Source organism: Sphaeramia orbicularis, chromosome 2, assembly GCF_902148855.1.
Source record: "Sphaeramia orbicularis chromosome 2, fSphaOr1.1, whole genome shotgun sequence".
NCBI lineage: Eukaryota > Metazoa > Chordata > Actinopteri > Kurtiformes > Apogonidae > Sphaeramia > Sphaeramia orbicularis.
In genome coordinates, this window is record NC_043958.1 from 15,539,436 (window position 1) to 15,593,141 (window position 53,706).

Genomic DNA, 53,706 nt, shown 5'->3' on the forward strand with positions numbered 1-53,706 from the left:
ATGTTTCTTTTAAAAGTCTTCTTCTTCGCTTGTTGTAACATCTGTCAACATCTGTTTTTTTTTTGTTTTTTTTTTTACCTCTGCCAAGTAATAGTGGAGGTTATGTTTTCATCGGGGTTTGTCTGTCTGTCTGTCTGTTAGCAAGATAACTCCAAAAATTATGGAAGGATTTTAATGAAATTTTCAGGAAATGTTGATACTGACACAAGGAACAAATTATTACATTTTGGTGGTGATGGGGGGACTGATCTGTCTTGGCAGAGGTCTGCGCTCTCCAAGTGCTTTTCTAGTTTATTCATGTGACTCTAGTTTGCGGAAAAAGGTGCAGTTTTGCATGATATACCAATTTCGCTATGCCCGAAAAACCACCTCTTGCCTGTGCAAAAACTTTTCATCAGAAAATGAGAGTTTTGGCAAAATTGTTGTTTTTCTATTAGGCAAATTTTATATTTGTGCAATTTGAGGGTCAATGGAAAAGCGACTAGGGCTACACAGTGCTGCATTCACATTCAAACACATATAGTAACAAAACACACTCAGTCACAAGATTTTGGAGTCAGTATAATCACAATAATCTATATATTGGAGCTTCCTCTCCAAGGTAAAAAATAAATAGAGTAAATAGAATTACGTCAACTTATTAGTGTATTATTGAATTTATCATTGCTGTTCAATATCATGACAGACTAAAACCTCTGCACCAGCTATGTGAAGGGATGCAGTGTTTAAAGTCCAACACATAGAATGGTTTGTCTGAACATTTATGTGGGTTTGTAGTTGTTTTAGCATTGCACCAGGAGTAGGTATTTATTAAAATAAAAAAATGTGGAGACAGATTTTTTTTTTTCAGAAATGAAGAGGGAGATAACTGTTTAGAAAAACATCCATATAAGTGCGGACTGGGCATGAATTGGTCTAACCTTAGAACATCAAACTCACACTGAGAAACCAGTGAAGACTGGGGTGGTGGGAGAACTGTTTTGCTCTGAGAGGTAAAAATTATTGTTTTTGCCACATGAGGAGTTTTGAAGAGAGTTTTGACCTGGCAACCCAGCAGTGAGCAGCAACAGCACAAAAAATGTCACCCCTTCTGTTAATAACAAGTGTTCTTTTTAATTTTACAAATTATACCCTGTACACAGATGTCCTCTGCTTGTTATTGAGGCTTCCTTTATTCATAGTGTTTCATGCCATGATTAAATTTCATAAAAAGAAAATCAAGAAATAATTGAATATATTGTGCGTTCTAAAATATTTTCTATTTCCTTAAAGATTCAGTTTGTAATATTTGTATACACTTACATGGATTTTGTCTGTTTTGTGTTCTTATTTTTACTTTTGGTAATTTTAAGGTAAGCCTTGGTCACCAAAAATCTTCTCCTCACCCCTGAGTTCTTTAATGCCTCTCTCCTCTCCTTTATATTTACATTGCCAACAGTTTGTAAGACTTTTATTGTAATACGGAGAGAAATCAAGTCACTGTCCCCATCAGGTAGCTGTTTTTAGGAGGTCACCAGAGGATAAGGCTGAAACCCAAAATAATGAGATAGCCTTCACCTCCCTGGATAGCTCATAGAAGAGTTCTCCTGCACTGGAATTCCCAACTTCCCCTGTCTTCTGTCTCTTGGTTTAGTGAGTTGATATAATTCCTGAAATGGGAAAAAAAAATCAGATTTTCCCTGAGAGGCTCTTCGGATCGATCCTAATCTCACTGGTGACCATTGCTTAACTACTTTGAGGGACTGTCTGCTAATTAAATCTCTAAAGTGCTGGTGCTTTCCTGTCTGTCTGCTGTCCAATCCCCCCCTCTGATAGATGACACATACTGTATACTGTATTGCCAAAAGTATTTGCTCACCTACCTTGACTCGCATATGAATTTCACTGACATCCCATTCCTAGTCTATGGGGTTCAATATGACGTGGGTCCACCCTTTGCAGCTATAACAGCTTCAACTCTTCTGGGAAGGCTGTCCACAAGATTTAGGAGTGTGTTCATGGGAATTTTTGACCATTCTTCCAGAAGCGCATTTGTGAGGTCACACACTGATGTTGGACAGAAGGCCTGGCTCTCAGTCTCCGCTCTAATTCATCCCAAAGGTGTTCTGTGGGGTTGAGGTCAGGACTCTGTGCAGGCCAGTCCAGTTCATCCACACCAGACTCTGTCATTCATGTCATCTTGCTTTGTGCACTGGTGCACAGTCATGTTGGAAGAGGAAGGGGCCAGCTCCAAACTGTTCCCACAAAGTTGGGAGCATGGAATTGTCCAAAATGTCTTGGTATGCTGAAGCATTCACAGTTCCTTTCACTGGAACTAAGGGGCCAAGCCCAGCTCCTGAAAAACAACCCCACACCATAATCCCCCCTCCACCAAACTTTACACTTGGCACAATGTGTTCCGACAAGTATCGTTCTCCTGGCGACCGCCAAACCCAGACCCATCCATCAGATTGCCAGATGGAGAAGCTTGATTGGTCACTCCAGAGAACGCACCTCCACTGCTCTAGAGTCCAGTGGCGGCGTGCTTTACACCACTGCATCCGGTACTTTGCATTGCACTTGGTGATGTATAGCTTGGATGCAGCTGCTCAGCCATGAAAACCCATTCCATGAAGCTCTCTGCGCACTCTTCTTGAGCTAATCTGAAGGCCACATGAAGTTTGGAGGTCTGTAGCGATTGACTCTGCAGAAAGTTGGCGACCTCTTCGCACTATGCGCCTCAGCATCCACTGACCCCGCTCCGTCAGTTTACGTGGCCTACCACTTCGTGGCTGAGTTGCTGTCGTTCCCAAACAATTCCACTTTCTTATAATACAGCTGACAGTTGACTGTGGAATATTTAGGAGCGAGGAAATTTCATGACTGGATTTGTTGCACAGGTGGCATCCTATCACAGTTCCACGCTGGAATTCACTGAGCTCCTGAGAGCGACCCATTCTGTCACAAATGTTTGTAAAAGCAGTCTGCATGCCTAGGTGCTTGATTTTATACACCTGTGGCCATGGAAGTGATTGGAACACCTGATTCTGATTATTTGGACGGGTGAGCGAATACTTTTGGCAATATAGTGTATGTATGTATTGAGGATGTAGGGTCTTATATCCTAGGTTATTTCAAGTGTTTTGTTGATGTCCTGACTTAGGACCTGATACAGAATGGTCACTCACACAGTGCTGCAGTGATATATTTACTGTCACTATAGAGACGTTTCCAGAAAATTTTATTCCCAGGAATATATTTACCTGGGTAGAAGAATTCCTGGTAATTCTGCATGGTAATTCAAACCAGGCAAATACATTCAATGATATCCAGGCTGTTTTGGGCATATTTGCAGAATACGCTCTTTAGTGTATTTGGATAGACAGATTCTAATGCAGTTGTAGGAGTGAGAGGAATACACTCCAAAGCTTTTGCTTGATTTTCCACATGATCAAAACACAAATGAAGAGAAGCTTGTAGAAATGGGAAAAAATGAGTGTGTTCCACCAAAGTGTTCTTCAGCACACAGCCCTGCCCCTCAAGAATTCCATGGAACATGAAAAGTCCTACCCCCTACTAGTTTGGAGTTGAGGGAAAGTTTCTTACACAGGTAATTTAGATGAAAACATGCCAAAGTTCTTCAAACTTTTGGGGTAAAGTTCAAGTTAAAGTGGGAAAGGGGCTTATCCATGGGTAATGTCATACCTGATTAACCAGTTTGTCTGATACACTTTCATATACTCTTTCTTTCTTTCTTTCTTTCTTTCTTTCTTTCTTTCTTTCTTTCTTTCTTTCTTTCTTTGTATCCATTTAAAAATGCCAACTGTGAAATAAACGGAACATCAAAAGAAACTTATCACCACTTCTTTGTTATATGTCATAAATTTCAGTAGGACAGAATGTTTTTCATTTACAACTCAGACCTAGTAACTTTATTTTTCTTGTATCTTTCTCACTCTTGCATGCTTCATTTGTGAAAATTCCAATGCCTCGTCTAACATCAGAGCAACGCCTTTGTGATATTGGCATGCTGGAAGCTGGTTTGAGTCAACGTGAGGTTTCTCGACACATTGGATGTACTCAACCAGCTGTTTCTAATCTTGCTAGGCGCTATGCTAATACCAGAACAGTGAATGATCGTCCAAGGTCTGGAAGGCCATGAGTAACAACTGCTGGCCAAGACAGGCATATCATTCTTCAACACCTCCGTGAACTTTGTTGAACTACCCTTTGTCGTATTTTACATTATCCTTTGGATACTCATCCACTGTTTTGTTGTTTGTTGTATTTTGTTTGTTAATTAAATGTTTTTTTAAGAACAAGAAAGAATTTGTTTTCATATTTAATAAAATGGTGTGAAACAGCATCACATAGAATATGTGATAAGTTTCTTTTGATGTTCAGTTTATGTATAATCTGCTGAACCAACTCAGTTTTCTTAAAAAATAAAATAAAAATCATGTCAGCTAACACTAACAAATGACCAACGTCTATCACACCACAGTGTTAGCAGAAGTGTGCCCAAATCTTACACATTACACCTTTAACCCATAAAGACTACTTTTGTATATTTTTGTATTTTTCAGTGTAAATCACGTATTTTCTTAAATCTAACGTACTGATCATGTAGATGTTCATTATAACTCAGAGTAAAGAATATAGTGAATTAATGTTGTTGAAGATGACGGTGTTTCCATGGAAACTATGGAGCCTCTGAACGTCCAAATGGGTCATATCTGATGACCATGAAAAGACGACAAACTGTATTTTACACCAATTATTTCCATGTATTGATAGGATCAGTGGATCAACAGGTATTAAACAGTTTGCATAAGTAGATGTTTTGGTCGATGGTGGATTTTTGGGTCTTTATGTGTAAAACATATGTGAATCACAGTTTTAAACAAACATTTTTTTTAACTTTTGCAATTAGTTTGTGTGGGATTATTTTCAGCTGTAGGTGGATACACATTTAGAGCTGATGATGATATACTATATGCAAAATTATAAATACCAGGGGGATATTGTGATTTATTTGTCTGGTTTTGGACGGCACTGGGGCTCCATGGTGCAGTAGTTGGAACAGTTCAATTCATATTTCTTTTTAGTCAGATAAATTTGTTATTTTTGGCTGACTTTATTTAATGTAAACAGTACGATGATGAAGAAGAAGTCGAGTAGAAGAAATACTAATAATGGTGTTTAAAATTCAGAATGCTGGATTATATGATGACGAACTGTAGCACTCTGTCTAACCTTGGGTGTTTAATTTGAAGTGCAAGAAACAAATGGTCGATATTACCTCTAATTAATATTTTTCTCTATGAGGCTGCTTCTTTTCCCACTGGTTCAGTGTTGTGACGACTCAGCTCAATAATGTGTCTTTCAACAAGGATCTCTAATCAAGCCTGAAGGTCTCCTTTTGAATCTTGTCACATTCCAAGCCTCATTTCCATTTGCCGTCCCTCAAGGCAAGGTAAAACAGTCCCAAGGTATATGAGCAAAGGCTCTGTACTTTGTACCACGGCCCTCACCTGCAGCCCGGTCACTTGATATGGAAATGACTGGAGCTCAAGTTTCTTCAGACTGAAGCAAAATAATGGAGCTTACACTAAACAAAAGTTGAGACAAAAACAATAACAAGAGTGACAATGATGACTGTGGCAAAAATGACACCGTGGCCAATTCAACTGTCAGCTTTATTTGCACTTTTCAGAAAGAAGGCTGCACGAGTCATCAAGTATGTAGAACAGAGGGACATCAAAAAGTAAAAAAAAAAAAAAAACCCTGTTGTATGAAGTCCAGCTGTGAGTAAAAAAACACCATTTAAAGGTCCAGTGTGTATGAGTTAGAGGGATTTAGCAGGATAATTGCAGAAATATTCATAATTATGTTTTCATTAGCATATAAATCATGATGTTTTCGTTAGTTTAGAATGAGATGTTTTTCTCCACAGAAGGAGTGGATTCTCTTTGTGCAGGACGGTAGGTCTGATCAGATACTTTCTTCTCTTCTTTCCTGCTTTACAGCAGATTACATCTGGTATTGAGCTGCATTTCATTAAGTGCTGAACAGAGTTATTGTCCCTTAAGTAAACAGATCAGAATGGACTACAGTGCAGTGTCCAGTGTAGAAGTACCTGGAAGCTGTGATATTGGCGGTCCATCTATAATCATTACCTCTGTTAACCAGATTTCAGAAATAGACAGTTTTGATCTCTGTTGTGTCAGACTTTTATTGACAGGTCTGTATGTGCATTTATTCGCCTGCTGCGTCACATTTTGGAATTACCCTGTTAAACCCTGAGCCATTTGTTTCCAGTGGGAATCATTTCAATGTAACACAAAACAATGGAGTCGCTGACAGCAGAAGCTTCATTTATGTAAATTTAAGTCATGATCAGGTAAGAGAAAAGTCATCATCATTGCTTCATACCTGTATTTTCACTTTTCTTTGTCTCGTTCAGTGAGTTTTATCAGTAGAGAAATAATCGTTGTACTGTTGGATCTGTTTAGTGTTAGCTTAGCGCTGCAAAGTTTGTGTATTTGGTCTGTAGTTTTACTAAATTATTCAAAACATACGCAGGCGTCAGACTGTTAGTTTATTTTAGATATTTGCCCACTTAAATGCTTGTTGTTTGAGTTATGTTCTGTTTTCCAAAAATGTATTTATTTATTTATTTATTATTTTTAGCTGACACTTTTTTTCACTGACTTTGTTGCACAATGCATCATGAGGTTCACCGTTTTACTGGATCTGTAAGTTTGTGCTTATCATTAACTCACCTCTGACTCCTCAGGCTCCAGTAGTTCCACCTCTTTTTTCCAAATATGGTCAGTTCTGGTTCCAAACATCCAACCAAAGCCGTTTAAAGAGAGTTACGACACGTCTTGATGTCGCCACTCAGGTGATCACATGGTTCATGTAAGCCTGTGTAGTTCCAAATGAACCCAACGCTGCCATGTTCTTCTATGGGACAGACAGCAGTGAGTGCGTTATTGCATGGTAAATCTCAAAATAAACCACACACAACCGTTGCTGCACTACTGTATGTATTGTTGTGTATGTTATGCTTTTGAGTAGTGGGTTTGACCAGTGAAAGGACTACATTTATTACTTTGAAAACTTAAATTTTGGAGGGAAAGGTTTGTGCTACCTTGGGTAGGCTACTTACGTGAGTGGTGTAAACTTTACAAGTTCAGTCATTCTGAAATTGTTCTGTACTCATCAGGAGATAGACAGTTTACCATTTTAAAGTTTTACTATAATAGGATTGTGGTACAAGCAGAAAACAATGGTTAGCTGTGTGAACACTGTGTGCCTGCCGAGCTCTGTTCTCCTGATAACACACACAATGAATGGCATTAACCAGTGGATAGCATAGCGGCTAACTTAGCATGCTAGCATTAGCGTGGATGCTAAACTCATTAAAAACTCAACATTAACAAACTCAGAACTCAACAGAATTCTTATAAGTTGAGTTGGATATTACAAACACCAAGTTACAGAAGTTTCTCCTCCTTTAACTCATGAATAATAACTTAAATAAACTTTTATTAGCAGAGCTCAGCTCTACAGCAACTCACCTCCGGCTATACTAGAAAAGGCTGTGAACTTAATTAGCACGTTACCTCAGCTGACAAACTTAACTGAACGCCACCAGGTTCAGCAAAACAACTAAAATAAAACCCACTGATAACAACATTTGTATTAACGTTACCTTATCTTAGAAACTCCATAATTTGTAGTTATAGTGGTTACATCTCAACAGCTGGCCAAGTCAAGCTAGCTATGTATAGGGCTACAGCTGAAAATCAAACATAAGAGTTCTTTAAGATATAAATTTATACAAACGCTAACACATACCAAAGGAAACAGAATTTACAACTTAAATGTCAGCTAATACAGGAAATACACTTGATAACTGTAAAGATGATGATATCATAACTTACCACTGGAGTTGCTAGAGCAGCTGCAATAGAAATGAATGTGTTCTGATGTCATTACACTCAGAAGTAGGTCCATATTTCCTCTGCTTTTATTTTATTTTTTTATTTTTATTTATTTATTTATTTATTTATTTATTTATTTATTTTACAATGGAAGTCTATGGAAGTGTTGTAACTCTCTTTATCTATGGCTCTGCATCCAACATGGTTTCACCAAATCACAAACTACTGGCTTCAAGATGTCAGTTCAGAACCCAATGGGTGGTGTCATTGTTCAAACGAGCAGTTTTTTTTTTTTTTTTTTTTTTTACCAGTATACCACTAGATGTTACTGAATATTATCCACTGAACCTTTGAGATTTAAATAATTAATGTTCTTCCTGAGATCTACCAAGTGAAGAATAAACTACTGTAAGGCAAAACCAAACATGGGAATGGCATGATTTTTATTTATATCATAATACACAAAGCATATATTCTATATTTCATTTCATTTATTAAGATCCCTATTAGCAACTGAAACATCAGTTGCTATTCTTCCTGGAGTCTCCTCTACATTACATTACAAGTTTAATTATTTACATTAATTTTACACCTTACACACACACACACACACACACACACACACACACACACACAAACAGGACATATAATACAACAGCCCAATGCAATAAAAATAAATAAACAAAACAAACAAACAAAATAACTGCTAAACATTTATACTCATTCCCCAAACAATAGTTGTCTGATACAAATCATAAGACATCTTTCAATATTATCAATACTCTTTCAATATCATGTGTATTGTGTGAACAAGAAAAGTTTTAATTTCCTTTGAAAACATTTCCTATTATTTTCCAGCAACAGAAACCCTAGCAATCCATTCTATACAACCATGCGATACTGTATAATATAAACATTATATATATCATTTTAATATTAAATGTATCAGTCAGTATGGGATATATTTCACATGTTTGTTTAGAGCACAGTGTATCCAGTATTTTAGTCTTAATATGGCTGCACAATGACCTGATACTGTGGATGTGAATATTTCATTACCAGGGGTCAATAACAGCTACTCACCAAAACATTAGTATTATTAACAAAACTAAAACCAAAAGCACTCACATCCAGGATAAAGTGTTCCTCTGCTTCACAGAAACCCATGATCACCTGACGCAGACACTTTACTGGGTACATTGTGTTCGTCTGACCATTCTCCTGAGCTCTGGCATCAATGAAGTGTTTTCATCCAGCCGCTGTTGCTCACTGGATATTTTCTGTTTTTTAGTAAACCATTGAAATGGTTCATTCATTCATTCATTATCTGAACCCGCTTTATCCTCACTAGGCTTGCAAGGGTTCATTGAAATGGCTGTGTGTGAAAATAGTAGATCAGCAGTTTTCTTCGTCGGCTGGTTTGACCTTCAGCAGATCATCTTCACCATGTCTATATACTTTAATGCACTGAGTTGCTGCGATGTGATTGACGTATTAGATATTTGTTGGACCTGATGAAGTAGCCAGGGGGTATTAGTCTGCCACAGTAAAGGTGAATATTTACATTGTACAGCGTCAGGATTACAGGATTACATTTTCAAGTCCTCCTAACCAACCTCCAAGCTACATCTACACTCTGAAAATGTCAGGTTTTAACAAGAACACATGTATTTATGAGCCATTTGGTTTTGTAGGGATTTAGTCAGTTTAATACCGCCACACACTTCCACATGTTCCACCAAAATAACTTTTTTTTCCTGACACTATTTTACAAAAATAGCAGCATCCTGAGCTGAATCAGCAAAACATCCTAGATAAGTTTTAGTCCTTGTCCAAACTAGTCTTCAGCCCTGTCAAAGAACTTATCAAATGTGGAGATACAGTAGGTCCAGCTATGCAAGACTAGCATTTTCCCAAAGTTTGTGGAAGACTCAGCTGCCTGGGCGGGGCTCTAAAATGGTACATTAAAAAAAACAAAAAAAACTCATAGTTGTATTACTACCATATCTGGATGTAAAATTTGGAAAATCTGGAGCAGACAGAAACACATTCTACAACCGTTAGATCCTGGAAAAGTCATTTTAGTTAGTTTTGATGCTCTTGACATTGATTTTTACAATTAATAGTGCTGTGGTGGTGCTCAGTATGACCTGGGTGTTGAACCTCAGCCTTTTAATGGAAGCAAATACCCTGAGTCTGCACACTAGGGTGCCAAGGGGATCATTTAATATGTGAAGCATCCACCGAATAGAAGTACCTCAGGCAAGTATCACACAAAACATAAGCATGAACACATCACTAGTCAGCTGCAGTTACTATCACCTGATGGTCAGGAGATAACAGGACAAGAAAATTACAACACAATGATCAGTGCTCCAGAGTAAGGCTTATAGAATACTATTTTGTTTGGGTTTAAAAAATATATACTGTATGTGTGATAAATGATGGCTTTTTTAATGCTTGTTACTGAGAGCAGAGGCTAAATGAGATTTATAGGTTTATTTTTATCATTCATCTGGAAAACTCTGGGAAAGTTCAGTGAAAGTCTCTTTGGAGTCACCCCCTAGTGTCCATCAGTGGAAGTACACTTTTAACCCTCAAAGACCTTAACAGCCATCGGTGACCAAAAGTAGCCTATCTACTGTATAGTAAAGTAATATCAATGCATGTAAATAATTGATGGAAAATGAAGTTTCTCAGTTTTTCAGCAGCATTAAATATGACCAATCTGGACGTTCAGAGGCTTCATAGTGAATGTACAAACACCATCATCTTCTGCAATATTGATTCATGAGTAAAACCTGTGTAATTTGACAACCAGATGCATGTTTCATGTTCAGTTAATGATATACATATTTAATAAGTCACTTTCTCTTCATTTTTTTCTGTTCTGATGTAAAAACCTCTGAGTTAGTTGTGAGCTTTATGAACATCTACATAATCAGTACATTGAACATCCTGATTTTCACTGAAAAATACAAAAGGCGCAGGACAATATTATATTAAATGCTGATAAATGTGAGGTTTAAATGTGGAGAAAAACTCATTTGGGAGTCATAACAAAAATATTTTTAGGATAATGGTTACCTCCACATTCGTTTTATTTGGAGGTGAGGTAACCAACACCATGTTCTGATTTAGAATGTTTAATACCTGTTGGCCCATTAATCCTATCAATACATATAAATAATTGGTGTAAAATACAGTTTGTGGTCTTTCATGGTCATCAGATATGACCCATTTGGACACTCAGAGGCTGCATTGTGAACATGGAAACACCGTCATCTTCTACAACATTGATTCACTAGTAAAACCCATGGAGTTGGATCAATGACAGTGGATGGACACACTTGGTTTCTGTTCAGTTAATGATATATTTTGCTGAAAAAGTCACTTTTGTTCAGTTTTCTCTGATTCGGATATAATAACCCTCAACTAAATCTGAGCTTTTATGATCATCTACTTGATCAGTAAATTGAATGTAGGAAAATACCTTATGTTCACAAAAAAACAAAAAAAAAATACAGAGGGTTATGTCTTAATAAATTGTAGTAAATCACTTCAGAAAAGTAGAGAAAAAAATATTTTGGAAAGGCCACAAAAGTAACACTGGGTCTTTATTGATTAGATTAGATTAGATTAGATTAGATTAGATTAGATTAGATTAGATTAGACTTTATTGATCCCACAAAAGGGAAGTGCAAGAAAAAGTGTGTATGCATAATATAAAATGATAATAGAAATAATAGTAATAAAAACTATACAGACTATTTACATATGTACAATAGAGTGGAACTGCAAAATGTCAGGTAGCACAGATGAGACACATTTAGGACTGGGTTATACAGTTGTGCTGTACAGTCTGACAGCAGTGGGGATGAACAACCTATCATATTTGTTCATTGGTAAAGTTTAATTAGGACTTGTTTTTTATTTAGCTGCACTCAGTCACGGGTAAAAAAGCTTTAAAAGTGAGAAGAAAGGGGATCAACACATGGGAAAAAGGGGAAAGAGAAGCAATTGAGGCATTTTAACAGAGAGAAAGAACAACAATGAAAGCCCCACAGAGAACGTATCCCCTCTTTCTTCTGAATCCGCTGTGTCTCGATGCCACAACAACATTCCCCATCTCTCCACTTTCACAGGCCAGAACATCCAAAGACAGATTACAGGAGCTGATGCAGCTTCATCTCTGAAATAAGTGAGAATGTGGAACACCAGCAGTGAGACTCAGCGGAGTGCCAATCAATACCAGTCGCTGTGTTCTCTGTGACTACAATAATTATCATCACCATCCATAAGAATGTCATGTTGTTTTGGGCTTCTCAGAAGGTCAAGAGCGCAGACTGGTGGCATATGACGTTGCCATGGCAGCAAAGTGTCTGAAGTGCAGCTCCACCCCGGGATTGTTTTCCTGTTTGTTGTGGAAGTCATTAGCACCATCTGTGCGGAGCTGTTATCTGAGAATCGTTAAAAAGGTGGAAGATGAGCTGCGGTGCATTCACTGACATACAGCAGCAGGATTGTACAATTACCTTTCGATGTGTTTATGTTCATTAGATAATGGACACCTGTGGAAAAATCATTCTGTTGTAACTCAAGCTTTAATCTGTGACATACGAAAATATTTAAAGTTCACTTGGAAAGGATTGCACTGGCGTTCGTTATACATTTGTTTTACCAGGCAGGGTTATTGTAAGTCCCAAATCAGTGAACAAAACCTGAAACGAAAGAAGAAAAAGACACACAAAAAAAAGTAAAAACAGCTTACTTTTTGCTTCTCACTTTTAATTTCAGTCCAGCAATGATAACAGTTAATGATATGCAAAAATAAAAGGCAGGTTTTTAATAAAGTGTTTTTTGTAGATCCTGCAAAATAGTTGATTTTTTTTTTTTTTTTTTTCAAAATCAAAAGAGAATAATAACCTTGTCAAGCTGCAGAGTCATTTTAATGACATTTAGAATAACTTCTAGCTATACTTATATATTAACGTTGAAAGTTACTTCTGCTAATATTGAGTTAGACTTAACCAGTATCAAGAAAAATGATGGTTTGCATCACCTGAAAGAAATCTTACCACAGAAATGGAGTAGAGGTGGATAAAAAATCAAGATGTGTGTAAAACTTTCATCACTTAAAGGTCCATTTTGAAAGACTAAAGGGGATTTAGGAGGATGTAAGTGTAGAAATGGTACATACTACTCATACATGTGTATTCAACAGTATAAAATCACTCAAAACAATTTAATTGTGCTTTTGTTGCCTTGGAATGAACTGCTAATATCTATACAGGGAATCAGTGCTGTGGTTACGGCAGTAATACCTCCTTTCCGGCAGGTGTCAGTAAAGCGCTAGCTAACATAGACGAAAAGTGATACAACGAGGAAGAATTATCATCAACAGTGCAGGTATTCTTTCAGTATGTGAATTCTAGTATTTGTCCGTCTTTTAATTTCGTTCATTAATGCCACGTTTCTCTCGTATATTTTCAGTTATTATACTTTTACGATATAGCTTGCACAAGTGTGCGTTCGCCGTTAGCTTTAGCAGTGCAGCTATGCTAAGTGGAAGCTGCAGTGAGCTAGGCTGGCAGGAGTTTTTGGTGTATGTGGGCGTGTAGTCCTGCAGAATATCAATTCTGTATTTTGTAGCTTTATTGTCTGTGTCACAAGATCGATAGCTCGCTATTTGTAGCCTTACATCTATTTCACTCGCCTCTTTTTTATGTCTCCCGCTCCTCATATCGTCTCATCTCTCTGCAGATTAATTTTTATCTGACCCAGATATAAAGCAGAGAGGCTGAGAAAATGGACACAAGAGCCTTGAGGAATCCATATCCTGACTATGATGGGTGCCCTGCGTCCACCCAGGCCTTCTTTGACTCCCAGGGAAAGGTAACGCCACATGAATATATATGTACAGTGTCCCGTGCGTGCAGATGATGAAGAGTGCATACATGTGTTGCAGGTCCACCTCATTATTTAAACTCTTCTTTACCTTCAGCTCACATCAGAGTTTGCCCAGAGGCTCAGCAGTAAGGTCAGCGAGCTTTTAGCCGTCATGGAAAATGGGCTGAGGTCTGCTGACCCAAGAAACTGCACCACCTACACCGGCTGGGCAGGTGATGACACTAGCATACATGCAAAAAAAAAAAAAAAAAAAAAAAAAAAAAAAAAAGGCCAAAGATTCTTCATTTAAACAAAAGTATGAATTGAAGTTTCTGCATTCAAAACCTTTCTGCAAGTCTGAAAAGTGGGAAAATGTATTTAAGGTTTAGCTCCTGTGCAAGTTTTTAGGAGCTTAATCAGCAGCTCACCATCTTTTATAAGACCATCATATGTTTGTAGCGTCACTGTCCTGTCTAAAACCGTTACATAAGCTCAGAAAAACAGGCCCACTTTCAACTCCATGATATTGCATTTCCCAACAAATCAAAGAGGGTTTTGACATTTCAACAATTATTGCATCACACTACCAAAACACTGACATTGCAAGGAGTTTTTCTGCAATATACAGTGTGAAGTCCTAAAATTTTTGAAAAGATTACTTGAATATTACAATTTGAAAAAAATTACTTGTTGTAGAATGATTGGGGTAAATTTGTAGTGAAGTGCTGATACATTGAAAAAACAAAACAATGAAATCTGAACAAATGATAATTTCACAGTGGAGGGAATTATATTGTTTATGTTGAATGACATATGACGCAAACACTTACAAGATGAGATAAAATTTGCACCAAAGGGCAAAACACAAACATATGAGCTACAATAACAAAAAAGGACATGATATATGCCATTTCCATACTTATTAGTCCTGATTATTCCTCTTTCAGGCATATTTCTATAGGGACTAGTCTGTTCTAAACATATGATGATTTCTTCAAGGTCATTAATTCTTCAATCAATGCAGATATTTCAGGCCTCTTCATCTAATCATTTTTGTAATATTGTGACGAGTACTGCATACACAGCATTTGCATGAATTTCTCTGTACCTACTGCATTTATTGCAACATATCAGGTTGTAGACCAGCGAGAACCTGTGACTGTTGACATGTAGCCTCTTTCCTTCAACATGTGCAGTAAGAGAGCATCGATTATAAATATTAATTTACCATGACAAACTATTTGAATTGCAAATATGGTTTAAAATGCACGCTTAGCAGGTTACAGTTACAGATAAACCTAATATAGTACATATAGAAAAATCATCACAGTCACTGTAACCCGACATACATTGAAGACATCAATGCATACTGTACATATATATCTTTATAATTTGAGGATGATCCCAGTACAGAATCATGTTTAGAGTTATGTCTACCACCAATAGTTTCTTAGTCTTGCCTCAAACTGACAAAGGAAGTAACATTATAGCTTTAGAGCAGGAACAGAGCTGAAGACTATATGTAGTACACTAACTTTTACATTTCAGATATAACGAAGAGCACAAATTGTTAAATGTGTGTGTGTGTGTGTGTGTGTGTATATATATATATATATGTGTATATATATATATATATATATATATATATATATATATATATATATATATATATCAAATAACTTCCCTTATATGTAGTCTGTGAATAACTTTATAATGAGTCTCACAGGATTTGATAGAACAATGAGTTCTCGCATCAAATTGTTTCACTGGTTCTCATGTTATAAAGAGTACATGTAGCCAGAGGAGGATTTTCACAGCCCAGAAAGGAAACTGTTTTTCCCTCAATTTATCACAAGTTTTTAAATCAACATATTGGTAGATAAATAGTTTTCACTTCACTTCATTTGCCTCTAGTGTAGTAAGGTGCAAAAAGTACATGTGTCCAGTACTTGGTTAATTTGCACCGTTGAATGTAACAACTTATCCTCTGATTCAAAGAAATTGTATTAATCAGAACATGAACACATTTCTGGTGCATTTTTTAGACTCTTAAATATAATGGTCCTTACATTATGCCTCTCAGGCATCGCTCTGCTCTACCTCCACCTTCATGACGTGTTCAAGGAACCCGCCTTCCTCCAGAAAGCTTCAGACTACATCAGCCGCAGCCTCAAGTGTTTGACCCGTCGCCACGACGTCACCTTCCTGTGCGGAGATACTGGGCCATTGGCTATTGCTGCTGTGGTGTACCACCGCCTGCAGAGGGTGCAAGAGAGTGATGAATGCATCAACAGGTCAGTACAGAATGAGCAACGGCTTCAAATTCTGAGTGAGTTGGATTGGAAGGACACAACGGTGTATTCCCAAAAAAGAGACACAAGTAGGCTGTAATAAAAAGTCAGTGACATTTAATAATGATACAGCAAACTCAACTCTAACTTTGTACATTTATGTGTGTAAAGGTCAGTCTGTATTTGCCAGCGTGCAGAATTAAATAGTTCTCTTTGTGCTTTTGTTGTTCAAGCAGTAGTGAAGAATAGAATTCAGGGATTCAGGTTATAAGTTAAGAAAAGTAATCATGAGTATTTATATATTTATTTATTTTTCCTTAAATGTACCAGAATGCATTGTCTTGATTGTCTTGTTATGTGTGTTTTGTTTGTATTGCTTTTTTTTTTTTTTTTTTTTTTTGGGGGGGGGGGGGGGGGGGGGGGGGGGGTTGGGTGTCAGTCTTTGCATTATGAACACATTAATTGAAATAATAAGTGTTATATTTGTTAAATGATGGAAAGTTCTACAAATAAAATAAAAAAGAACAGTAATCATAGGACATGCGCTTGTCAAGCACAGATCACAAAGAACACTGGAAAAAAAAAACAATACATAGCCAGAATACTATAAAAAATTAATAAAACAAGCAACAAATAAAAAAAAAACACTAAGAAGATACTTGTGTTAGTAATGTGTAAAGTAGTAGCATTAAAACATCTGTGGATCTTAAAGCAGGTTTGACTTACTTTATCATTTCAAATCATGTATATTGCTTATCTCGTGTGTACGTCTTTTACATCAGACTTCCACATAGAAGAACATATTGGCGCATAGTGTGAATGTCTGTCAGAACAGCTACATTCTGGTTTCCTCATGGTCACTTGACAGTTTTTTCCACCTCCCTATATTTAGCTTGTGTTTTTTGTTGCTTGCAGACTTGTGCAGTTTCATCAGACTGTGGTGAAGGGTTCAGGCAACCTGCCAGATGAGATGCTGTACGGACGGATGGGCTACCTCTACTCGCTCATCTTCATCAACCAGCAGCTCAGGCAGGACAGGATCCCTCTGCAGTACATCCAGCAGGTGACTCAGCAGCTCACAACAAATCCAAGGTTTACTTATTTATTTATTTTTTATCACATTATTGCCAGTTTCCTTCATGATACAGGCAATCAGGTTAGTACAGACAGAGATTTAATGGAGACATGATATTTTACAGATTAACAATAAAATGTACTATGCAAAATGAGCCTTCCAGTAAATGGTAAGCTTGACTTGCTAATTACACATGAACCCTTTTAAGACTGCCATTATAACAGGTGTCTTCATGTTTTCGCTGCAATACAATTGTCAGAAAATGCCTTTTTTTGCCAATTCTTTTGCACCTTTGTTTTCAGGAAGGGCTAAACTTTCAATATCTTGCCACTAATTATCATTATTATAACTAATAAATGCTTAAAACTTTGTGTTTTAGTAAAAAAGAAAAAATGGACTTGAAGTTTGTAGCATATTTATTACCAGAAACAGCTGTTAGTGTCCATAACCAAGCTTTGAGATTGCAGAAATAAACCTTAAACTACTCAAACATGCTTTTTGGTCTTGAACATTCACTACCCATATTATGGCTTCATATTTTTGTTATTTCCAGGCATTTTTAAGCCTGTGTGGAAGTCTCTGAATCAGTTCCTTTCTACTTGCAATAGACTCCCACACTGCTGCTTTTGTGGATAGTGCAAACGGTTCAGGAGTGAGAGTCATTTTTTGCTATAAAGTGCAAAATGGAGCACTGGAGAGATTGCAGTTGTTAAAGAGTTAACCCCCCCTCCCACAAGAATGACAAAATAAATGCACCTTGAATTTGATTTTTGATGATACTAAAATCACACATTGAACTTCCATTTCACTGATAAATATTAATTAATTGATATTGTTACATTCTCAAGTCAACAGCTGTGTCAGTATCTGAAAAAGCTGCATCAGTCGACCTTTAAGTGTCATCTTTGAAACGTCAGCACCTGTTTTGGAAGTAACTAAAGAAAAAAGCCAATGTAAATCAAACCCATAATATGTAATAAGCTGAGGTAATATTAGGGGACTTTGTTGCCTGCTACTTAGTTAAGGCCCTCGAGCTCTGTCTCGCCTTGCAGTCTGGCACCAATTTGCTCACTCTTTCACACGTCTGTGTCCGGTCCCTTTCATTTCTCTCCATTGATTTCTTTCGAGTCGAGCTGATTAGGCGACTAGCTGTGGATGTGTCATTTCCTTCCACAGATCAGTGAAGCCGTGTTGGCGTCGGGGGAGCACCAAAGTAGGAAGTTCCGGGTGCAGAACCAGAGCCCGTTAATGTACGAGTGGTACCAGGAGCAGTATGTCGGCGCTGCCCACGGCCTCGCTGGCATCTACTACTTCCTCATGCAGGTACAGCAGGGCTCTGATTGAAAATATCTAAAGATGGATGTATTAACTGCTGTCCTGATTTTTTTTACTTTCATTCCCATCTGTTGCAAAATTGAATTCAGAAACAGGAACATACATTTGCACTTTTTACTGCTTCATCCAGTTTTGTAATTTGATATGTTTTTGTCGCAGCCAGGCTTCGTCTCTGCAGAAGAGCAGGTCCACAGGCTGGTGAAACCCAGTGTGGACCATGTCTGCCGCCTTAAGTTCCCCTCTGGAAACTACCCACCCTGCATTGGGGATGACCGGGACCTGCTGGTGCACTGGTGTCATGGCTCACCAGGGGTCATCTACATGCTCCTGCAGGCCCACAAGGTAAACACTAATGGGGCTTTTCCACTTGCCCCTACTCAACTCCACTAGGTTTGGGTACTAACAAGTATGTGGTACCAGGTACTATCACTAAATGGAAAACCCTAAAAACCAAGTAAAGTCGAGTAGAGCTGTGTAAAAGCCCCATTAGTCACATGGAAACAAGCCACGAACAGAGATACAATAGGGCTAATAACATCTTAGATCCAATTTGACCTTTTGTATCTTTGGTCAAGGGTTTATGAACCACTCTAAAAGAACTGATATTCAAAGAATCCATGTTCGTGCTTTTGAAATAAACCAATTTCCGAATCAGATTAATAATGTAATTGTTTGTCTGTGTAATATGTCTAACATGACGCAGGAAAAACTCCAGTTCAAAGCCCATCTTCATTGTGTTGCACATCTTTGAGATGAGTTCATGATAATACCAGACCAGATGAACCACTGACTAAGACCCTGTAAACCGAAAAACAACACGTCTGACTCAGCGAAGCTATAAATCAGCATTTTTCCTAGTAGGCAAAAAAGGTCAAATATTTTTATTTGAAAAGACGTTATCCTGTGTATGTGCCTGCTGTTGTTTTATATATTCACCTGAACCCTTTTCCCCACAGTATAGGTAGAGTTTGTTTTGGAAAATGTAGAAATTGACTTTGTATCCGTCCAAAGACAGTCCACAGAGGGCAGCGTCTGAGTACCGAAAATTTACAGAGTAATAGTGCCATCTTGTGATGGAAATTGATAGTGAATTCCTAGTTCAAAACAATGTTGAAAAGTTCTTTTACAACTCTTTTATAGTCACAGGTTTAATAGATTTGTTGAGATGATAAAAAGCACATTATTGTGACAAAAGCACTTTATGTTCATTCAAACAGACATAATTTTTTCGTTTAATTTTAATTTTATATTTGCATAAGAGGTTTTATGTGCAGAATTGACTGGTTTTACTTGAGTTTCTGTTTACTTTTAGTGTCAGTTTGACTTTTTCAGGTGTTATGAGGAAAGTTTTGACTCACTGAAGCTGGAAAAGGTGGGGTGAGATAATGCATTACCTCAAATTTGATCAGTGAAACAGTGTTAACAGTGGCAAAGGCCTCACACCGTGCAAAACCATTCTATTCACATAACCGACAATATTAACTGGTAACAATAAAATCTTGAAATTAATTAATGTCTAAAAATACTCCAAACATTTCGTAACGTGTCTCGTGTTTTTTGATTGAATGAGCTTCATGTCAAAGATGCACTACTTACAAAATAAATAAATAAACAAAATACAATTCTATAAATACCAACTTCTAGTGTGAATCAAGGATGAAAAGGAAACACAGCTGGTAGTTTTGTCTACCAGTCTTAATTTTCCGTCTTTGTTTTTGCTAACTTCTCCAACCCTGTCCTTGTGTCCATGATTCCAGGCATTTGGAGTGCCTCAGTACCTGGAGGATGCTCTGCAGTGTGGGGAGGTGGTGTGGAAGTGGGGCCTCCTGAAGAAAGGCTACGGGTTATGTCACGGTGCGGCGGGTAACGCCTACACCTTCCTTGCCCTGTACCGTCAAACGCAGGACCCCAAACACCTGTACAGAGCCTGCATGGTGAGAGAATTTTATAGACATTTTACACAAAGCAACAAACTGATGAACAAGTGCAAAACGATGTGTCAACCCTGCAGGACATCTGTCTTATCACTGCTCAGATATATTAGCTGATACCGAACAGCTTTAACAAACCGTAAATCTGGATTAGGCAAAAAAAAAAGGAAAATCATATATTACCTGCTGCTTTTTACCATATTCACACAGCAGTTGTTTTCCTCTGATTGGGTGCTAAGGCTTGGAGGCTATCAGAAAAGCTGACTTTTTCTACAAAATATATCAGTAAGGTAACATGAAATAAGTGTCTCCATCCACTGTCATTGTTCCAACCCCCTGGGTTTTACTGGTGAATCAGTGTTATATAAGAGGACGACGTTTCTATGTTCACTACAGAGCCTCTGAATGTCCAAATGGGTCATATCTGATGACCATGAAAAGATGACAAACTGCATTTTACACTGGTTATGTACATGTATTGATAGGACTAGTGGATCAACAGGTATTAAGTGTTTAAAATCAGTAGATGTTTCGGTCTTTGGTGGATGTTTGGGTCTTTAGGTGTTCATATCATCCTTTAATACCAATGTTTCAGCTTCTCACCCTGACTCAGACAATAGAGTAAAGAGGCCACTGCATGCATATAGTGACAAAAAGTAACCATCTCAATAATAGATTTAAGTCAGTGGCCCATTGCATAAACTATAACTAAGATCTGCTTTAGTACAGGTTGGAAAGTTCACATTAAGGAAAACATAGAAAGTTATGGGTTGGTAAAAGGCACCAGCTTTTGATTTATTACTTTGTCATTTCATACCCATTTTTTTAGCACCTCAGAGACTAACAGCTAAAAATGGCAAATGTCAATTACCAAATAGCAGCAACAAGCTGTGTAAAGTAGGACAAAGCATTGTGATGTGATGATAACTATGCAACCTAAATCAGCAGCTTTTGTCCAAATAATGACAGTGAAGGGCTGAGGGTAATGGCTGCCCTGTTATTTAGCAGAGGAAAGCGTTACATCACCACAAACACACAATCATAGTCTAAAATAGTCCGAAACTGACAAACAAAATCAGCAGCTGTTTTTGTAACTCTTTGCAGCCTTATAATATTCAAGTCTAATGTCACATTTATTAAAGTTTTTTGCTTTTCTTGTGCTGTAATGTACGGTGACATATCTTAACAGCATAATCTGTCAAGGAGAACTCTTTACCAAGGCATGATGTACAAGTTATTCCACCTTTGAAAATAATGGATTGGATTTATATAGCGCCTTTCTAGACACCCAAAGCGCTTTACATTATTGACCCATTATTCATTCGCGCTCACATTCTCCCTCTGGTGGTGGTAAACTACATCTGTAGCCACAGCTGCCCTGGGGCAGACTGACAGAAGTGTGGCTGCCATTTTGCGCCTACGGCCCCTCCGACCACCACCGAACATTCATACACTGGGTGGCACTGGAGGCAAGGAGGGTGAAGTGTCTTGCCCAAGGACACAACGGACTGACTAGGACAGAGCGGGATTCGAACCGCCAACCCTTCGGTTATTGGACGACCCACTCTACCAACTGAGCCATGGCCGCCCCATAACACTGCAACTTTGCCAAACACTGTTTTACAGAGGAGTTAAGTTGTAACATGTACCTTCATTTGAACTATTTCTGCCGGAGTCACCTTTAAAATCTTATCAGTGTGTATTTTAAGTCAGAAATGAAGTTGAAACAGGGACTCTCACAACAAAACCAGTCATTTTAACTCACATGCTTTTGCTAGTTTTCTGCTGCCTCCATGGGGTACTTCTTAGTGTCTCACTTCAGTTCACACCCAAATTAATAAACTGAAGCAACTGTAAGACAGAAACTCACATGTTAAGTGAGGTTAAAATACTGTTGTCATCAGGGGAGTCTGGTGCAGCTTCCTTAGCCCTGTTTTTGCCAAAATAGTGAAACAATTTGGTTGATAGGTAGGTAGTTCTTATTTTCTTTAACTTAAGCCTGTTGTTTATGTATATAACACTAGAGGTTTTGCAATGATTAGCTGTTTGTTGCGCATAAACCCCGATGTAATTTCAGAAGATGTGTTCAAACTGTGCCACATTTGAACTTAGACATAGCTGGTGTAACCTGGTGCAGAAGTGGAAAATAAGATGAAATGATAGTATTTTCTGTATTCATCCCTGTAGATATGAACCATACTTAATGTATTACTAGCATAAATTGTCCCCTTGGAATTATAAGGTTCTATCTGACATTTTTGCCAAAATTGAGTTATTCACATATTCTTAATATTGGTTGGGTTATTTTCAACATGTGATATGTATTTTATTTGTTTATGCATTTTTTACTTTGTTACAAAACAAAAAGAAAAGTTCTATCTGCAAAATCAAACTCCAAGTTGGTTTTTTTAAGGTTCTATCTGTGAGCCAGCCAGAATTTAGAAATTACACGAGGCCATCAATCATGTCCCAATTTTTTCAGTGGAAGGGGCCAACTTGACAGAAACTTTACTGACAACAACACTGAAAATGTCTGACAAACAAACTTTCAGACAAGTGTGGAAAATGAAGGTGGAGGAATTTATTGATGACATTGTTGGCGACATCAACCTAAACACACGGGGACAGCAGTTTGTACCTTTGTTCAGTTGTCAGAATTAAAGACTTTGGAACTAAAACACTACAAATATGATCATACACCTTTATTGAACATACATAAAATGCTCCATACTGTTGATATAAAGCAATTTGTGTTTCCGTGTTGTATCTTTCTGTAATATCTCTTTTTAATCCCTCTGACATCACTTATATGTAAAAGTCCTGTTATTGGTCCAACATGTTACAGACACTCGAAATAGAAAGAGATTCCAGAAACGGCAAGCTCATGAGATGCGGGGTCTTTCATGTTTACCAACAAAAGACTCACAAGTGTCAGTGTGACTCGATGTCAAAGTGGCCCGCTCTGTTTGAGTCCCACGTGTGTTTTCATGAAGACAAATCTATTCATAGAGGCTGGAAACAGACTCTTCAGAGGTCTGAGCAGAGCTGTGTTCCACACTCCCAAAGCAGCAGATCGACATTGTGGTCAGAATCTGATACTGCGACAGAGGCTGGGATTTCACAGAGACGGGCACAATTTTTAGCAGTTGTTGTCATTGCTGGGTATTCTCCTGAGACGCTTCACCTCCACTCGTCTGTTTTGACACAGTGTTATTATGCCTCTGACTGTCTGTCTGTCTGTCGTCTCTACAGTTTGCAGACTGGTGCATGAACTACGGCAAACACGGATGTCGAACACCAGACACTCCCTTTTCACTTTTTGAAGGTATATAGCCAAATGTATCCTCTTACTTTTCCAACTCTACTTCTGACATAATCAAGGAATTTCCATGTATGTTAGGTTTATTAAAATACACGACAGCAGAAGCAGAGCCCCAGGAAATACAGGTTTGTTTGTCGTGTTTGGTTTGTGTTGTGTCAATCGGTACAGTTTTATGTGGGCACAGATGATGTGAACATGATATCTTACACTTTTACCACAAAGCCTTGCATCAGTTGGCATCACCGACAGTATTTCAGGCAACAGCCACATAAATCCCAAAAAGTGTTTACACATGAGGCAAGAGATTTTATTACATTTATTAAAGGATGATTTTGGGTTAAATTACAACAACACAACAAGAATGGTGAATCAACAGAAGACAAAACCAAAGACCCTGTGGTTTAGGTAGATACTAATAATTTCGGTTATTTCATGACATATTTCATGGTGTTCCGTCAGTTTTCAGAGGGCGTAGGTGCTGTCACTGGACCTTGTTTGGACATGGTTTTCAGACACCATCCATTCAGCATTTGTGAAACAAAGCTGCATCACTCATTGTAATTACACTCAAGTATCTGTCTGGATCCATATCAGTGTTTTACCAAAGTGTGCGGGAGGTGCACAGCCAGGGCTTTTAGGGATAAATGTTCTGTTTTTCAATTAGTAACAAATAGAATTTCAACACATTTTGAACCGTTATCTATTTGGAAAAGCTAGAGGTGATGAAAAATACATTTAACAGAAACAAGTACAAACTCGTTTTATTCACTTTTGATGCACTCCACATTGATTGTTTTCATTACTTTGGTATTTAATGGCATGCATGGTGTGTCTGAGCCTTATAGCAGAAGAGAAAACTCTGAATAAAAGGCATATTTTCATTAAAAGTTTGTGGTCTTGTTGGAAAATATCTTTTCCCTTGTTTATTAGTTAGACTTTTTGGTTTGTTTGGTTTCGATCTGTTGTTTTCGTCCCTTATACCATGTCTTGATAATGCCTCATTTAGTGTCGAGGCAACAAAAAATATATAAACCTGCACAATTTTAAAGACTTGTGACCTATTTGACATGCAATGAAAAAGACTCATCTTACCTTAGATTTAAACATCACCAGACTCATGACAGAAACATATGAAGAGGTCAATTTTATGATTTTTGTTGACTTTTGCTGCAATAATGGTAGTATTTTTGCCCCAGAAGTCAATAAATCTACACTTAATAAATACTACATCCCTTCTGTAATGCACCCCCCTGCTCAGTGCCAAACAGTTGAGCCTTTGTGACACAAATATCTAATTTAATCTCCCTCTTTCCAGGAATGGCAGGCACCATCTACTTCTTGGCCGACCTTCTGGATCCAATGAGATCAAGGTTCCCAGCCTTCGAGGTGTAAAAAGGATCCCACAGGTAGTCCAACTCCACTCGCACTACGGAAAATATCAAAGGAAGAAAACCCAGGCCCCTCCTGTCGTACTCACGCTGCACTGCATTCATCGCAATAAATAATATTTAGGAATGTGACCAATCGGCCGGAGACTCCATGGCTGGCTTTGACTTCTGCTTCAGACATTGTGCCATGTTTTTTCCTGCTCGTCTTCTCCTACAACTATTATCGTTGGATTTGAGTCTTATTAACAGGATAAATCCTCGTGTCACATCTTAAAGAAATGTTGAAAAATGAGAGAATGTGGTTTTTTTTGGTGTATATATTAGATTTGTTTGGCTAAGAGAGAGGAAGCTAGTTTTCTGCTGCATGTCATGAATGGGTGTTTGCTGGGTTGTAAACTATTAGTTTGTATTAATTTTTGCAGGTTTTCTATGCTGAATGGAATTGGATTTTAGCTGTTTTTACTAAAAGAGAGTATGGAAAATATTTGTGTTTCCAAACAATTACTTCTGTTGTGTTTTCTGAAATATAAAATGTAGAATTTCTAAAGATAAACCGATCATACAAGCAGAGTTTTTTCTTTTATGGCTAGAGTGTAATGTCTGCTTAATATTGTTAAAGCCAAGGCAATAAGAGTAACTTCAGCTGAATGTTTGTCTGAGGATTCCAAATGGGAGAAGGAAGTAAGATGCAGGATTAGGATGGGTAAAATGCTAAAGGAATAATAAAGTGAATTTACCTTTAATGTGTCCACATTCTTTTAGCAATATAAAGACCAATGTGTCCCGGGACAGATGGAAGGATTGGCTACTGTGTGTAAGTGTAAGTCGGGACACCGATGCTGTTATATTGAAGTGTCTCAAAGATTTCAGAAAAATTAGTAGCTTCTCATTTTTGAAACAGTCATCAGTTTGATAGAGCATAAACAGGGTTCGTATGGGTGCTTGAAATCCTTGAAAATGCTTGAATTTCAATGTTATGATTTCAAGGTCTGAAAAGTGCTTGAGTTTAAGTGCTTGAAAGTGCTTCCAATTCTAACTGTGTGATGTGATTTATTTATATTTAGGTTAGATGATAAGCCAAAGGTACTTACAGAGGGGTGATCCAGTTTGAAAATAAAAACTTTGTCAGAAAAGAAAGTTAGCGGGTGCTCTCAGATCGACTCCAGGTGCATTTTTATCTTAATCTTTGTCACGGTGTGAGTGTAACTTAAGAACAGCAAGTGGCTTCCCTTTTTTTTTGGATAAAACTTTGTGTTCTACTTTCACCTCTGGACTTTTTGCGATTATGAAACACAATATTAGATGTTTATAGCGTAATGGAACGTTCATCATTGTGATAAAAACTAAAAAAAATAATGAGTATATGTATTCCTGTAGATATGTATTTTACCCCAGTGATAAGGTGCTGTGCTGGAAAAATTTGAAAATGACCTTTAAAAGTGCTTGAATTTGACCTTGAAAAATGTGTACGAACCCTGCTAAAGGTTGGACTGTGTTAAAGCAAAAAGGTCATGTGATCTGATGAGTCCAGATTAACCCTGTTCCAGAGCGAGGAAGTGATTACCCATCATGCCTAGTGCCTACAGTACAAACCTGTGGGGGCAGTGTTATGATCTGGGGTTGGTTCAGTTGGTCAGGTCTATGTTCAGTAACATTATGTGTCCATAAAATGAGATCAGCTGAACCTGAATATATGGTTTTTATTCATCCCTGTTGACATAGACAGATTCCAAAATGACAACCCCAGGGTTCATTGGGCTCAAACTATGTATATCACGTGTCATCTCACCAGAATGCACCAGATTCTTCCACTGTGAGGAAATTTGATATCCATTGATCATGTCGTCCACTTTCAGTTTATACACATTTTAATCCCTTGCAAATCCAATCATTACTTTCTCATATGTCATGCAGGAAAACAGTATAGCAAACACAGTCATAACTCAACTCATGCTTTAAGAGGAAAGAAAACATAACTAAGAAGCTGCTCTCTGTTTTTGGAGCCACATATTTGATTAAACTTGAAAGAAAACATTATAAATGCTGTTTATTACACTTGACCCGGATACTGTAGATACGTGTTTATTTACTGAGCTGGGATGTGAAGTATGACCACCAGTGAACCACAGACACATGAAGACGTATTCTGTTTAAAGGTGTAAACTGATGGACATAGAGCTGTCCAGGTATCTGATCGGATCACAAGAACACCTAAGAATGCAAGATCTGAACCCAAGACTCCAGACAAGCAATGAACCCACCAATGCAAGTGATCAGAATGTTGGAACAGTTGGATTGAAAAACCTTATAACAATTTCTACTTGGGCAAAATGAAGAAATATCTAGAAATAAAGTCAGAATAATTGAACCCCAGAAAATGTTTTAGATTTTTAAAGTGGAAAACACATTAGAACCGTAGTTTTAAAAAATAAACAGGCTATAGTTTTAGTTAACATATACACTACACTTGCACTGCTAGTGTTGTCAAGTGTTAAGGGTCATAACCCCACAACTCTGAGCATAAACTGTTGTCTGTCCTTTGCACTTTTGAGCAATAAACTCTGTGTCTTTTTGCAGTCGTTGCTCTGGTTTCAGTCTCTCGGATTCTTGAATGCAGCGGTGAAGAAAATCCACAGGGGGGCAGCAGAGAGGTGAAGCCGTGAGAATCCTCATCATCTCATACTGTGTCACTCGAACTGAGAAGCAAGACTGTGAAAATGAAGTAACTTTCAGTGCTGCACCACCTGAAGTGTTTTTTTTTTTTTTTTGCAGGGGGGGGCAGTGAAACTTTATTTGAAGTAGGTTAAATTTGCCATATGTACACAGATACAGAGGCTAAATATAAAAAAGAAACTTATGATTCTAATTTTAGAGCCCACTAGAGCATAAAAATGGACATTATCTCACTGTAAACACTAGTAGCTAAAGCGACGCATTACACTGACATGTGTCTGTAATCCTGTGCTGGACACTTGGCTCAGCTGGCCTCCTCTCTCTCCCAAATAAGGCTTATGTAACCCCCTTAAAATGTTGCAGCGACACAATGCCGCGGCTCTTTTTTAAGCCCCCTGCCTATATGTCTTTATGACCCGCAGCCAGCTGGGGTCCTGAAGGGCTAAAGGATCAGGGTGGAGGGGGGGTGGTGGATACTGAAGCACAGAGTCTTCAGGATCAGGACAGGAGTGCTCGGTCTCTCCACCCCCACCTCCACCAACAGAAACTGAACACCTCCAGCAGGAATGGGAGTAAAAATAGAGCTCATCTGTCCAGGGGTGGGGTCTCGCAGGCATGTCTTTAGCTTCACTCGAAAGAAGACCTCCACCTCTTCTGCTCTGTGGCTGTGTAACCATTCTGTGCAACAGCATCGATGACAAGTTAGACTTAGTGCAGTTTGGCAACGTGGACACCCCAGCTATTCACACTATTAGTGAATTAAATAATCGAGTGCACACACTTGCTTACTCTCAGCTGCCTTTGTGTATTGTGTAATGTACGCATTCACCGCTGTACGGTTTTTCTTACCTTCAAGACCCCAGCTCTCCAATATTGGCAAAGCACATTTATTTGTATAGCACCATTCATACACAAGGCAATTCAAAGTGCTTTACAAAGGCATAGAAAAAAATAAAATTACATTAAAATCATAGATTAATACTTGGACAATAGCAGAGTAAAACAGTAAGCAGAAGGAAAGTGCAAAAAAAAAAGAAAGAAATTAAAACAAGAATAAGAGACAGTTAAAACAAAAGCTAAAACAGTCTTAATGAAATTAAGAATTTAATTTTAAATCACTCAAAACCGTATATAGGTGTAGATATTTTTATATTAACGCTTAACGGTTCATATTTCCTTGTAATATGAAGTCATTATTCAGCCTCATTTATCTCACATCTGGTGAAAATAGAATGACAGGCAACACTGATGCTCAAAAAAACATTCATTCTAAACGTGTTTTCTACACTTACCTATTATTTTAGTCATTTATTCCACTACTTTTGTGGGGATAAGATTAAGATAAACCAATTTCAAGCACCTAAACACTGCATCCACATGAGTGAAACTGTGTTTTCACAAGAGAGTTGAACATTTTCACAAATCTGACTTCAAACTTTAAGCATTTGTGCTGAATTATCTCTTTCTGCAGTGCTCGAGGATAAAAATAGACCTCTTTTTACAAAAAGCTGAGATTGTCTTGAACTTTTTAATATAAAAGTCTTGGGTGCTGTGTTATTTGTAAGAACTGTAAAACCATGAAATTATGAAAGTATGTAAAAATTTAGAAAATACTGTCCTGACCTCTGAAAATACTGTCCTGACCTCTGAGGGTTTAAATATTTTTTGGCATCTCAAGAAATTTCAGTTCATTTAAGACAATACATATTGACTATAAGAGCAGTTTTGGAACATTAAAACAATCTCCAGGTGTCTTTAAATATACATTTTGACATTCATTAGATAAAATGTATTTAAATGACAGGGAGTGTGGGAGGGGAGGCATTGAATTTGCAGCATAATGAGCAGGTGCATCTATGTTTTGTTGTTTTAAGTTTTATTTTACAGGTAGTTCTTGTCCCAAAATAACAATAATGACCAATTATGCATTCATGTTTGGCTGTAGAGATGATTTGCTGGAGTAAAAAGGCTTGTGTATCTTCAGACAAATTAAAGGAAAAAATGGCAACACTATTTATTATATTATACCATTATCAACCCCCAAAGAATCAATATTGTTACATTTCAACAGCATATGATCAGTGTTTATCATTCATATTATAGTGAAAACAATGGCTTTTGATTTCAGCACAATGTAGCAAAATCAACAGTCTAAAATACAACCTCATAATTCTCTCACAAAACGGTGAAAAATGAATTGTTTGTATCCCAATTTATAACCTGTTGATGGGCTGTAAATGCTCTAACGTATCAAAATGAAGTGTCAGTAAAGTTTAAAATAATAATAATGTTCGTGGTTTCATCCAGGGAGGCTACATTCCTGCAGCATTTTGACATAAATATTACAAGGAACTATGCATTGTGAAGGTGGTAATAGTTTTAATGTCATAATAGTCATAATACTTTGCAATCATTTATCATAGAGGTTCAAAATGGCCACTGTTATTTGGTAAAACATTCAAATCATCTTGAGCAGATAAATGAACATTTGATAGAACTTATATGGCCTTATTTATCCCCATTTTGCTGTTAAAAGAGAGAATAAATGTATGCATAGAGGCAAAAATACACAGATACAAGAGAGCGTTAAAAAAAAGTAAAAGTCCAAGTTGGTGATTTAATCCTTCTAAAACTTTCTTGTTAAAGTTGATTTGTTTTAATATCTTGCACAGACTTTACAGTTGAATCTATAAGTTTAGCAGCAAATGTTTTATTTCAGTTTTATTCTATTTACATCTCTGAATCATACATAAATCTTACCTGAATCTTATTGCATCCTCTCTAAATCTTAGTCTATTTAAGTCTATTCTAAACCATTTCTAAATCTTGTCCAAATCACCTTGTATCTCCTCTATCCTGTTCCATCTTACTTCAAACTTACCATATTTATATTTTATTTTACCTTATCTAAATCTTCTAAGTCTCACCTCATGTAAATCTCATTTTATTAATAACTTATCTTACATGAATGATATTTTATTGAAACTAGAATTGTGTGATTCTCATTTACTGTGCACCTAACATCCAACCTGTGTGTAATGCGTCTAACACAATCAAAGACCATTAGTGTTAATGTCACGGTCAGCACCATGGAGAGCGCTGATGAAGATGGAAGCGGTCCGCCGATCAGATCATTTAATCTGCATATATGGAGTAATAATGTGTTCACTTCTGGACCTGATCCCTCTCTTATGATTATTCTTTATTGCCTCATATTCTCTCAGGTGTCATTACCCTTTTATTCAGCTGTACCGAAATGTACAGTTAACAGGTTTAGATCCATTTTCATTTGAGATAAAGCAAGAAAGAATTCTAAAAAACCATGAACTATGGAATGTCTTAACCGCTTTGGGCAGAAGCTGATCAGTGTATAGTGCTAAGGCTTGACCTTCACATTATGATCAGACCTATTTGCCTGTTTAATTCTTTTAATAACTATCGCTGCTCAGAATGGATTATCAAAATATCATCCAGTGTATTGGAGGGAATCAGCCTTTTTTGAGTACTTTTTGCCCTGCTTGTCATTTCACCATAAGAGGAGGAGCAGTCTGTGTTTAAAAATACCACCTTGTAAATGAGCCCTGCTCGTGTTGGACACTGTAGCTGACACTTCTGCATTTTCTCACACAAATCTGTCATGCATCTCTTACTACAACAAAAACGAACTTAACATCTATGTGTGTAAGAACACGAGGTCTTTTAGAAAATAAAATTAAGAGGGTTTAATTCTTCACATGCACAAAACAAAGTCTTGACACAGTTCTTTGGTGGTCCATAAATAGCCCTGTCCCCTTCTAGAGGAGCTGCTCTGAGGGCACACAGCTCCTCTTTCCGTTTGCCCTAAGAAAGTTAAAGATGTTCCAACGTGTCATCTGATCTGCCTCATTAGCATATGTGACATCACATGCCCGGGATAAATAAGAGGGGGCTTTGAGCATGGCTCAGGACCACTCTGTCTTAGGACTTCAGCTTCTCTTCTCCTTTCTTTCCGCTCCTCCAACACACTCTCTCTCAAAATGGTGTGTACTGACATGCGTGTTTTTGGATGTTTTTTGGGGTGGGGCGATGCCAATGGAGTTATATTTTTTTCCTTTTTTGTGCCTTTCGAAGATGTTTGTGGCTTAAGTTTGGATATCGTCTTTTAAAAACCCAAAAAGTGTTTTTGACAGGTCTTATGATTGAAATTGTGCTTACCAGGGCATCATTTTTATCACTCTGAAGAGCTAATTGGTTTCTGAAGATTCCAAAATGAAAATCAGGACGATCCTCTTAAAAACCAATCAACATTTTAGTGCATATTTGGAGAGTTTCTGGCAAAAAAGTTTAGTTTGTTACGTAGAAAATCTTGCCTAACTTGATATTTCTGTGCATGTTTTCATTCTTTTCTGCATTTGTGTGTCTTTGTGTCTCATTATATCTATCTGCCTTTTGTGTGTTTCAGACTGAGTTCAGCGCGGACCAGATTGAGGGTAAGTGAAGCAAAAAGGAAGATCCACCACTTGTACATCTCACATAATTTAGCAGGTGATCTCGACACTTGTCTTTTGTACAATGAGGGATCCTACTTATCAGCTGTCGACTAAACTTCCAAAGCAGAACAACAAAAATGTAGTTTACTCATTTTCATTAAAAGTGGAAGCTGTAGAGATGAATACAGTTTCATGTTGGAGATGCCTTAAAGGACACGCCATTCCCCTGAGTTGTCCAGTTGTCGAGAAGGATTTCAGATATGTCTATTCTAAGCCAACCATAGCCTTGTCTTGTGAGCCACAGTGGCCCTTGCACAGCAGAGGTGTTAATACCAAAGGCCAAGGTCTAAGACACCGAGTCGATGGGATCCCATTACACAAGGAATCCAGTCTCTTGGTCCCCCATGATACAAACCCCAACCCTTTTGTTCAGTGCTGAAAGACATGCCCTATGAACACCTAGTGTTCATCTAGAAGTCAGGAAACTTGAATGTTTCCAGTGTACTTCTTAGAATTGTGAGATAAATGTTCCCTTAGATGATTTAATCCTCCCACAAGCCTTTGAAAAAAGGGAAGGTGCTGATTCTTCACCTTCAAATGATAGTACACGACTGGTATTTAGTTGGTCAGGCAAGACGAGGTGTTGATTTCACTGCAGTCAGCATTCTTAAGGTTTACTTGAGCAAAGCCGTTGGGCAATGCCTCTATATGGCAACGGGTACAGTATCGGGTGTATCAGTTTGCGCTGTATGTTTCCCAAAATGCAGCAGGGGAGGAGCGAAGTGGGGAGGTGGGTGGAGGTGGAGGTGGAGATGGGGGTCGTAAGGGCATTAATCTGTCAAATGGAATCACGTTGACTTGGCTTCCTGGTAGGATTCATCAAAATAGTAGCCAACCTTTGTCCGAGGCCCCTTTTGGTATCGTCCACGTCTCTGGCTCCAGCTGGCATTCTTTATTAACAGGACAATGACAGATGTATGTGTCTTTTGCCATCTTTGATCTTGTCTAAATCTTATCCAAAACAAACCACATCTTTACTTATTTTATATCATCTAAATCTTATTTAATCTCATCTTTGCTAAATCTAATCTAATCTTAACTAATGTTATCTAAATCTGATTTTATTTTGTCTAATTTTTATCTAATCCCTCACCCAAAACAAACCAAATCTTAACTAATTTATATCATCTAAACCTTTTTTAATCTTAACTTCACAAAACCTAATCTAATCTTATGTAATTTTATCTAAATCTAAACTAATCTTGTTAAATCTGATCTAAATCATATCTATTCTTGACTAGTCTTACATAAATCTTATCTGCATCCCATCAAAATCGGATATTATGTTTGTGATGCAGTGCTATGTTACCATGCAGCACCTGCACCAGTTTTCTTTGGTAAATTACCGCCTTTCTTCCTTTCTTTCCTTCCCCTGACCAGACTTCAAGGAGGCTTTTGGTCTCTTTGACAGAATTGGGGACAGCCAGGTGGCCTACAACCAGGTGGCTGACATCATGCGCGCCCTGGGCCAGAACCCCACCAACAAGGACGTCACCAAAATCCTGGGCAACCCCTCCGCTGACGGTAAGATTGTGTTTTGAGACTTTCTACTCAACCTACCCCTGTATCGACATAGGATAAATGTGTATGACGAGGCTCAGAAGTGGTAAAGTTAGTTGCAGTAACTCTGTTTCTATATGACTTTAACTTGAGGTAAGGTGGTAGCTGCAAAATCACAAGTTTGCAGTTGAACCTAAGTTGTCACAAGCAGGTCAAACAAGTCTTTCTGTAACTCTAAAATGTTAAATAAAAACTAAAAAAAAAAAAGTCTGTGTCCGTTCATATGCCGTCACTACAAGGTTCTCTTCCCAGGTGTGTGTAGTAAAGGTGTGTGCTGTTAACTCCACAGACATGGCTAACAAGAGGCTCAACTTCGACGCTTTCCTGCCCATGCTGAAGGAGGTGGATGCCCTTCCCAAGGGTACCTACGACGACTACGTTGAGGGTCTGCGTGTCTTCGACAAAGAGGGCAACGGCACAGTCATGGGCGCTGAGCTGCGTATTGTGCTGTCCACCCTGGGTGAGGGCTCAACTCTTCCTTTTCCCAAAAATAGAAGTGCATAAATATAGTATGCTTAAGCATGCGCAGTATGTGAGCACATGTGTGAAATGGAGAACGTGTTCCTTGACATGGATGCTCGGGTGTTCTATCTACAGGAGAGAAGATGTCTGAGCCTGAGATTGATGCTCTCATGGCCGGCCAGGAGGACGAGAACGGCAGTGTGCACTATGAGGGTAAGCTCTTAATCTCCCAGCATGCTTCACTCAGTGCTTTTCTTCAACAAATGATGTTAAAAATGTTTTTTCTGTCTCCAGCTTTCGTCAAGCACATCATGTCTGTGTAAGAGGCCCACAGTCGGAGTGCTGAAGAAACTGTAGCTTTCCTACAAACAGCCAAATGGTGTAAGGACATCGACACTGTTTCAAAGACCAACAAGGAAAGACAAGGACTATGTACAAGGGATGTTGAAGCAAACCCATCTTGTTGTCTATTTTGTTTTCCTTTCCATTTCGTCTCCAACCCTCTTCTTTCGGAATGCCGCTACAGTCATCTCTCCATTGTAGACCCCATCACTCGGCCTCGACTCCCCCCGGGGGCGTGTCTCCACTCGCCGCATTGGGGTGAGGAACGGGGGAGAAGGGGTGACCGCTCATCAAGTGAGGGTAGATCCCTCCCTTCCCACCGCCACCTCATTCAGTCGTTCTATCACTGGCCCAGCAATGCCAAAGGTGCTGGAAAATGGTCGTGGATTGACCGCCAAATGTCTCCCCCTTCCCTCAAAAGTTGTATTTATATTCACTCTGTTCATTTCAGAATAAACTTTTCCAACGTACATCCCATTTGGATTGATTCTTGATCTCTCATTCCTGTCATTCTGTTGTATATGTGCTTCTTTGTAGATTTAAACTAGAAAAATGAAATGCAGAAAGAAAAGGACGAAATTAACATATACAATCTCTTACTTACTTACTTCTGCAATTTTTTGCATCCTACAAATATTTTAAAATAAAAAAAAAAAAAATCTAATATAAAGTCAGAGCAGCATTACATTATGTATTTGGATTAAAATATACTGAAGGTACAGATACTCCATGATCAATTTTAGCAGTCTACAGATAATAAATATAAACATTATGCATTCGTGGTGAAATGAGTAGGCACGTGGTTTGGTTTTTAAGGAATCTGAGGTCTGTTATGAATAAAATGTAACTGTTAGCTGACAGTTTTCTTCCTTTACAAATCTTTATAATTCATCGGTAGCTTCACTTTCATGTTATGCTGCAGGGGTTTTAAGGTCTGTCTGACTACAACACTGTTGAAGGGGATAAGAGATAGAGGCCATGTCTTTGAAAACAAAGATGTGAAATTGTGAAACCGTGGAATCATCTTTAGCATAAAGCCTAGGATCCTGCACGTGTTTATCCCTATTTGCAAGAGATGGGTGCTATATTTTCCTTCCCTAATTGAAATTTTATTTTTAAGTGTGATTAAAAGTTGTCAAAGCTTATTAAAGATTATAGTACAGAGTCATATGTTATAAAACTAAACAATTACTAAAGGTAAACAGTCCTGAAAGGGCCTTTTTTTTGTTTCTTGTGATCTTGGTGAGGTTGAATGTAAATTTCTTTTTAATGAAAGAAGTTACATTTTTACAAAAACTGAAAAATTAGACATATGCACAAACTATATACATCCAGAGTGGGTGCAGAAAACAACAAAAACATGTACAGCAGCTCATTGTTGCCTTGGCAAGTAAAGAGTCAATACATAAATAAATAAAACACATTTCCTTCAGTTAGAGGATTTTGAATCCATATTCATGCAGTCATCTCAGCAAAATAAGGTCTCAAAGGAATCACATATCTCACCCATCCCTCCCAGTGTTGCACAAAATAATCCATCTTCAAGTTTACAGTGAAGGTTATTCTGTCCATCCTATAAATTCCCGTGGTTATGTCTGTCTCAGTGTGAATTTCATTGTGTATTTTATTGTCTTTTGCACACAGATTTGAGGAACTATCTGTTTCAAGAGATTTAAATGAAGTCTCCTGATGTGTTTTTTTTTTGGTTTGGATGTTGAATTGCTGTTGTCGATCTGGACTCATCAGATTAGATAAGCTTTTTTCATTACACCTCAGTCCAATCGTTATGCTCTCTAGAAGTCATCTGTGTTTCACAAATGATAAAAACACAGAGAATCAATATGTAAGAGCTCAGCTATAGGGTGTTCACTTGCACACAAGATGTACAAGCTGCTCCAATTCTTCATCCTAACCCTCAAAAAATATACAGCACTGTGCAAAGGTCTTAGGTGACCTTTAGTGTTGTTGTTTTTACAAGGTTGAATTGAGCATACATATTTATTTCTCTTTCTTCAGATACAACAAGAACATACAGGAAATGTGTGTGCAGCTTTTAAAGACACTCAAAAAACTGAACTAAATGGGGTCGAAAGGTTAAAGTCAATATTTAGTGTGACCTCTGACCCCATGACAAGAAGCAGCACAAACCATTACAAACATCTGACATGTGTTGACTGAAACCTGGTATAAAACATCAGAGAATTAATGCAATAAATCTCATATTGTCTTTGGTTTATAAAAGCAGTTTTTTTCCCCTGAAACTTTTTTTTTTAATGCTGCACATATTTCCCATTTATCCAGACTGTGTGTTAATACAGAGACTATAAAATGCCTTTGTGTGCTCATAACAATTTTACTAAACCAACAAACCTAATGTTGGCATAAGACTTTTGCACAGAACAGTAAATGTGTATATATTTTTGACAGGTTGTAATATCTTTTTTTTTTAATATGTGCTGCTATTGTGCAGAGAATAGTTGTAAACAATAGTTGGATTTTACATTTTAACCCATAAAGACTCAAACATCCACTGGCAACCAAAATCATCTACCGATCTTAAATGTTTAATAACTACTGATCCATTAAACCTATCAATCCATGTAAATGATTGGTGTAAAATGCAGTTCATCATCTTTTCATGGTCATCAGATATGACCCATTTGGATGTTCAGAGGCTCCATAGTGACTGTGGAAACACCCTCATCTTCTACAGTAAAACACATGGAATTGGATCAATGACAGTGGATGGACACACTGGGTTTGTGTTCAGTTAATGATAGATTGGACTGAAAAAGACACTTTTTTTTTTTCCTTTCATTTTTCTTCATTTCTTCATTAAAAAAAACCTTAATCTGAGCTTTTCATCAACATCTAGTTAAATATGGGAAAATACCTGATTTTTATTGAGGAAATGCAAATAAGAATATAATATTAAAAAAAAAAAAAAAGGTGATGTCACTTAAAGGTTAATTAGAGAGAAAAATTAATTTGGGAACAGGCATTAAAGTCTAAAATCAGTAATAAGAAAACCGGGACACGCACTCATTTTTCTATTTCTTGTTTTAATTTTTTTTTTTTCATTATTTTTCTTCAGTTTTCTCTGTTTCTGATATAAAAAACAATCAACTTTCATCTGAGCTTTTATGAACATCTGCAGGGTCAGTAAATTAAATAATGGAAGATGCCTGATTTTCACTGAAAAAAATACAAAATACAGAGAATAATATTATAATAAATGGTGATAAATTGCTTAAGAAAGGTTAAAGAGAGAGAAAAATTCATTTTGGACCTGCCACAAAAGTACCACTGGGTATTTATGGGCTGAGAAGGATTTCTTACAAAAAATAAATAAATAAATACATACATACATACATACATAAATACATACATACATAAATACATAAAAAATAAAATAGTTGCAGTTCCGCAGATGACCTATGGGGGCAGCAGCATCATTTAGTCGACGGCACATTAAAGCAGCAGAAGAAGAAGCAGTTACTAGAAAGTCTTAGCGGTGTTTTGATAAAACTGGAAGCGGATCAAGTGTAACAGGTAATACTTTAATAAACTTTTAACTGCTGCGACAACTGAAACTGCTAAACTAACGGTTGTGTTGTTAAATGGGCAGTTTAGCGACAGAAGTTGGCGTTTGACGGCAGCTGCAGACAAATTTACATAGCATAAAAGTGTGTAGATTTACAGCTAATCCTGAAAGTTAATGTTGTGGAAGAAATGAAGTAGCTCTGAAACCTTTACGTCTGAAGATTTAGAAGAATCTACTCCAACAGTCTTATTAAAATGACTGAATGTAGGACAATAATGGTCCAGTCCAGGAGAGGCTGCATTTGAAAAGTTTATTTAATTTCATATTATTGTGTTCAATTTTGAGAAACTTGTCATATTAGTTGTGTTGAGCTGTTTAAATTATTCTTGTTGGATTTGTTTTTTGCAAACAGCTGCTACATTTTGCTAATAAACCTATTTTGCAGAGGGGGTTGAATACATTTTATTCCAACTGTATGAAGGCAGGTTAATGTTTATCTAACCAGAAGAGATCTGGACAGGCAGGCCAAAGACCCTTTTATGAACAAGTTTGCAACAAAACATAGTATAAAATGCAAGGGGAAAGTAAAATTAAAAATGCTAGGAAGTTGCTGAAACATGTATGTAAGCATGATGTTTGTGTGTATGGCATTGACAGTCCAGTTTAGAAGAGTTCAGTGTGACCAGCTCAGGTCATTTTTAGTTGATTCCATGCAGAGGGAGTTTATTTAACAGCCTTTTTTCTTAGTCCAGTCTAGACCTTTGGAACAGATTTTTTTTAAAGGTATTCTGTTTATAAAATGAGAGTGGTGATATAATCCCAATAACCCTGGGGGGAAAAAAAGACATGTCCCATAAAATTGTACAGATGATACAATAATGTTACTATAATATAGAGGAAAACCAGACACAACCAAACAGATTTGGATTTTTTTTTTATAAGTGTATCAGTTAGATTGATCATGTTAAGCAACAAAAAAAATACACACATTAAGTTTGTTTCTATGGCGTGCTGTCTTTGTACAATTACTTTTAACTGTGACATTTTCTAGATAAGGAGTCAGTTTTTAATGTTATATCTACAACATTGATTCACCAGTAAAACCCATGGAGTTGGATCAATGACAGTGGATGGAAGCACTGGGTATATGTTCAGTTAATGACAGATTGGGCTGAAAAAGACACTTTTTCTTCATTTCTTCATTAAAAAAAAAAACCAACTTTACTTTGAGCTTTTCATCAACATCTACATGATCAGTAAATTAAATGTGGGGAAAATACCAGATTTTTATTGAAGAAATGCAAAATACAAAGTATAATATGATAATAAAGGGTGATAAATCACTTAAGAAAGGTTAATTAGAGAGAAAAATTCATTTGGGAATGGACACTAAAGTCTAAAACCAGTAATAAGAACACAACACGGACACACACTCATTTTTCTGTCTCTTGTTTTAAAAGTAAAGTTTTGCCAGTTGTAAATCTTACATTAAACCATGTACTGCTCCCCCCCCCCTTTTTCTATTATCTTTCAAAGAATGTTGTTGAAAACAATTGCCACGACCTGTTTTTCTGGATTGAGAAATGGCTTTTACCCTGGACAGTTCCTCCCTGCTGCTACTTTAAGGTAAGTGAAGATGCTCTGCTGAACTGTATGTTTTAACAGATGAATTGTTCCCATTTATGTTCTGTAAAAAAGAGCTTCAAGGTGTGATGCAGTGTGCAGATTAGTCATTGTTAGTCATAAAGACAAAGACAAAGAGGAAGCTGAGAGGTGACAGGGCTTTTTCAGTCGCTGCCCTGAGCTGTGGAATGAACGACCTTTGCACATCAGACAGGCCGACTCGGTGTCTGTTTTTAAATCCTCTCTTAAAACATACTTTTTCTCTTTTGCTTTTAACTCAGTTTGAGAGGTTGGCTTTTATTGTTTTAATGTATAGTAATTTCTACAGTTTTTTATTAATTCTTTTATGTGTTTTTTTTTGTTTTAAGGTCTGTGTTCAGCACTTTGTCCCACTGTGTTGCTTTTAAAGTGGTTTCTAAATAGAGTTGAGTTGAGTTGTAATCCAGGGTTTTTAAAGGTCATTAAAAACCATTAAAAGTCCTTAAATAAATTTTGTGACAATTAAGGCCTTAAATGGCATTAAAAAGTATTTAGATTTGATGTCCAGAGGTATTAAAAAATTAAATACACTTGATGGAAAAAAGCATTGTTATTCATGATTTATCTTGATTATATAAACATTGAATAATTTTGATTGGAAGTATAGTGTGATGATTGACAGGCAGAACCCTTTAATTTGATATTTTTTATGGCCGATACAAGAAGTCACACCACCGGATGCTTGGAATGTAATGTGCTGTGAGTATGCTCATGCTGTGTTGAAAGAGCAGAGGGAATTGTAGCAAATGTCGGTAAAATGCAAGTTTCAGCAGAAGTGATTGGAGGAGGAACTATTCAGAACCTGGTTAAAGCCTGTCGATGGTAAACCGGCTTGTATGTATAAAACTATTTATAAAACTGTATCTGCAGTTGGACATGGGCATTAAGTTTGTTTAAAGTGGCATTAAAAAGCATTAAATTAGATTTGCTGATACGTGCAGAAACCCTTTAATCTTCTACTGGTGTGTAGAAGAGTTAAAAACTTCCATTTGTGTCATTCCTGTCAGACTGCAGCATACTCAGGCTGAACATGTTGGGCAGCCTGGACCCTCAACCCGTTTAGAATCTTCCTCTGCCAAGACCCTGATGGACATTGGGACGCGCCGGATCTTCAATGAAGACCACGATCTTTTCAGACAAAGCGCCCGTCGATTCTTCCAAGAGGAGGTGATTCCACATCACAAGGAGTATGTGGAACTCTTACGTTTGTTTTCACTTGACACCTGAAACTCTGATTCTACTTTTTTTTACCTCTGAGTTTGATTTCCAACTTAATGTTCCAGGTGGGAGAAGGCAGGTCAGGTGAGCCGGGAGGTGTGGGAGAAGGCTGGTGAGCAAGGCCTCCTGGGACTGATGATACCAGAAGAGCACGGTGGTGTCGGAGGAGACTTGTTTTATGCTGCTGTCATGTGGGAGGAGCAGTGAGTCACCTTTTTAAATCTAAAACACAAATCAATGTCAGTAGAGGATTCTTCTTTCTTTTTTTTTTTCTTTTTCTTTTTTTCTGCCTTTTTTTACATAAACAAAATAAACTGCACAAAAATGCAAGTTTAAAAATGGAAACTTGGGAAGGTGAAAACAGGGTAAAATTGAAAAATGAAATAAAATAATAAATGGAACTGGGGCACACCACTCTTGTTGTAGCTGGATTACTCCTTTTAATGCCAGTTTTATAAAATCCATTTTAACAAAAAGAGAGTGACATTATGCTGCGAAGAATGTTTTATTTTTTGGCCTGCTTTACATTTTTGTATACTCAAAGCAGTTTAAATAAAATTCCACTAAACATTCTATGAAAATCTGTGTTTTAAAGCATGTAGTTTTCAAGCAGGATTTCTGATTTTACCATTATTTTATAATTTAATCTGTTATGCATTTAATATTCACTGATAGGAAGTGTCTTATGTTCAGAACTTTTATAAATATTGACAAATTCAGACATTTCAAAGCATATTTTTAACAGTTTCACAAAGTCAGTGAAGTCTTCCTGCAATTCAGGTTCTTATTATTAGAAAGTCTGACTGTATCAGCATCATGAAGTTTAAGTCTTAAGGTTTACATTTCAACACAAGTTTTACAACATTAAAAAAAATGAACCAATTTAATGCAACTTGATTTAATCGTAGTTTCAACAAAAAAAAATGTAATAAGAGCTGTGACTGCATATGCAAAATGAATGTATCTATATGTAGTCGGTGATAATATTTTGTAAAGATCTTTTTTTTTAATTATCTTTTGATTATTTTTCAGGTAGCATTATCATATCAGCATTTTATATCAAGTATATAACTTCTATATGTAAAGAAAAACAAACAAGAAACAAAAACGTACTCATACAGGGAGCAATGACAGAAATAGTAAAAATATACACAGTACCCTAAAATAGAGTTAATGTGAAATAATAAGACCCTTTTCCCCTGTATAAGATTAACACCGAACATTTAAAGTGTGTAGCATAAACCAAGGGTTTACATGGGTTTATAAAATTTTTTAAACCAGTTTATAAAAAAACTATTCTGTTCTACATCATCCAAAGCCTCTGTTGATATAGAGGAAAGTTAGTTTGGACAGGTCATGTACAAAATGGAATTTCTATGAATAATGAATGTCATTTTCATTACCTTCTAATCAGACATGAACACCTCACTTGTACACCAGTGGGGATCTGTGAAACCGTGTTCATTGTCTTAACAGAAACATTCACTGCTTTGGATGAAACTGTTCTTTCATCTCCCAGAACCACAGCCTTCGTCAGTCAGGTTGTAGTTGGTTTTTGAGGTTCTTTACTGTGTGGAGAGACCAAAGTTAAGTAGGCAGCTGTGGCAGCGGCTCTGTAAGGTTCATCATATTCAAGTCAGTTTATAGTGATTATTTAGTCTGTGTCATCACTAAAAGAGTGAAGTTAATCCATTTGAGCCTAAACCTATTTAACGTATCACACAAAGACATAAAATAAAAACCATGAAAATTTTTTGGTTTGAAAATGGTTTCATAGATAATGTTGGTAGATCTTTATCTGTCATGCCATATATAAGGTTTTTTTATTATTTGTATGTCAAATGTATTTGTATGTGTTCATTCAAAGATAATGTAATAAAGGACTAATAATAATAATCAAGTTTTAGATAAGGGGGCTAAATAACAAAATAAATGAAAGAAACAGAAGTAATACTTGTAACAGCATTGACTAACAGGTAAATTGCCATTTTAGATATTGGTATTGGTCAAGAAATTTTCCAATCAGTACATCTCTATCATGAAACTGGGTAATGAAACATTAGATTCCAGTATCTTTGTAATTAATTGGAAAAGGTGTGTTTATGTGATATTATCGTCACATTTACTCCTAATATACTGAAATGTGTTGTCGAGTGAAGAAATATTTCAATAATACACAGTATCCAAGCCACTATTTTTCTTAAGTACAGGCATAGACGTACAATAACATTTTGGTTTTGTTTTCTAGAATGTATTCCAACTGCTCTGGACCAGGTTTCAGCCTCCACTCCAACATTATTATGCCTTACGTCTCTCATTATGGAACAAAAGAACAGATTGAGCGCTTCATTCCCAGGATGGCTGCTGGGAAATGTATCTCTGCTATCGCCATGACAGAGCCCGGAGCAGGCAGGTCAGGTCTCAAACTCTGACATAACAGTCATGCTGGGTTGAACCTTTGATAAAATGCTTCTGCTGTTAAATCAAGACCACTTCTGGTACCTCCAATTAAGGAACTTTTATACAAAAAAATAAAGCACAGTATTGATTCTAATAACAATGAGCTTGTAAAAGTGATTATTGGAGTATATCATTCGAAAAAATACCAAATTATATCTTCTCTTTACAAACATTTAATGGGGAAGAGAGGTTGGAACACTTTGGATGTGAAACAGAAATGGGAAAAAGAACTAGAAATTGCTGTCTCAGAGGAGGAATGGGTCATTATCTGGAGAATTCAACAGTCAACCACTTCTTCAAGAACATGGAGGGAACATTGCTGGAAAAATATAATTAGATTTTTTTATAACACCTAAAATTACAGCTAAATATGTGTCCAGAGTTCAACCTTGTCAGAGATGTCAATGTAAATCATGTACATGTCTTTTGGTTATGTCCTAAACTTGTATAATTTTGGGATAATGCATATTCAAGTTCAACAATTGTTAAGATATTGGGTTATGCAATCCCTAAAACATGTTTGGTGATGTATTTCAGATATACTATTGGTACTAATGTAATTAAAAATGATAGATATTTGTATAAAATACTATTAGCAGCCTGTAAAAAGACTATTACAAAAAAATAGTGCAGATTAGAACCACCTACAACTAACGACTGGCTACAAATTGAGAATGGAATATAGAGCTGCACAATACTGTATATTGTTTGAGCATCGTCATCGTGATGTACATGTGCCCAACAGTCACATCGCAGGTCCTGCAATGTAGGAGGCAAATGAACTCAATGTGTTCTCATCTAAAAATCATTGGAAGGAATGGTTCTAGGACCCAAAAAAGAGTTTGTTCAAGGTACTCTTTGGAAAAAAGGTTTCATAAGGTAGATGACAAACGGGAAGAAAACTCCAAAGCACTCTCTTTAAGCATTAAAATGCCTTTATTCTCATGGCATGGTCATGTATAGACCTTTAAAAACACGCATTCTGGCTTCAAGCCTCCATCAGGAAGTCAAACAAAACAGAAACCTGGAAAACTACTTTAAAAGAAGCTACAGTTTTCTAGGCTTCTGTTTTGTTTGATGTGGCGTTCGCATCTAATTTCAACCTAGGCACCTGACACACTCTGCACGCAGCAATCCACCAATCACAATCGTTCTTAATCAGTTTGCCGAAGCAGACCACACCCCTGCACATGGGGTGAGTTGCTGATAACCACATTAAAAAATGAGCAACAAACAAAAGAAAATTACCAATAACGAAGACTTGATGCCAGAAAGAAAAGCAACGTCAGTTATCTGGAATTATTTCAGCTACAAGAAGGATGATACTGAAACACATGCTCTGTGTCAATATCAGCATCACACAGCTATTTCATCTCGCAAGATATATCACAGGGTTAAAAAAATCACAATGTCAATTTTTTCCAGTATTGTGCAGCCCTAATGGAATATTTGAGATGGAGATTCTGACCCATAGATGGAGGACTCTCGAAGAGCAGTGGCATAATAAATGGGAGAAATGGACAATTTTCATTTCAGTGTCACATTACTAAAACCAATTGTTAGTCACAAAGGTTTTTTATGGTTAGTGTATCCCAAATGTCCCTTACGTTTGTATTGTACAGAATTCAAACAATAAAAATAAAGTAAAAAAAAATGCTTCTACTGTTCGTTTTGCAGTGATCTTCAAGGTGTGAGGACGTACGCAAAGAAAGACGGTAGCGACTGGATTCTGAACGGCAACAAGGTGAGTCTAGATTCATATTCAGAAAACTTTATCCCATATGGGCAATTTATTTGCAGCTTACCACAGACATCAGCCCACATCCAAAGTGCAATGTGACAAGCATAAATAAATCAGTGCACAAATACAAGGTCATTGAAAGCAACTACGAATAAATGCATTTAAATAATCAACACTAAATAATCAATAAATACCAATGCAGACTAAAAGACTAAAATACTCTATTGGTTCTGCTAACATAAAAAAAAAATCTCATTTAAATGACTAAAATGGCTGCTGTCAGAGTTTAAAAGAGTGATAGCTGAAGGAATAAAAGATTTAAAATATCTGTTAGTTCTCTTCTGAGGTGTGTGGTAGAACCCAGTGAGTCAGACAAACACAAACCAGTTCTTAACCTCATGAGGGTGTTTGGAATCCCATTTGTCGCAGGTGTTCATCTCAAACGGTTGGATGTGTGACCTGGTCATCGTCGTGGCCATGACCAACCGTGAGGCGAAATCCCCAGCTCATGGCATCAGTCTGTTCCTGGTAGAGGACGGCATGAAGGGCTTCCAGAAAGGACGCAAGTTGGAGAAGATTGGTTTGAAGGCACAGGTACCTGAGCTCAGGATGATCCATGTGAGCACATCCAGTACAGTGACACCTGTTAATACCAGGCATTTGCCCTTCTGTCTCCAGGACACTGCAGAACTATTTTTTGAGGATGTACGACTCCCGGCTGATGCTCTCCTCGGGGAGGTCAACAGAGGTTTTTATTACCTGATGAATGAGCTTCCTCAGGTGAAACATCCACCTTGGACAAAGTTTTTCTTTTCCTCTGTTATTTCTATTTATTGTAAAATCCAAAGAGTGTCATTTCATTTGCTGGCTTTATTCAAGATTCAAGAAGTTTATTGTCATATACACAGCAGTACTGAGCAGTGAAATTCTTACTTTGCGAGTTCCCGTCACACAACTAATGTAAACAATTAAATTAAACTATAATGAAATAAAGGAAATAAACTGTACAATTAAAACAATTTAAACTAAACTATAATGAAATAAAGGAAATAAACTGTACAATTAAAACAATTTAAACTAAACTATAATGAAATAAAGGAAATAAACTGTACAATTAAAACAATTTAAACTAAAGTATAATGAAATAAAGGAAATAAACTGTACAATTAAATCAATTTAAACTAAACTAAAAGGATATAAAGGAAATAAACTGTACAATTAAAACAACTTAAACTAAACTATAATGAAATAAAGGAAATAAACTGTACATTTAAATCTAATTAATTAATCAATTTGTTTATTAATTTATTTATTATTTAATTTTATTGTTTTCTTTAGAGCATTGTTGTAGTTTTATGTACTTATTTATTGTTTTAGTATGTCTTTTAATTGTTTTATTGTTTTTATGATGTGCAGCACTTTGGAAACGTTCTTGTTTGTATGTGCTATATAAATAAAGTGGATTGGGTTGAATTTTAACTAAACTATAATGAAATGAAGGAAATAAACTGTACACTAAGCAAAAAAAAATACATAGGTAAAATAAAATAAAGCGAGTACATGTATCAAGGTGCAAAAAAAGAAAGATTGATTGTGCAAGATATAAAATACTGTCACAGTGGTAAGACATTGAGTGCAAATATGCAAGGATATGTACAAATATGAGTTGCAGTCAGTCTGATTCAGTAGCCTGATGGCCTGTGGATTAAAACTGTTCCTTATTTCCTCTCTTTGCGGTACAGGAGCGTCTTGTCATTGCTGATCTAGCTATAGCAAGCAGCGAGTTCATGTTCGAGGAAACGAGGAACTACGTGCTGCAGAGAAAAGCTTTCGGCAAGAACCTCGCTAACCTACAGGTCTGAACAACATGTCACTGTTTGACTTTATGAGCAAAAAAAAAATGCAGGATGCAAATGCCAAAATATGTAAACACTCAGCATTTTTATACAACTCTCCTCTTGGCCTAAACATAGACAAACATGAATGGGATGACACTGTTTTATGATGCCATGAAAAAGTGAGGTCAAAATGTTAGTTAGTGAAGTGATGATGACATTAGAAGAACTGGTGGAAATATGCTGCATGCTGCTGTTTTTATACATTTGAATAGATACTACTACTAACAATTATATTAACTCATGGCCTGCACTAATATCCACATCCAGTCAATTATGTCATATATTAACCAGCCTAAGAAGGACAAACCCATTCAGTTTTATCGAATATATAAAAAAAAAACATTGAAGGAGGGAATTTTCTTGCCTTTCCTCACAGTGAAATGTGATTTTGTGAGTTTGAGGGACTGTCAGCGCCTTGTAGATATTTACAGCTGTCATGCTTGCTAGTTTTTTGGTGTCATCAGGCTAAAATTCCCAACAGTTAGCTTTCAGCATGTTGTTGTTCAAGTGGCCTAAGAGGAAACAAGAATTTGATCCACTTTGGGGCTGTAGAAAGTGTACCCACTGCAGATTTAGTCTAATAACAGGTGGTGTTGTACAGTCGCGGAAAAAATTATCAGACCACCCCTTGTTTTTTTCAATTTCTTGTTCATTTTATTGCCTGGTACTACTAAAGGTACATTTGTTTGGACAAATATAATGATAACAACAAAAATAGCTCATAAGAGTTTAATTTCAGAGCTAATATCTAGCCATTTTCCATGTTTTCTTGATAATAACCAAAATCACTTCAGTTCTTACATCAAAATCTATGGCATTGGACTGACAAACACAGTGCTTTTAGGCATTCCATATTTTCTTTTCTGTCTGTTTTAGTCACAGGATACACACAAGAGTTAGTACTTGATTGCATAGCCATTGTTTTTGATGACTTTTGATGGTCTAATATTTTTTTCAGCGACTGTATGTGATTAACAGGTGTGAATAGAGATAAAAAAAAATCGGATTCAGTCAGTCGTGATTCTGCTGCTCGGTGGTGTAAGGTTCATCTGTATTGTTTAGTTGTTTGATTTGGACAAGAGGAGAGTTGCAGAATATAGAAGTGTATTCAAAACACATCAGATTTTGCCTTTTATAATCTTTTCCTATGTATATGCATGGGACTGCATCTCATTCAAACCCTCAGACTGTGCAGCACAAACTGGCAGAGCTGAAGACTGACATCTGCGTGGGCCGAGCGTTCATAGATAGCTGCCTTCAGCTCCACGCCGAGAAACGTCTGGATGCCGCCACTGCCTCCATGGCCAAATACTGGTGAGGTCACAGCTACGTGTCTATGTAATTTCCCTATGATACAGGGTTCCTGTGGGGTCTTAAAAAGTCTTAAAAGTCTTGAATTTACAAATCTGTATTTAACCCATACAGACTCAAACCTCCACCGACAACCACAAGCATCAGCTAATGTATACTGTTTAATACCTGTTGAGCCACTAATCCTATAAATACATGTAAATAACAAGTGTAAAATGCAGTTTCTCCTTTTTTCATGGTCATCAGATATGACCCGTTTGGACATTCAGACACTCCGTAGTTACCATGGAAACACCGTCATCTTCTACAACATTGATTCACCAGTAAATCCCATGGAGTTGGATTAATGACAGTGGATGGAGACCCTTGGTTTATGTTCGGTAAATGCTATAATTTGCCAAAAAAGTCACTTTTTCTTCAGTTTTCTCTGTTTCTAATATAATAACCATCAACTTTAATCCGAGTGTTTATGAACAGCTGCATGATTAGGAAATTAATTGTAGGAAAATACCTGAAAAAACACAAAATACAGAAGATAATATGACAATAAATGGCGATAAATCACTTAAGGAAGGTTAAATACAAAGAAAGATTAATTTGAGAACTGCTATAAAAGTAACACTGGGTCCTTAAGTCTTTAAAAGGTATTAAATTTGACATGATAGGTCTTAAGTTATGTTGCCATAAATGTGCTTAAATGTGTCTGTTAAATGTCCAAGCTCCAAAGAAAGTAACGTTATTCTAAACAGTTCCAACCGGACAATTTATATTGAAATTAGAAACCAATTATTGCTAACTTTGCGGTTCCTGGTAAGTAATGAGTCGGAGCGATGGGAATCAAGGCTTTGGAGTAAATAAATAGATTTTCCTAAATTCTAGGAGTCACAGATTTTTGCCATTATGGCTGTGACTGGGCATTAAATTCTGTTCGGAGTTGTCTTAAAAAGTCTTAACTTGTAGAAACCTGTCGGAACCCTAGTGCTAATGTATTCCTATGTGTCTGAAGGGCATCTGAAACCCAGCTGAAGGTGGCTACTCAGTGTCTGCAGCTCCATGGAGGCTGGGGATACATGTGGGAATATCCAATTGCCAAGTAAGTATCCCATATTCTGCGTCACAGGGCAGTGAAGGGTGACCAGGTCAGAATTCACCGGTCTCACATGGTTGTCTGTCCCCGCAGGGCGTTTGTGGACTCACGTGTACAACCCATCTATGGAGGCACCAATGAAATCATGAAAGAGTTGATTGCCCGCAGCATTGTCAGCCCCAAGTGAAAAACGATTAACTTGTTAAATAGTTCTGAAAAAATACAAGGAGACGCGTGAAGAAGGGTAGGATGTGAATGATCTAATGAGGTTAAGCAGACTGTATATTTGTTATGGTACAAGAAATGATTACATGAAATTATTCAATATCATTTCATATGAGATGAGATAAAATGAGACTAGATGATTTTTAATAAGCTGAGTTTAACATGAGCTCTACCTTTTTGCTGAGTTGACATGATATTGTTTTGTTTTGTTTGTTTACATGTGTAATATGACAATTTAACTACGTGTCTATTATGTGGTTGTTAATTCTGATTGAGTCTGTTGATGGAGTTTAGTTGTACTGTATTATAATAAGCAAACACTTGGTTTATAAATTTCACTTTAATTGTTTCTCTTGAATGAATCAAATTTTTTGTTGTTTTTTTTTGCACTTAGTTTTTATTAGGTATGTTTTTTTTTTGTCATACAGAACATAACAACAAACAACAATCGGCAATAAATAATAGTCACAATCTAATAGTAAAGATAATTTAGGTTACAGTTATGAAATGGCAAACAAGTTAAACAATTAAATTTTTAGAGCAGCAGTTTATTTAAGATTTCACAGGACTATGAGACAAGCCACACATTAATTGTTTTTAAGGAAACTAATCCGTTTGCCCCGCCTTATTATGTAAAGTTCAGCTTGCAGCCTCAGCATAAATGTTAATCTCTCCATTTTGTGAATTTCATCAACAATTTTCAACCAGTCCTCTAAAACCGGTGCGTCAAGTTGAAGCCATTTACGAGTGATTGTTTTTTTTTGCAACAGCACCAAAGATTTTTAAAAGTTATTTGGCATTTATTGGCAAATCATCAGGAAGATCTCCTAACAGAGGTGGTAAAGGTTGCTGTAATTTAAAACCCAAAATCAGTTTTTTTTTATTCCAACATCTTTCCAAAAAGTTGTAATTTTCATACAGGATAAAAAAAATGTGGGTGTGGTTTGCCTCTGTGTCCCACAACCCCTCCAAAAGGTAGAAGCATGTAAGTTTCTACTTTTCTACTTTTCCAACCAAATTCTCAGCAGTAGGTTGAAGAGGAGGTCAAACCTTTGTTTTTATTAATGCATTACACATCTGATGACGGCATACGTGGTCAGTGGTGTTTAAAAAATAAACTGTAGCTGACAGTTTTGTGAAGCATGTTGTTGGAGGGTAAAGCCAACAGTATCTAAAGTACTTCAACTGAGCTCAGTATTAACCCATAAGGACCCAGTGTGACATTTGTGGCAGTTCCCAAATGAATTCTTCTCTATATTTATCCATGCTTAAGTGGTTTGGCACCATTTATTTTAATATTATCTTCTGTATCTTGTGTTTTTTTCAATAAAAATCAGGTATTTTCCAACATTTAATTTACTAATCATGTAGATGTTCATGAAAGCTCAGAGTAAAGTTGAGGATTATTACATCAAAACTGAAGAAAAAGTGACTTTTTCAGCAAAATCTATCATTAACTCAGCATAACTCAAGTATCTCCATCCACTGTCATTGATCCAGCTCCATTGGTTTTACTGGTGAAACAATGTTGTAGAAGATGACGGTGTTTCCATGGTAACTATGGAGCCTTTGAACATCCAAAGAGGTCATATCTGATGACCATGAAAAGCTGACAAACTGTATTTTACACCAATTATTTACGGTACATGGATTAGTGGATCAACAGGTATTAAACATCTTATATCAATACATGATTTTAGTAGATGGTGGATGTTTGGGTCTTTATGGGTTAAATGTTCCCAGCAGTAAAATGTATCCAAAATGGTAAATATAATAGTGTCATAGTAAATCACTGACCAGTTTAAAAGCACAACTGGGCATCAAACCTACAAAATCTATCAACTTTATCAGCTATGGGTCTGAAGTAATTGTTCTAATTTGCTGAGATACTGAATTTTTGATGTTTACCACAAAATCCTTGACTGGCTGTTGTTATATGTCTGTTATAAATTGATATTGTGGATACATCTGACTCATATGGATCAAGTGTTGCAGAAAATTCACCAACAGGTTCCAGGAGTCACAAATGAAGAAGCCACATCGTACCCAGGTCAGCCGGTCCAACTCAGCCACCACCATAAGACCAAGTTAAAGCTGTGGAACATCGACTTCCAGCTCCTACAGTCAGACCATATACGGTAACAGACGTCTTAGAGCATCTGGACATGGTTCGGACCACAGAATATATGACTGATGGTGTCTCTGCAAAGAACTGTGCATTTCTATTGGTTTAGATTCATTGTCATTGTGTGCGTATTGGTGTCAGTGTAGTTAAAGTTCCTGTTGAAATGTAAGGTAGGTTATAGACGACTAGTTAATCTGTTAGAAACAAATGGAACTGCTGATTAGCATTAATTACTTCACTAACTGTATGTCACCTCTTCATTTTGATGACTTTGTGATTAATTTTGTAACTGTGTGGAATTTTAAGACTGAAAATCATCATCATATCAAACGTCAAGGCCTTATTTTTGCACAGATGAGAACTTACACACATAAACCAAGGACAGTCGGGGGGATGAGGAGATGTCTCTGCTGACCATACAAAAAAAAAGACACTTTAAATCCAAAAGTTGCTATGATGGGTGCTTAGTGCATGATAACAAGAACAGTTCACACACAGCATGATGTTTAGAGTACAGGATGACATTTTAGATGATGAGAATAACATCTTAAAGAACAATCAGATCACACTACAGGATGTACGATACCATGACAGATTAGGACACTTTAACATTAAATTTAGTCATGAAAAACAACTTATCACGGATGTTTGAGCATCACCATCAATGTCCGACACTCAGAAAAGGCTCAGGGTTTGTAAACTGTGGTCCTAGGGGGATTTTACTGATCTGATTCTCTCTGCAGTGACAACATCTCTCACAAATACATAGTTACACCCAATCAAAAAAATCAGCAGATGAAAGGAATTAGTCTTATCTTTCACAAACCACTTACATATTTTATACTTCCACCACTCTGTCAGTAGCACTAACCAAACACTGGACTAAGAGCGTTACTTGTTTGAATACTGTTATTTATGATAAATGAACTTATTTGATATTTAGATTTTAGAAAAAAAAAAGCTCTGCATAATGAAGACTGGGTTTGGCTTGGATCTAGAACGGGTGTGCACAAACGCAGCTTTGAAAATATGTAAAATAGATGATTTGACAGATTAATTTAGTTTGGATAATGCACAAAATGTCAACATTTTTCACTTATTTGATACAGGTTACTTGTTCTCCTGCAGCCCCATTTCCACTCAGTGGAGCAGTATCTGACAGGAACCTTCCTATAGATGTAGACATTCAGAATTAATACTATGTGCAAATACAAATCCTACTGCTGCAAAAAACACAAGCAGGTTGCAGAATAAAGACAAAGAAAGAAATAAACATGTTCTCTGAAGCTCAGTTTGACCGTTGAATGTTTACACCAGTCTTTGTATCAGTGTGTCCTTACCTTTCCCTCCCCGTTCTCATGTGCAGGTTACCAAAGCCTCTCACCTGGTCTCATCTGGTCTCAGATGGTCTTGTCTGATCTCTCTGATGGTTCTTTAGTCCCCAGGCTCAGCCATTTCTGTGAGAGGTCTACTTTTTTTGTAGTTTTTGTAGTTATTCACAGTCACTAAGGCACTTTTTTTGAAGGTTCTTGACATAAAAATGGAAAACACTGGCAAATTAACTTGTTTATTAAATATTCTGAAATATTTATCATATTTCCAACATGGGCACAAAACATTTATAGGCGTACACTGACTTGCACACATTGAAATCAGAACTCTTAGAGCCTTTGAGTTGTGTTCAGAGAGTCCACCTGCTTCATGTGT

The 53,706-nt window shown here is 37.0% G+C and overlaps 3 protein-coding genes across 6 annotated transcripts; all 3 read left to right on the top strand.

Moving 5' to 3' along the window:
• Positions 1-13,271: 13,271 nt before the first annotated feature.
• Positions 13,272-25,905, top strand: lancl1 (LanC antibiotic synthetase component C-like 1 (bacterial)). Of its 3 annotated transcripts, none has more exons than XM_030156789.1 (10): positions 13,272-13,351; positions 13,695-13,826; positions 13,936-14,053; positions 15,904-16,114; positions 17,027-17,174; positions 18,363-18,509; positions 18,681-18,863; positions 20,279-20,455; positions 23,705-23,777; positions 25,090-25,905. In XM_030156789.1, exons 2-10 carry the CDS (start codon positions 13,740-13,742, stop codon positions 25,164-25,166), a joined length of 1,221 nt encoding a protein of 406 aa, XP_030012649.1. In that variant the 5' UTR covers positions 13,272-13,351; positions 13,695-13,739; the 3' UTR covers positions 25,167-25,905. The 3 variants fall into 3 exon arrangements, with proteins under 3 accessions (XP_030012649.1, XP_030012658.1, XP_030012666.1); XM_030156798.1 differs by having other exon boundaries at positions 13,318-13,340; XM_030156806.1 differs by lacking the exon at positions 13,272-13,351 and adding an exon at positions 13,406-13,424.
• Positions 25,906-31,733: 5,828 nt separating this feature from the next.
• On the top strand, positions 31,734-35,205 carry mylz3 (myosin, light polypeptide 3, skeletal muscle). The gene is made up of 6 exons (XM_030157104.1): positions 31,734-31,854; positions 32,277-32,304; positions 33,745-33,888; positions 34,214-34,384; positions 34,522-34,599; positions 34,681-35,205. The coding sequence occupies exons 1-6, from the start codon at positions 31,852-31,854 to the stop codon at positions 34,707-34,709; spliced, it is 453 nt and encodes a 150-aa protein (XP_030012964.1). The 5' UTR covers positions 31,734-31,851; the 3' UTR covers positions 34,710-35,205.
• Positions 35,206-38,193: 2,988 nt separating this feature from the next.
• On the top strand, positions 38,194-50,223 carry acadl (acyl-CoA dehydrogenase long chain). 2 transcript variants are annotated; one of them, XM_030156739.1, is made up of 12 exons: positions 38,194-38,280; positions 39,809-39,898; positions 40,942-41,121; positions 41,218-41,355; positions 43,401-43,565; positions 45,290-45,356; positions 45,783-45,947; positions 46,032-46,133; positions 47,096-47,209; positions 48,438-48,565; positions 49,569-49,655; positions 49,743-50,223. In XM_030156739.1, exons 2-12 carry the CDS (start codon positions 39,810-39,812, stop codon positions 49,834-49,836), a joined length of 1,329 nt encoding a protein of 442 aa, XP_030012599.1. In that variant the 5' UTR covers positions 38,194-38,280; position 39,809; the 3' UTR covers positions 49,837-50,223. The 2 variants fall into 2 exon arrangements, with proteins under 2 accessions (XP_030012599.1, XP_030012606.1); XM_030156746.1 differs by lacking the exons at positions 49,569-49,655; positions 49,743-50,223 and adding an exon at positions 48,809-48,827.
• The last annotated feature ends 3,483 nt before the right edge of the window (positions 50,224-53,706 follow it).

What these genes read in the sequence shown, in the direction of transcription:
- lancl1 (XM_030156789.1), top strand. Translation starts at nt 13,740, where the DNA reads ATGGACACAAGAGCCTTGAGGAATCCATATCCTGACTATGATGGGTGC. An exon ending in TCTTTGACTCCCAGGGAAAG is followed by an intron (nt 13,827 to 13,935) that starts GTAACGCCACAT and finishes CTTTACCTTCAG; the next exon opens with CTCACATCAGAGTTTGCCCA. An exon ending in TCTACTACTTCCTCATGCAG is followed by an intron (nt 18,510 to 18,680) that starts GTACAGCAGGGC and finishes TTTTTGTCGCAG; the next exon opens with CCAGGCTTCGTCTCTGCAGA.
- mylz3 (XM_030157104.1), top strand. An exon ending in CAGCGCGGACCAGATTGAGG is followed by an intron (nt 32,305 to 33,744) that starts GTAAGTGAAGCA and finishes TCCCCTGACCAG; the next exon opens with ACTTCAAGGAGGCTTTTGGT. An exon ending in GGGCAACCCCTCCGCTGACG is followed by an intron (nt 33,889 to 34,213) that starts GTAAGATTGTGT and finishes TTAACTCCACAG; the next exon opens with ACATGGCTAACAAGAGGCTC.
- acadl (XM_030156739.1), top strand. Translation starts at nt 39,810, where the DNA reads ATGTTGTTGAAAACAATTGCCACGACCTGTTTTTCTGGATTGAGAAAT. An exon ending in GCTGTCATGTGGGAGGAGCA is followed by an intron (nt 41,356 to 43,400) that starts GTGAGTCACCTT and finishes TTTGTTTTCTAG; the next exon opens with AATGTATTCCAACTGCTCTG. An exon ending in GGATTCTGAACGGCAACAAG is followed by an intron (nt 45,357 to 45,782) that starts GTGAGTCTAGAT and finishes CATTTGTCGCAG; the next exon opens with GTGTTCATCTCAAACGGTTG.